The 71,692-nt window shown below is 41.4% G+C and overlaps 2 protein-coding genes across 3 annotated transcripts; both read right to left on the reverse strand.

Moving 5' to 3' along the window:
* Positions 1-492: 492 nt before the first annotated feature.
* LOC141509978 (platelet glycoprotein VI-like) lies at positions 493-8,279 on the reverse strand. Of its 2 annotated transcripts, none has more exons than XM_074219907.1 (6): positions 8,132-8,279; positions 3,728-3,763; positions 3,264-3,539; positions 2,750-3,043; positions 2,256-2,353; positions 493-598 (listed from the first exon to the last, which is right to left on the reverse strand). In XM_074219907.1, the coding sequence occupies exons 1-5, from the start codon at positions 8,163-8,165 to the stop codon at positions 2,271-2,273; spliced, it is 723 nt and encodes a 240-aa protein (XP_074076008.1). In that variant the 5' UTR covers positions 8,166-8,279; the 3' UTR covers positions 493-598; positions 2,256-2,270. The 2 variants fall into 2 exon arrangements, with proteins under 2 accessions (XP_074076008.1, XP_074076009.1); XM_074219908.1 differs by lacking the exon at positions 8,132-8,279 and adding an exon at positions 4,046-5,049.
* An 11,128-nt stretch (positions 8,280-19,407) lies between these two features.
* LOC141509098 (leukocyte immunoglobulin-like receptor subfamily A member 3) lies at positions 19,408-42,928 on the reverse strand. The gene is made up of 11 exons (XM_074218358.1): positions 42,799-42,928; positions 42,463-42,498; positions 42,011-42,295; positions 40,463-40,753; positions 39,988-40,056; positions 38,751-38,948; positions 23,488-23,547; positions 23,199-23,234; positions 22,748-23,032; positions 21,386-21,679; positions 19,408-19,672 (listed from the first exon to the last, which is right to left on the reverse strand). Exons 1-11 carry the CDS (start codon positions 42,845-42,847, stop codon positions 19,491-19,493), a joined length of 1,785 nt encoding a protein of 594 aa, XP_074074459.1. The 5' UTR covers positions 42,848-42,928; the 3' UTR covers positions 19,408-19,490.
* Between the last annotated feature and the right edge of the window lie 28,764 nt (positions 42,929-71,692).

Genomic DNA, 71,692 nt, shown 5'->3' on the forward strand with positions numbered 1-71,692 from the left:
GGATCATGAAGGTCAAAGGCATGCAGAGGGATTGCTTCCATCATTTTTTCTATTTACACAAACAGATACAGAGACAAACACAGAGATATCTCCATAGATGGAGGAAATAATTAAACTTCAGGTTTTTACAAATCCTGAAATCCTTTAATATTCAGGGGGAATATTTTTTTTCATCTTTCATTATTGAGAGATGTTGTCAGTGAGCCTCCCTATTTGGGGTATAGGAAGGGATTGAAATGGAGAGGGTGAGTGTGTGTGTGTGGGGGGGGTCACAACAGTAAGAGTGGGGAAGAGGAGGAGGTCTGGGGGAAAAGTTCCTTATTATCAGCTTGAGCCATGGTTAGGTTGAGAGAAGGCAGGGCCCATTCCTTTGTCTGGAGCTGGGCAGAACTCAAGACTTCACTGAGTCTTTGGGATGCATCCATTCAAGGAACCCCAGCTCTGTCTTCCAATCTGTCAGGGGATGTTGTAGCTCCTTCTCAGGGTCCCCTCTGGCTCTACCAGGCTTCAGCCAGCAGGACCCCCAGGATGATGAGAACCAGCCCGGCCAGGCTGAGGCGGATGAGGTTGCCCACAGTGTAATCCTGGGGTGCAGGATCTGGGAGGGGGAGAGACTGTCACTGGGAGGGGGACAAGACCTCCCTGATCTTAGGCTTCCATCAATGGAGTCCCAGATTCCCCTGCTTCCTCTCCCAGGGTCCTCAGTCCTAGGTCAGGCCATCCATGGCCATGGTCTGGGAAGTTCTGATCACTCCCTGGCTGGGAGACTGGGAATGAGAATGAGGATTGGGGGGACCTGAGAGAGAAGGGTGAGGGAGTGATTGAGGCAGCCCTCCAAGGATCATGCCTTCTGGATCATTCTTCTGGAATGTCTGTCTTTATACACCCAAATAAATCAATGAGGTCTCCTCTGTGGAGGGAGATCAGTAAGAACTGGGGGTGGGGTGCAGGAAAGGTTTCTTTAGGGAGAGTGTCCTAAACCCTACATGGGAGGAATCTTTACATTGTAAGACAAGGAGGTGAGGAGGGAGAGCATGCCAGTCAGGAGCGACAGCCTGGGCAAAGGCCCAGAGGTGGGAAAAGGATTAAAAAGAGCTGGAGAAGTGGTAGGAAATGAGGGAACCCTGACTGGACATGCAGTCCCTGCCTCTCTTCACTCTCTGTTAGAAATCCTCCAGTTATTCATTAATCAGGGTGTTCTCAGATTCAGGTCTTGGAGAGAAGATCTCTGTGGATGAGAAAGGGGCTGGGTGAGGGGAGCCCAGAGAGGCCTGGAAGGTTTAGAGGAAGCCCGGGTATAAGCCCTAGTTCTGCCCAGCCTTGCTGGGTGGGGGATGTTGGGTAAGTCCTTCCCTTCTCTGGGTCTCACTTTTTTATCTTTTACTTTATTTTATTTTTTGGCAAGGCAGTGGGGTTAAGTGATTTGCCCAAGATAACACAGCTAGGCAATTATTAAATGTCTGAGGTCGGATTTGAACTCAAGTACTCCTGGCTCCAGGGCCGATGCTCTATCCACTGTGCCACCCAGCTGCCCACTTTTTTTTTATCTCTTAAATAAGTGCATGTGTTTAGTGACCTCTCCTGGTCCATCCAGTTGTGGGATTTGATACTTCCATTATTCCTGTGACCCTTCTCTTAGGTATTGGGTATTGGGACAGGGGAGAGACATAGGAAAAGAATGGAGGAGCTGGTGTGGGAGAGAGGGGTCCCTGGATCTACTGGTCCCTTGTCCTGGCTGTCCCCAGGACCCTGAGGTCCTCCCTCTGCCTGGGGAATAGGCTGTACTGTATCAGTGGGAGCCAGTGTTGGGGAGAGGAGAGAGTAGAGCAGAGAAGGCCACTGTGGTGCTTCCAGCTTAGAGGACTTGGGGTGGGGGCACCTGAAAGGCCTCTCCCTCATCCCTGGGGATGCCTGGGAAGGAAGAAGCTGAGTTCTCTGACCTCTAGTCTCAGTTATAGCTGTAAGTATGAGGCCTGGGAAGTCATTGGAGCTTCTGGGGAACAAGAGAGAGGGAAAAGGAAAGGGGCTGCCTGCCCAGCTGTGCTCCTCACCTCCCCAGTCTTTTTCCAGACTGGTTGTGTTCTTCCTTCTTTTCCAGGCTGGAGATTCCCCTACCCCTGCCCCTTCCCTCCAGCCCTCCTGATGCCTTCAATTTAAGAAATGGGAAATTGGCCTAGACAGGAGGTGGAGGTGGAGAGTAATAGGAGAGAGAGAGAGAGAGAGAGAGAGAGAGAGAGAGAGAGAGGACCCCTCACCTTGAGGGTCACTGGTTACTCATTGGGTGGGGAGGATGTCAGAGCTTGAGGATCCACAGAACTTTGGGGGAGGGGAGGTTCCTTTGTGGTGCCTGGAACTGGGAGAGGAGAAGAAGGTAGGACTGGGTGGTATTTCCCCTCCCCCCTCCCCTGCTTACACCTTGGGTCTGCTGGACCCTCTCTAACCTTCTTTGGTACCTAGTAGACATTTTGTCTGTATTTGGGACCAGCATCACTGGACCGGCAGCAGATGATGAGAGCATCTAAAGGGCCCAGGGAGGAGAGAATGTCTGCATTCTTTGAGGATAATTCACTGCCCAGATTCCCCATTCACTCCCTCTGAGCCTCTTCTTCCCCACTCCCTTCTAGTCCTCCTGGTCCCTGGAGTCCCCTGGAATAGGACCCTGAGCAGGCATTGTGGTACTCCAGGGCAGTGAGAGACCTTGGGGGATGAGAGGGGTAGGGAGAGATGGGACAGCCTGGGGCTCTCTCACCTGAGACCCTGAGCACCAGGGGATCACTGGAGGCTGACCACTCATGGGGGATGTAACTATGAAAAGAGTAGCATTGGTAAGTTCCTCCATGAGCGGGGGTCGCAGCCAGGATGGAGAAGTTGGCCTGAGATGCCCTTCCATGGGGCTGGGCCACGCTGAAGTTGATTTGTTCTTCATCCTTGTATAGAACAGTCATATTATACTGTTTCTCTGTCTGGCACTGGAGGGTCACGTCCTGTCCTGAGGCCACCTGGGAGCTGGGCAAGGCTAAGAGGGAGGGAGACTTATATCGTCCTGGGGAAGAGGAGAGCCTGGAGTTAGAACAGGGATAGCCTTCCCCCCGCCCCCCTCAGGTTGGAGCTGACAGGAGAACCAAGAAGCAGCTGGTTCATGCTCCTCTCCTGGCTTCAAGGGAGCCTGAGGCTGGCAGGCGTTTGGGGATGCAGGGGCCCAGAGCCAGCCCTGGCTGGGGTCAGAGTCTGAAGCTAGGATAATTGTGGGGATCTCTTCTCACCTGTCACTATCAGCTCCAGGGGCTCACTGACCTCTGACCATAATGTTTGTCTTTGGTAGAGACATCTGTAGTGCCCAGCAGTATTTGCTCTCATGGAAGAGATGAGTAACTGGGCCTCCCTCCCATCTGCAGACTTGTCCATGTTGAGGTGGACTCTTCCCTTCCTCAGAAGGTACAGATTAGCCCCTGGGACCCCTTCACACCAGATTTTCACCTGTTTCCCCTGGGGAATCACCGAGCCTGGCTCAGCCCTGAGGGAGGGTTTAGGCAATGTGCCTGCAAGAGAAGCAGAACCCAAAGGGTTCACCTCACCCCTGATTCTCCAGGACTCACCCTCAGATGCCCTCCAAGAATCCTCCCCCTGGACCCACAGCCCTATCTTCCTTTCCCTCTGGCTGCCCTGGGAACAACAACCAGAGCTGAGCAGGCAGCAGGGACTGGAGGCATTTGGAGAAAGGACTTACCATCTTGTGCCCAGATGCCCCAGCACAGACACAGCCCTGTAGGAGAGGCTCTGGGTTAGACTCACATCCCGTTCCCAGAACTCACATCCCTGTCACCCTGAGGGACAAGGGAATGAGGCCCCAGATCCCCAGACTGGGACTGGATGCAGAGGGGACAGCCAGACACCAGGAGCCCTGGGCCACTGTCCTGCTTGTGTCCCTTCTCATAGTGTCCCCATTTCTTGTTCTGTACAATGGGCAGGAGGGGTCCCTGCAGTGACTTTCAGATTCCTGCTAGCCTTGGTCTCCCTCCTGAAGACCCCTCTTTTTAGGACTTACCAAGGCAGAGTTGGGCAGAGTGTGGGGCCATTGTTCCCTCCAGGGCTGGTGACACTCAGAGAGGACAAATAAACCTCTTAGCAGAGAGTCATCAGCACAGGGTGGGGTCAGGGCTGGTTCTGCTCCAAGTTCCCCAATTCTCTTACCCTACTGAAAAACTGGATTTGGAATATACACTTGGAAGAGAACTGAATCTGGAGAGAAGATTCTAAGGGAAAATGGAAAAGCATAGCCACTAGATTCCAAGGATCTGGAATCTAAGGAGATGGCCTTCAGTTGGGGAATGAATGAAAGAAAGCTCTGTGATTAGGTATGCAAAGGTCATGAAATATTATTGTGCTATAAGGAATGAGATAAGGTCTGATTTCAGAGAAGTGGGTCATCTAAACTGATATGGAGTGAAGCAAGCAGAACCAGCCCAAGAACTTAAGGGCAAAACCATTTGAAATAGCACAGCTCTGAAAGATTTAGAAATTCTTATCAATGTTGTCATTTCAACTATGTGTCACTCAGTTTACTGCCTAAGGTTACTCAATTCCTGGCAGAAGTAACAGGGAAAAATAGTAGAAACATGTATTTTGGGCCACTCACATGTTTTGTTTTTTGTTGCTTTTGCTCATTTATTAAAAAGGTTTTCTTTTTTCCCTATTTCTGTTTTCTTTTTTTAGGTGATGAGAAAGGGCAGGAGTTAGGGATAAAGAAGCTAAAAGAGAGTCATGGTCACCTTTTAAAGAATGCCCAAGAGAGAAGAGAAATAAATTCAGAAGGAAGCACAGATAAATATGACTATTAGAAGGTAAAGTGTGCAAATGAATTATATTATTAAAAAACAAAGAAAAAGAACAAGCTATAAGAATAGAGGCTCATGGTTTCATATAAATTTTTCTTTTATCTATTTAAGTCAATACATATTACGTATGGAGATGCGGATTTTTAAATTTTGGTTTTTAAGTTCTTATTAAAAATATATTCTTAGATGCACATACACATATATGTACACACCCACATCCACACAAACATACATGCTCACACTAAAATTCAGTGAACAACTCTCTTGAGCCAGGAGGAGCAGGCTCTAGTAACAATTTACATTGTAAGTCTAAATCTTTTGTTTTTTGGAATATCGTATTCCAACCTCTCCTTTTCTTCAAACAGGAGCTATAAGATCTTGCAGGATTTCCAGATTTGGGGTTAGAAGATAGTCTGATACACTTATGTGGTAAAGCAGAATAGATGCTGGCATTGGAATGACTTCAATCCCAACCTTACAATGTGTGATCTTGGACAAGAAATTTTTTTCTTCCATCTTTATTTAATTTTTTCTCAGTTACATGGAGAGATAGTTTTCAGCATTCATCCTTTTGCAAGCTTTTGAATTCCATATTTTTCTGCTACCCTCTCTTCCCTCCCCATTCCCCATGTCAGTGAACAATCTGATATTGTATATATGCAATCGAGTTTACCATATATCCATATAAGGCAAATTGTGAAAGAAGAATTAGAATTAAGGAGGAGAAAAAGATCATGAGAGAGAAAGAAACAAAATAAAAGGAATTTTGAAAGAGTAACCATGGTATTTTTTTCTCTGCATTCAACCTCCACTGTTTTTTTCTCTGCATGTGGACAGCATTTTCCCTAACACGCCTCTCAGGTTTGTCCTTGATAACTGAACTGCTAAGAGGAGGTGTGCTGAACAAGAAGTATAGCTTCTCTGGACCTCAGTTTCTTTTTCTGTAAACTAGGGAGATTTGTATAACCAACAAATTATATGTACAAGCAGAAAACAAAGCATTTTAGGGTTTTTAAAAAATATCCTAAGTTTTCTATTGTTAATGGAAATAGGCTTCAGGTTACTCTTTGGGAGGTGGGGGGAACTGAGGAGGCTTTTTTGCAGAAGAGAAGACATTTCCTCTTTTTTTTCCCCTTACAGTCAGAGGAGAGACTGTAACCATCAAATATTTGACCTTGTGAGTCTCATGGGGATACTATCAACATAGTCATAAATGTAATTATCTCTGAGAACATTTTTGAGTTAAAGTTACTATCTCACTTCCAAATTTGTGTTACGTCTCATCAGTTCAGACTTGGGTTAACTTAATTTCAAGGACTACAAATAATTAATGACAAGCCTACAAGTTGTGGTGGGGGACAGGTCCAGTTAAAAAACTTGTTGACCATGGATTAAGGAATCCTGGGACTTCACTCCTTTGGGGGATAACCTAAACTATTTGCAACTTGGAAATCACCCCCCTGGAGGCACCAGTCCCATAGGTCCTAAAATGCTTGTGATCTTCAGATATGTGAAACAAAAATACACAGATTTTGTGGTTAGTGAGTCCAGGGTTTAGGAAGTCAACTTCTTAACCACAGTTATAGGACTTGCAATACTCATTTTCCCCTCAATGAAAGAAGGGAAGGGAGAGGGGGAGACAGACAGAAAGATAGACAGAGACAGAGAGACAGAGAGAAGGGGGAGGGCGAAGGAGGAAGAGAGAGGGAGGGGAGAGAGACATAGACATAGAGGGAGAGGGGGGGGATTAGAAGACAGATATAGTAAGAGACAGAAGGAAGGAGTGAGAAAGTGAGACAGAGAGCCAGGGAGGGGGATCCCTGGGACAAATGGGGAAGGAGAATAAGAGCCCTGGTTGGGATTCCTGGTTCACTCCCATCCTCACCTCCTAATCTTGTTGTACAGAGACCCTGGGAATACACAGAGGAGACACCCCTTCCCTCCCTGTTCTTAGACCTGAGCTGGGAGGGGGGGGGGAGCAGTAGCAGGTCCATCCTCCTTTCCCTCTCCTGACTTTGGGAGAATCAGGGCTAGAAGGGGGAGAAGCCCTACTCTCTCTCTATGGCCTCTATCTGATCTCCTCAGAGCCAACTGGGCCTTCTGCCTCTTCTCTGTTCCTAAGATGGATCTGACTCAGGCCATTGGTGCAGAGACCAAAGCACTGGACCTAGAGTCAAGAAGATCTGAGCTCAATCCAGCCTCAGACACTTCTCAACTCTGTGATCCTGGGCAAGACATTATTTGCCTCAGTTTCCTCATCTGTAAAATGGAGATCATTGTAGAACTGACTTGGCAGATTTGTTCTGAGGATCAAATAAGATAATAATGTAAAGTACTTGGTTTGCAGTAGAACCTATCAAAATGCTGATTCCCTTCCCCTACCTGTAGTCCAGAGGGAGAGCAGAGGCAGAGCTAGAGAACAGGATGAACCGAGAGAGACTGGGGTCAGGCTGGATTGGAGAGGAACTTAGAGCTGCTGGAACCCTGAGCCAGCCCTGCCTGAGCAGTCTGGACCTGGGGAAGGGTCCTCACCTGTCATCACCAGATCCAGGGAGTCACTGAGCTGATGAGTGCTTGTAGAGGCACAAGTAGTTCCCTGCATCATTTGCTATCACAGAAGGGATGGGAAACTCTCCCTCTATTCCTTCTTGGTTTCCCATCATTTATCACTATCCTTTCAGACCCTTGCCCTTTCTCCAGAAGGCATAATTTAGCCTTCCATGACCCCTAACACCTGAAAGTTACATTTCTTCCTTCAGGTACCAAAGGTCATTCTCTGGACTGAGGGAGGGTCTGTCTGGAAGGGAATGAGGACTGTCAGTTTCAGAGGATCCCCCTTCTCTGTGTCCCCCATACTAGGCCCCCTCATTTTAAGCCCTGACAGTCCAGCCCAGATCTCCCCCTTCTTCTCCTGAGGACCATTCTCTGCTCTAGGCAGGGGGGTTATGGTGGTGGTGGTGGGGGAGGATTCACCTGTCTTTGTCCTCATCTTCTAGCCCAGATACAGCCTTGGCAGAGAGGAGCCTGATGACTCCCAGTCTCCCACATCTTTTCCACCCAACACCCCAGAAGAAAGAGACAAAAGTTCCAGAGTCTGGATTTAGGGCTGGTGAAAGAGGCTGGATCCCTCTAAGAGTTTCAGCTTCTCTCCCTCCTTCTCCATCTTGCTGGGTGACCTCAGACTTATCACGCCTTTCTATGGAGGAGAATTTCTTCTTCAACAAAACTGAAATGGGGGCAGGTTGGATTTAGTCTTGTGTAAAGTCCCCTTAAATATGGAACTTCTTAGGACTCACCGAAGCTCAGCAGGACAGAGAAGATGTGGGTCATGGTGGTCCCAGATGCTGGTGAAAGAGAGGCCTGAGGCTGACAATGACAGTCTGAGCACAGGAAGTGACCAGGGCTGGCTCTTCTCGAGTTTGCCTAACAAAGTGAAGGCTCACTTCTCCTTCTCTGTGGCTGTTTCTTCATTGATGGTCCCATGCAATGTATTGGGGGTGGAAAATTTTCTAAGTGCCACAACGATGGAACAAATCTTCCTTTTTTGGTGTCAGACCCCATAACCTGGGAAATGCTTCTTCACAGAAGCCTTTTGTGTCAGCGTCACCCTGCCTCCTCTCTTGGGAAGTACTGATTTTACTGGGGGTCTATGAACATGACCCTGGTCCCTAAATCAGATCCTGTCCCCAGCCCTCTTTTAAACAGAGCTCAGTCCCTAGCCAAGCAGATAGGGTTTCCTATGCTCTGGTAGCCAAGGAGTTAAAGCTGAGAAAGTTTAATAATTTTTCAAACCTTTATTCTTGGTGAAAAAAAGTCTGATTTTCTTTCTATTACAAGGAATGAAATGTTATCTCTCCATTGGTTGATTACAATCTCAGAAAGACAAATGATTAGAAAAGCCAGAAAGCTTGTCCTGTCCTCAAATCTAGGGCAGAGATAATGATGGATCCTCCTTTAGACAAGTTGTCATTGTATAAAAGTGGCCTCCAAGGGGGTTTATTGTCTTTTTTATACTTATTTATATATAAATATCCTGGTCTTCTACTTGGGGTGTTCATCTTGGAGAGAGGGTCTCCATCTATAGATTTTGTGGTAAATCTTAGAGAATAAACTTACCTAATATATATTTTTGTCATTTTATTTGAACTCTAACTTACTAAATTTTCCAGTTTTCTGCTATTATTTGAGGATATAGACAGGAATTTGAAGAGGGACGGGTGCTCCTCCATCCACCACCCATGATGCTTGAGGGACCCTAATCAGATACATTGTTGCCTAAAGAAAATTGTAGCTTTAGAAGGAAGGAAGTCTGTGACTTTTCAAGTCCCTTCTCTGTTCTTGAATTCTTGTTTTGATTTAGGTCAATATGTTCTCTAGGATTTACCAATAGTTTAGTTTCTGGGATCCCCCCTTGGTTTTCTGGCATTGGATAATATGAGACTTTGTTTGGGTGCCCCTTGTTTGTGTGATGGTTATTGTTTTGGAGTTCAGAATCTGGAACCTAATAATGTGAGGTTTTATTTGGGTTAGGGTTTTGAGGTTCTGATTCTTATACCCAATAATGTGAGCTTTTTGGGGGTTCCCCCTTTTGTGTGATAGCTGTTTTGGGAGTTCTGACTCTGGCACCTGATATTGTGAGACGTTGTTCAGGTGTCCTTCCATCTGTGTATGTTTTGTTGTTTTGGGGGGTGCTGCCTCTGGCACCTGATAGTGAAAGACTTTTTTGGGTTCCCCCCAACTCCCCCACTCAGTTTGTCCTTAATAGTACTAGTATTTAGGAGCCTAGCATGGAATTTCTTCTTGCTCCAGCCCCTTCATATAAGACAATGGGTTTGACTCACAGCCTAAGGGAAGGGATACCCCTAGGAAAACTCGCAGGATTCCTGCCCTTGGATAAGTGACATATAGAGAAATTTCCAAATTTTCTTTGCTCTTTTGACGTTCTTTCTAGATTGTTTTGTTTCTCTGTACTTTGATTATGTCATTTGTCCAATCATATTTTCTCTGTCCTGTGAGGAATGTAAGGTATTTGGCTTCCACAGAATGTAAGAGGAGATTGTTAATTTAAATATGTATAAACATTACAGAGACAGGGATCTGCCTGTAGTTGTGTCTATAGGCAACTATGTGAATGTAAAAAGAATTGACACCAACTTGATCAAATCTGAGATTAGATTAGATCTGCTCCTTCTGGTCCCAAATTGACCTGGGGTCCTTGTCTTTTACAAGTGACGTATTACTACATTCTCCCCTTTACTCATTGATATAATGACCAGGGTAGGGAAAACATATTATTAGAGAAAGGTATTGATTAGATTATAACCCCAACCAATGACTGGCATAAAGGGGAGGCACAAACCTTTCAAACTGCCTATAAGACTGGACAATGTCATAATTCACTGTCTTTCTCAGTAGGAAAAAATGGCTTTCCTCTGTAGAAAAGTTTATTAATAAAAGCTACTTTAATTACTCTGGTCTAAGTATTTATAATTACAAGTGATTTATAATGATCTTGATTGACCAATCCCATTCCCCTTTTTTCAAAGTCATCTTTTTTAGTCACCTATGTTATCTACATGGAGTTTTCTTCTAGACGATAGGGAGCAATGCAATTTTTCTTTCAAAATTTGCAATTTAGGTACCCTGTATTATTTTAATCCAGTACTTGCAATTTTGAAGGAGGAAAGCTTGTTTTCTCTATTCTTGTCTGAATTTGAGCATTGCCTCGTGGTCTATTCATTTATATATTTTGCTTTGATCCTGCTGCTGTGCAGCCTGTCTTTAGTTTATATAGTTCCTATTCTGGAGGATGCCCTCCTTCCCCTCCTCTCTATTCTCTCTGTGAATTAAAAAAAAGATAGAGTTATAGTTCTGACTTCTCAAACACAAAGTTTGTTTTAAGAACATAGGTGAAAAATAAAAGAGATTTGGTTTTTGATTGAATATTTTAGAGGTAATTCATGTTAAATTAATGCAAAGTGCACTGCTGAATTGAAAGGTACATTGTAGAAATTTGGAATTTTTGCTGCAAATTATATATTAAACTTCTATCTATTTAAAATATTATACTTTAAATCATGGGAAACATTTTGTTCCTCACTATACAACACAGGATGTAACTTGAAAATGTTATGTTGATATGAAGCTGATCACCTCACACCTATCAGATTGTCTAAGATGACAAAAAGGGAAATGATCAATGTTGGAGAGGTTGTGGGAGGATTGGGACATTAATGCATTACTACTGGAGATGTGAACTGATCCAATCATTCTGGAGAACAATGCCAATTAGCAAATAGTACAGTAGCCCTGTTCCTATTATCTTTAGAGCTAAATTTGGGCTTAAATCAAACTAGGTGGTGAACTACAATTTACAAATTACTTTTTGGCCCTAGGAAGTTGCATTGCTGCTAGTAAGTTCCAAAAAGCCCCTAAAGATTTTTATCTTGAATCTTTTCTCATATTTTAAACTTGAATTGATGCCAGATTTCTAAAGGGAAAAATGATCTTTTGCAGTTTCTCACAGAATTCAAATTACAATAACTTTTTTAAAAAAATGCTCTAGGATGGAGCTAGGCCCTGAAATCTTTAAAATAATGATATTATAAATTAGATAATAATCTGCTACTGACTATTAATTTTAAATTTGTCTTTTAAACAATCAAATCCAAAATACAAACAAAAGGAATAATTCATATTTTAGATCTTTCATTTCATTTAGCCTGGGGCTAGAAATGGACAGTTGCCCTTGGTTATTTTTCAATGTAACATTTTTTTCAATTGATATTTTATTTTATTTTTCCCGTTTACATAATACGAAAACTTTTCTTTTTTTTTTTTTTTTTTTTAGATTTTTGCAAGGCAATGGGGTTAAGTGGCTTGCCCAAGGCCACACAGCTAGGTAATCATTAAGTGTCTGAGGCCAGATTTGAACTCAGGTACTCCTGACTCCAGGGCCGGTGCTTTATCCACTGCACTACCTAGCCACCCCATATGAAAGTTTTTCAACATTCATCCACAAGCATATGCACATTTTAAAATCAGATAATTTTCTTCCACCCTCCCTTCCCACCCCCTCCCCTCAGTGGTGTACAGTCAGATGAACATTGTACATACACATTTGTGGTAACATGTTTACAGACTAGTAATTTTTGATATGAGGAATTAGGATTAAGGGGAAAGAAAGAAAACCAGGAGATAGAAAAGAAATACATAGGAAAAAATTTTTTGTTTTTTTTGAAAGGCAGTGGGGTTAAGTGACTTGCCCAAAGTCACACAGGTAAGTAAGTATTGAGTGTCTAAGGCTGGATTTGAATTCAGGTCCTCCTGACTACAGGGTTGGTGTTCTTTTCACTGTGCCACCTAGTTGCCCCCCATAAGATAAATTTTTAAAAAGTGAATGTAGTGTCATTCAGACTCTGATGGGGTTTTTGGTTTGGTTTTGTTTTTTTTCCTCTGGATGGGGATAGCATCGTCCATAACAGGTCTCCTAGGATTGTCCTAGCTCTCTGAACTGGTGACAGTAGCTGCATCCATCAAGGCTGAACAACTCACAATGCTTTTGTTAATGTGTATAATGTTCTCTTGGTTCTGCTCCCTTTGCTCAGCATCAATTCCTATAATTCTTTCTATGGTTCTCTAGAGTCCAACTAGTCATGGATTCTTACAGAACAACAGGCCTCTATTACATTCCTTATACCACAACTTGTTCAGCCATTCCCCAATTGATTGGCATCCCCTACACTTTCAATTCTTTGCCACTTCAAAAAGAGCTATGTTCATAAGGAAAGTTTGAAGGAATAGCTGTTCAGCAAGTTCTGACATTGGATTTTCCTAAATCATTTTTCCAAAACATGAAATTTGAAATATCTCATTGGACAGATTTAAAGTCTGGCTTAAGGCCTTTGACCATTCACATAATCTACGCTGGAAACTGATATCTTAAATTTAAAAAAAAAAAAGAAAATTTTCAGGGGCGGCTAGGTGGCACAGTGGATAGAGCACCGGCCCTGGAGTCAGGAGTACCTGAGTTCAAATCCGGTCTCAGACACTTAATAATTACCTAGCTGTGTGGCCTTGGGCAAGCCACTTAACCCCATTTGCCTTGCAAAAAAAAAAAACCTAGAAAAAAAAGAAAAGAAAATTTTCCTTCATGGTAAATTTCTGTAATCATGTCAAGTGATCAATATAAAAATAATATTAATTCAGGTTTAAAAGTTTATGCCATTTTTTGATTACTAGTATGCAAATTCTAATAGCCATCAAGTCAAGTCAAGTCAAGTCAAGTGTATAGCCTTGGCATCTGTAGTCAGCTACATATTCCTATGGGAATTGTTTCCTTTAGCTTTTCAGAATGCTAAGGAAACATTTAAGCAAATATGATAAAGATTTTGTTACATAGCTATCATAACTATCTCAAGTATTGTTTGTTTTGCAAATTTAAGAGTTGCACATTTTTCTGCACTCTCCCTTCTTTCCTTCCTCCCCATGGCGGTGAACAGTCTGGTAAAAGTTGTACATTTACATTTGTGTTTAGTTTAGTTATATGTTAGTCAATTTTTGAAAGAAGAATTAGAAGAATTAGAAGAAGAAAAAACCATGAGAAAGGAAGAAAAAACTTAAGAGAAGTTTTTAAAGAACTGAATCTAGAATGCATTCAGATTCCATGGTATTTTTCCTCTGAATGTGGATGGTATTGTTTGTAATAGATCTCTCAGGGTTGGCCTTGATCTCTGAAGTGCTGAGAGAAGCTGCATCCAATGTAGTCGATCAATTTGCAATGTTGCTGCTAATGTGTACTGTATTCCTTTCATTCAGCATCAATTCCTGTAATTCTTTTTCTGTCTTTTTTTTTTGGCAAGGCAATGGGGTCAAGTGACTTTTCCAGGGTCACATAGTTAAGTAAGTATTAAGAATCTGCCATCAAATTTGAACTCAGGTCCTCCTGACTATAGGATCAGTGCTCTATCCACTGGGCTACCTACTTGCTCCCAGTAATTTTTTCCATGCTTCTCTAAAGTCTGACCATTCATGGTTTCTTATAGAAGAATAGTGCTCTATAACATTCATATACCATAACGTGTTTAACCATTCCCCAACTGATGGGTATCCCCTCAATTTCCAATTCTGTGCCTCTACAAAAAGAACTACTATAAACATTTTTGAGACTTTTCTTATTTTTTATAATTTCTTTTGGATTTGGTATTGGTATTGTTAGGTCAAAGGGTATGATCAGTTTTATTGCTCTTCAGGCATAGTTCCAGATTGCTCTCCAAAATGGCTGGATCAGTTTACAACTCCACCAACAATGCATTAATGTCCCAATCCTCCCACAACCTCTCCAACATTGATCATTTTTCTTTTTTTGTCATCTTAGCCAATCTGATAGGTATGAGGTGGTACCTCATAGTTGTTTTACTTTTCATTTCTCTAATCAATAATGATGTGGACCATTTTTTCATATGACTATATATAACTTTGATTTCTTCATCTGAAAACCTTTGACCATTTATCAACTGGGGAATGATTTGAAATCTTATAAATATAAGTTCTTTATGTATTTTAGAAATGAATCCTTTATTGGAAACACTAGCTCTGAAAATTGTTTCCCAGCTTTTTGTTTTCCTTTAATCTTGGCTACATTTATTAGTACAAAATCTTTTTAATTTTAAATAGTCAAAATCATCCATTTTGCAATTTATAATGTGTTCTCTATTTCTTGTTTGGTCATAAATTTCTTCCCTTTCCATATATCTAACAGAGTATTTCTTGTTCTCTAAATTGGTCTGTGATTGCCTATTATATCTAAATCCTGTACTCAATTTGGCTTTATTTTGGTATAGGGTGTGAGATGTGAGTCTCTGTCTAGGTTTTTGCCATTCTATTTTCCAGTTTTCCCAGCATTTTTTTTAAAATCATATAGCAAATTCTTATCTCAGAAGCTAGTATCTTTGGATTTGTTCAAGTTCTGTTTTAAGGAAAAGGAATTTTAATCAACTAAAGTATGTCAGAAGAAGGATGACCAGTAGTCTAGTTAAAAACATTTTTTTTAAAGAGAAATCCATGTTTAGTTAAGGACTTTTTGATTCTTTTTAAACATTGGCAAGGTTAACCCTTTTATTTATAAATCAATTACTAGATACTCACCGTTCTAAAATGATTATCAAATGTATATATTACAAACTCAAATTGATTTGGAATATTTTTAATGAATTTGCTTTTGTAGTAGAATCCTTATTCTTATGGAAGTTATTTTGTTGGTGGAAAAGCATCCTCCAGATGCGACAAATAAATGAATAATGGCAAGTTTAAATTTGGTCTTTAAAACTGATTTGTAAAAAAGTGATTTGGTTGTCAAATTTTCTATTTATAATTAAGTTTTGTGAAAATTGGCAAATCAAATGTAATTTCCATAGTTTAAGAAGTTCTAAATTTTATTTTTTTAAAGAATGGAACAGGGACTGGCTAGGTGACGCAGTGGATAGAGCACCGGCCCTGGAGTCAGGAGTACCTGAGTTCAAATCCAGCCTCAGACACTTAATAATTACATAGCTATGTGACCTTGGGCAAGGCCACTTAACCCCATTGCCTTGCCAAAAAAAAAGCAATTAAAGAATGGAACAATAAGTTTTATAAAATTTGTATTGAGGTATTTCTTTTACCAAAAAGGAAGGTATTTGCAAGTAACCTAACTGTACTTGGAAGAAACTGGTCCACAATTATTCTGGGAACTAAAGAATTATCTCAGATATCTCTGGAAGAAAAGAATTGAATTTTATGATACTATTTACCTTCTCCCTCTTGCACTTTTTATGTGCATGGGCTATTTAATCAAAGGGAACTTCTCCTTTTTGATCTCTGTAATTTGCCCTATAACCCTGTTAGATGCATTATCCATCCTTGTGCCCCTTCATAGATCTTATAGGGACAGATGCCTGTCAATCTCCTTGTAACCCTAGGACTCAGAGATATGCTATTTCTCCCTCAAATTTTCCCCTCATTTTTTTCTACAACTTTCATTAATTGATCTACAGTTGATGTAGTGACATCAACCTTGATCAAAATTGAGGAAATGAGAAAGTTTATTATGATTTGAAATCTGTATACCTGGTAAACACCTGATTTTCTTTCTATTGTGAGGAATGAAATGCTATTTATGTATATGCTAATTACAATCTCAAGAAGACAAATGATTAAAAAGTCAGAAAACTTATCTGGTCCTCATTATACTTTAGTCGGGGAAAGAGATAATTATGGATACTCCTTTAGACAAGAGATAGAGTATGAGAATGTGCAACCTAATAGAATGGCCTCCAAGGGAATCTAAGGTTTTTCTTATCCTTGTGTAGGTATAAATATCCCTATTTCCCTTTGCTCAGGGTGTTCATCTGGTTTTGTGGTAAATAATAGAGAATAAACTTCATGTTTAACATATTTTAAATTATTAAGTTTTACAAAGTCAAAATTTTATCAAGATCTAGAGACTCTAAATCATCAGTTTACTAAAAGAGGACAAGCTCATAATTCAGGCTGACTTTTATACTAGAGTCAGATTATCAGACATGGTAGGGAGTTCTTGGGAGGATTGGAGCTGGAAGCAGCAAACAGCAATGTTTACCTACTACAGAAGTCTTGTGCAACTCATGACCTTCTCATCATGAACACTATCTTCCATTTACTTAAATGCAGCAAAATTCCTGGATGCACTCTCATAGCAAACACTGGCATCTAATAGACTATGTGATTGTAAGGAGAAGACACAGGAAGGATGTCAGCATGACAAAGACAATATGTGGTGCAGACTGCCGGATTGATCACAGACTCATCCCCTCCAAGATAAGTATTCACGTTCAACTGATGAATGCCCCCCCCCCCCAAATGACTCTGAGAATTAATGTCAGGAGATTAGAGTCTCTCTCTTAGTGGGAAGTTTGTTGCTAACTTGGAGGGAAAACTGAACCAACATCCGTGGCAACAGTGGAGCAGAAAAAGAGTGGGCAGCTTTCAGAGATCTGATGTACAGCACTGCATTTGTTCATCTGAATCAGAAGACTTGGAAAAATCAGGATTGGTTTGATGAAAATAATGGGGAAATATAGAACCTACTTAGAGAAAAACAAGAACTCCACAGAGTGTACCAGCAAGATAATTCCTCCATTTCTAAGAGGGCAACATTTAGTTCCATCAAAAGTAAAGTACAAGTGAAGCTTAGAGAAATGCAGGACTCTTGGCTCACTAAGAAGGCAGATGAAATTGAGTTTTATGCAGATAGTAATAATCCAAAGTACTTTTACAATACCCTGAAAACTATTTATGGGCTAAAGACTTATGGTGCATTCCAAATATTCAGTGCTGATGGATCTACAATGATTACCAATAGGGACGGGATCCTAGAGAGATGAACTAAACATTTCCACAGTGCTCTTAACAGACCATCATTAGTCATTGCAGAAGCCATTGACCATTTTCTTCAAGTTGAAGTCAATCAACTGAAGAAGAGGTTTTGAATGCCATTAGGCTCCTTTCAATTGGCAAAGCACCTGGTGCTGATTCTCTTCTAGCTGAGATCTACAAAGTGGGGGGAACAATGCTCATAAAAGCTGACTGAAATTTTCCAGGTTATTTGGCATGAAGAGATTATCCTCCAAGAGTTCAAGGATGCCTTCATCATTCATCTCTATAAAGGTAAAGGGAATAGACTGTCCTGTGACATCACAGGGGTATTTCTCTTTCACTCATTGTTGGTAAGATTCTTGCCAGAGTCCTTCTCAATAGACTACTCCTTCACCTGGAAGATAATCACCTCCTTGAGAACCAGTGTGGCTTCAGAAAAGGTTGAGGAACAGTCAATATGGTGTTTGCTGCTTGAAAATTCCAGGAAAAATATCAGAAACAGAACAGAGGTCTATATACAACATTTGTAGATCTGACCAAGGCTTTTGATACTGTCAGTTGTGAGGAATTTGGGGAAATTATGTCAAAATGTGATTGCCTGGAGAAGTTCATCAGTATTATATGTCAGTTCCCTGGCACCATCCTTGACTGGTTCTGGATAGTGGACAATACTCACTAAAGGAATGAAACAAGGCTCTTTCCTTGCTCTCTGTTTTTTTTTTTAAATTATATTTTCAGCCATTTTATCAAATGTCTTTACTACAGATGAACATGGCATCAAGGTCAGCTACCCTAAGGATGGTAAATTCTTCAACTTGAAAAGGCTACAAGCCAAGACCAAAGTGGAGGGAGTGTTGGTGCAGGCTCTTCTGTTTGCAGATGATTGTGCACTCAATGTGGCCTCTGAAGCTGCGATGTAACGGAGTATGGATCAGTTCTCTGCTGCTTGTGCTCATTTTGGTCTAACAATGAACACCAAGAAAACTCAGGTGCTCCATCAGCCAGCACCATACCATCCATATGTGGAACCATTGATTACAGCAAATGGGGAAATTTTGAGGACTGTGGACATGTTCATTTACCTTAATAGTGTCCCATCGGGGAGGTTCACATTGATAATGAGATTGACACTCACATTGCCAGAGCTAGCTCAGCATCTGGGAGGCTCCAAGAGAAAGTGAGAGAAAGAAGAGGTATTAGACTGACCACCAGACTGAAAGTCTACAGAGCCATTGGGCTGACCTCATTGCTGTTTGACTGTGAAACCTGGACAGTGTACCAGCACCATGTCAGGAAACTGAATTGCTTTCATTTAAATTGTCTTAGGAAGATTCTGAGGATCACCTGACAGGAGAAGATTCCAGACACTGAGGTCCTTTCTTGATCTGAACTGCCTAGCACGCCAACATTACTAGAGTGCAACTACCATGGGCTGGACACGTTGACAGAATGCCAGACGTAAGTTTACCAAAGAAACTATTCTATGGAGAACTCACACAAAGCAATAGCTCACAAGGAGGTCAGAAGCAGTGATCCTGAGAGACCCTGGAGGTCTCATTGAAGAACTTTAGAATTGATTGTACAGCTTGGGAGACCCTGGCACAGGACCGCCCAGCATGGCATGCCCTTATCAGTGAGGGGGCTGCACTCTATGAGGAAGGCAGAATTGAAGCAGCTCAAAGGAAACATGATGTAGGTAAGTTTAGAGTACCCACCCAAGGAGTTGACACAGACTAATTGTGCCTGACCTCTGGTAGAGCATTCTGAGCTTGTATTGGTCTGCTCATACACAGTCAGAAACAATAAAATTAGAGATTCCTTTGAGTTCCAAGATATTTTAATATTCTGGGGGAATAGTTTCCTTTCGTTATTGACAGCCAATATTGTTTTTGGTCATTCCTACATGCAGTTTGAAAAGGGATTAAATTGAACAGGAGAGAATGAGTATGTGCCTGTGTGTGGGGGGTCACAACAGAAGGAATGGGGAAGAAAAGGAGGCCTGGGTGAAAATCTCCCCATTGTCAACTTGGGCCAGGGTTAGTTTGCAGGGAAAGCAGAATTATCCCTCTGTCTGGAATGAACTCAAGTCCTCAATGATGCTTTGGGGTGCGCCCATTCAATGAACCCCAGCTCTGTGTTCCCATCTATCAGAGGATGTTGCAACTCCTTCTCAGGGTACTGTCCGGCTATGCCAGGCTTCAGTCAGCAGGACCCCCAGGATGATGAGAACCAGTCCGGCCAGGTTAAGCCGGATGAGGTTGCTCACAGTGTAATCCTGGGAAACAGGACCTGGGAGGGGGACAAGACCTCTCTGATATCAGGCCCCATCAGTGGAGGCCCAGATTCTTCTGTTCCCCTCTTAGGATTCTCAGCCTCAGTCCTTTCCCTGGCCTGGGCTATGAGGTTCTGGTCATTCCCCGGATGGAAGTCAGAATATGGGAGACCTTGGGAGAGAAGTTTGAGGGAGAGGCTGAGAAGGCTTCCATTCTCCTCCCCCTCAGAGCTTCCTTTCCAGAACCCTGAGTCAGCCCCAGGCTTCCTTCCTGGAACCTTCTCTTTGCCCTCACTTCCTCTTCTCCCCATCATTCTTCATCTCCTGCCATTTTGGCAGCAACTTGGTGGAGTGGAGATCACTGTGTGATCTTGGGCATGTCCCCTCCACTCTCTCTGCCTCAATTTATCCATTTGGTAAATGGGGTTAATAACAGTAGATGCCTCCCAGGGCTGTGATGAGAAGCTAGTGAGATTCTAATTGTAAAGCATTTAAAGACTTTATATTTGCTGGTAACCGTGAATACTGGCATCATATGCATTGATTGGTCACACTGAGGAATAGTCCCTGCCCTCAGGGAGCTCACATTTTAATCGAAGAAGACCTGAGAATGAGCAGGACTGTACAAGGGACTCATAGAGCAGATGGCAGAGGATCTCTGAGGGGAGGTCCTGGGGGGAGAGGGACCAAAACTTCGAAGGGGATCTAGAAATGAAGGAGTGGAGGTCTGCAGACCCTCCCTTTTCTGGGCCTTACTTTTCCATCTCTTAATTGGACTTATGTGCTCAGTGCCAGCTCTTGGCCTGTCCACTTGTGAGACTTGATTCTTGCACGATTCCTGGGACCACTGGCCTAGCTCCTTTCTATTGGGGCAGGGGAAAGACACAGGAAGAAGGGAAGACTTGGGTGGGTGGGAAGGTCCCTCTAGGTCCTCAGGCCCTTTGTCCTGTCTACTCCAGAGCCCTGTAGTTCCTTTTCTGCCTAGAGGCAAGGACCAGGACGGGGGAGGAAATCACTTTCCTCTTAGAGGAACTGAGGTGGGGGCACCTGAGAGGTGTCTCCTCATCATTGGGGAATCCAGGAATAGGAGAAGCAGAGTATCCTCCCTCCTAGACCCAGATCTGGCTTTATGGCTAAGGGATGGGAAGTCATAGGAGTTTCTGGGGAAGGGGAGAGAAAGGAAATGAATGGGGGCTGCCCTGCCCTACTCTGCTCCCCATATCCCCAGGTCTCATCCTGCCCAGCCTTGTCCTCTTTCCTCCCAAGTCTGGAGATTCCCCTGCCCCTGCCCCTGCACCATCCATTCCCTCCAGCCCTCCTCATGCCTTGGTTTGTCCTGAGGAATGGGGGACTCAGTCCAAGTTCAGATAGGAGGTGGAGAGTAACAAGCTAGAGGAGACTCCCACCCTATGCTGAGGGTAACTGGTTACTCACTGGGATTCTCAGGTCTTGGGGGAAGGTGAGGGTCCTTTGAGGTGCCTGGAATAGGACTAGGAGAAGGGTGAGAGCTTGGTAGTATTTACTTTCCCCCCCTTCCCGAGGCTTTACCTTTGCCCTGCTCTGCTCCTCTGGCCTCCCCCTCCCACCTCCTCAATCTCCTTTCCTGGGATCTAGGAGACACATTGTCTGTAGGATCAACACAACTGGACAGGGGGTAGATGGTGAGGACATCTGGAGGGGTCAAGGAGGAGGGTCCTTACTATCTGTACTCTCTGAGCATGATCCACTGCCCAGATTCCCTATCACCTCCTTCTGAACCTCCTCTTCCCCAGCCCTCCTGGACTGGGTCGCCTGGAGCAGGGTCCTGAGCAGGCAATGTGGGGCCCCAGGGCTGGTCAGGAGTTTGGGCAGGGGAGAGGGGTAAGGAGGGTTGGGGCTCTCTTACCTGTGACTGTGAGCACCAGCGGGTCACTGGGGGCTGACCACTCCTGAAGGATGTGACCTCGAAAGGTGTAACATTGGTAAGGCCCTCCACAGTCAGAGGTCACAGCAGAGAGGTGGAAGGTGGCCTGAGACCCCCTTCCATGGGACTGGACCACGGTGAAGTTGATCTGTTTTCCATCCTTGTACAGAACAGACTTGGTAAACCATTCTTCTGACCAACACTGGAAGGTCACATTGCTTCCGGAGGCCACTGTGGAGCTGGGCAAGACTGAGAGGGAGGGGGCATCATAGAGATCTGGGGGAGGAGGAGAGCCTGGAGTTAAGACTGGAACTGCCCCCTCTTTCTTGGTATGGGGGAACATCTGTCTGGAGGCCTAGACACTGCCTGGGGTCAGAGGTTCAGCTCATGTGAATGGATCAGCGGAGAGATGAAGAGAGACAGAGAAGGGGAGACAGAGGGAAGGAGAGAAGGTGGGGAGAGAGAGACAAATGGGGACCATTTTGGGGAAGGGAACCTTGGACTGGGCGACTTCCTCCCTGGCCCTGGGCTGGTAGTCCTAATCCCTGGTGCTTTGTCACAGAATCTTTCTCTTCATGGGGGAGCTCTATACAGCTTTGTTCACTTAGTAGATCCCCAAAGCAGAATCTGCTCTCATTCTGGACCTTGGGGAGTCCTTGGCATGGGGGGGAGGGGGAATAAGTGCCTTGGTTTTGATTCCTGCTTCACTCATCCTCACCTCCTAATCTTGCTGAATACACAGAGGAGACACCTCCTCCCTTCCCTGTGCCTGGACCTGAGCTGAGGGAGGGGACAAAGCAGCAGTAGGTCCACCTTCCCCTCCTCTTGGCTCTGGGAGAGTCAGGATTGAGAGAGGAAGATGTCCCATCCCCCTGTGCCCCCTTCCCAGGGGGCCATCAGTTCTGTCTGGTCTCCTCACACCCCGCTGCTCCTCACACCCAGTCTCCTTCCTCCTCTCTGATTCCAAGATGATTCTGACTGAAGAAGCTGATGGTTTAGAGGCTGGAGTTGGAGTCAGGAAGAGCTGAGTTCACATCCAGCCTCAGACAGTTCTCAACTCTGGATAGGTCACTTCTCCATTTGCCTCAGTTTCCTCAACTGTAAAATGGGATCACAATAGAACCGATCTGGCAGATTTTTTGTAAGCATCAAATGAGGTAAGTGTAAAAGACTTGGCACATAGTAGGAGCAACATAAATGCTGATTCCCTTTCCCCACCCCCAGCCCCAGAGCCAGGGAGAGGAGAGGAAGGGGTTGGGCTGGGGAGGAACTTAGAACTTCTGGGACCCTGAGCCAGCCCTGCCTGGGAGAACCTGGGGCCGGTGGGGGGAAGGAGGTCCTCACGTGTCACCACCAGCTCCAGAGGGTCACTGCGCTCTGACCAGTTGAATGAGTGTTTATAGAGGCAGAAGTAGGTCCCTGTGTCATTCACTGTCACATAATGGATGAGAAACTTCACTTCTTTTCCTGATGTTGTCATATCCTTGATCACTCTCCTTTCAGACCCTTGCTTCTTTTCCAGACGGTACATTTCAGCTCCCCATGACCCCTGGCACCCGAGCATCACACTTCTCCCTAGGGGCACCAAAGGGTCCTTGTCTGCCCAGAGGGAGGGTTTGGGAAGTCTGTCTGGAAGGGAATGAGAGCTGTCAGTTCTAGGGTATTCCCCTTCTCTGTGCCCCCCATCCTGGGGCCCCTCACTTTAATCCTGCCAACCCAGCCCAGCCCTCCCCCCTCCCTCTCCTGGGGACCACTCTATGCTTTGGGCAGGAGGATTGTGATGGGAAGGACTCACCTGCCTGGGTCCTCATCCTCTGATCTAGACACAGTCCTGTCAGAGAGGATCATGATTACTTCCAGCTCCCCACAACCTCCTCAGCCAATAACCCCAGAAGAAAGAGATAGAAGGCTCAGAGTCTGGGTTCTGGAAGCCCTCTCTAAGAGTTCCACCTTTTCGTCCTGCCTCCCCACCTTACTTGGTGACTTCAGACCATTTCCTTCTCTAGAGGAGAGTTCTTTCCTCAATGAAAAAGAGGTAGGTATGGGTTGGCTTGGTCTCATTTCTCCCCTAAAATGGGACTCACCGAGACACAGTAGGACAGAGAGAAGGTGGGTCATAGTGGTCCCAGGTGCTGGTAGGGTAGAGAATCAGGACAATCTGAGGCACAGGAAGTGACCAGAGCCAGCTCTATCTGAGTCTGTCAATCTCTGAGAAGGCTCATTCTTCTTCCTCTCTGTTGTTGTTACTTCATTAATGGTCTTATGCATGTATGTATATGGAGTGGGGTGGGGGTGGAGAGACCTCTAGAGTCAAAAGAATGAAGCAATTCTTGCTTTTCTGATGATAATTCAGAGAAGTCATGTGTCAGCTTCACCACTTACCCCCTTTCCTCAACTTGGCGGTGTTGGTCTCATTGGGGTCCTATTAAGCTGATTATGGTCTCCACACCAGATCCTTTCCTCTATCCACCTCCTACCACTCCAGCCCTGTCCTTTTAACAGGGCTCAGTCCTTGACTAAGCAGAGAGAGGGATCAGACATGGAAGAAGTCAAGGTCATCCACTGCATCCTAGACCATCACTGGTTCTCCTAACTTTTATCTTGCAACTGGACTTTGACTCAGGAAGAGAGACTGAGGCTGAACCCTTGGGCAGCTCTGTTTCACTTAAATCCAATTCAGGCTCAAGCTAGTGATCATTGGTCCTATTTGAAAATGAAGGGAGAGATCTCAGGGGGCGGAGCCAAGATGGTGACAAGAAGGGATCCAGTCTTAGCAGCTCTCTGATAAAATTCATCAGCTAAGGACTCTAACTAAACTTTTGAAAGACAGAACCCACAAAGGGACCCAGTGAGGCAGTTCTCCTACTCAAGGTAACCTGGAAAAGAGCAGAAAGGCTCTGCTCCCCGGGATCTGAGGGGCGGCCCACCAGAGGGGTGGCCCGCCAGAGCCAAAGAACTTCAGCCTCCCGGAGGCAGCCCCAGGGTGCTGAGAGCCCTGGCTCACAGCAGTGGGGGAGTCACCTGAGCTGCACCCCGGGGAGCATTGGACACAAAGTGGGGGAACAGCGGGGACCTCTGCCAGAGCAAGTACCTAGAGCCCAGCCCTCAGGGCACACAGAGAGCAGCTTGGTCTTTCCCCAGCCCTGATCCAGGAAACAGAAGCAGGCAGAGCCAGTAAGCAGGAGCCCCCAGGGCATGAGCCCATTGAGCTGAGGGAGGGGAGTGAAGAGAGACTGCAGAGCTCTGTCCTCTGCCTCTGGAACAGGACTCTGAGGCTCTGACCACATTCAGATCCTGATCGCAGTCTAGGCCCCCCCATAGAACAACAGGGCTCCCCCCCACCTCAGCCCTGTGGCAGAGGGGGGCGCTTATGGTCATTCACAGACCAGGAGGGAGGACAGAGCCTCACACACTGAGACCCTTGTGGGAGTGTCCCAAAAGCCCAGGAAGCACCCCCAAACCAGGCCCAGGCTGGGAAAATGAGCAAAGAAACAAAAGGAAGATTATTGAGAAATATTTTGCAAATGAGCCCAAGAAGGATCAAAATACTCAGTCTGAAGATGAGGAAGAACAAGCTCCTGCATCTAAAGACTCCAAGAAAAACAGAAATTGGGCTCAGGCTATGACAGAGCTCAAAAAAGACTTTGAAAATAAAATGAGGGAGTTGGAAGAAAGGAGAGAGATGCAGGAAAAACATGAAAATGAAGTCAGCAGCTTAGTCAAGGAAATCCAAAAAAAAATGCTGAAGAAAATAGCATGCTAAAAACCAGCTTAGGTCAAATGGATAAAACAGTTCAAAAAGTTATTGAGGAGAAGAATGCTTTAAAAAGCAAAATTGGCCAGATGGAAAAAGAGATAAGAAAACTCTGAGGAGAACAAATCCTTCAGACAAAGAATAGAATTCAGGGAGATTGATGAATTTACCAGAAATCAGGAATCAATACTTCAAAACCAAAAAAATGAAAAATTAGAAGAAAATGTGAAATATCTCATTGAAAAAAACAACTGATATGGAAAACAGACTTAGGAAAGATAATTTAAAAATTATTGGGATACCTGAAAGTCATGACCAGGAAAAGAGCCTTGACATCATTTTCAAAGAATTACTACAGGAAAATTGCCCTGATATTCTAGAAGCAGAAGGCAAAATAGAAATGGAGAGAATCCACTGATCCCCCTGAGAAAGAGATCCCAAAAAACCAACCCCTAGGAATATTATAGCCAAGTTCCAGAACTCCCAAGTCAAAGAGAAAATATTACAAGCAGCCAGAAGGACAACAGTTCAAATATCGTGGAGCTGCAGTCAGGATCACACAGGACTTAGCAGCAGCTACATTGGAGGCTCGGAGGGCTTGCAATACAATATACCGGAAGGCAAAAGAACTTAGAATGCAGCCAAGAATGAACTACCCAGCAAGGTTGAATGTCCTCTTCCAGGGAAAAAGATGGACTTTCAATGAACCAGGGGAATTTCAAAGGTTCCTTTTGGAATGGCCAGAGCTGAACAGAAGGTTTGATCTTCAGATACAGGACTCAGGTGAAGCATGGAGATTGGAGGAGAGGGGGGAAATATGAGGGACTTAATGAGGATGAACTGCATGTATTCCTGCATAGAAAAATGACACTGATAATACTCATATGAACCTTCTCAGTTAATAGAGCAGGTAGAGAGAGCTTTTATAGTTGAAGCACAGGAGAAAGCTGAATTCGAAGATAAAATATGGTGTAAAAATGGAGTCAATAGAAAAAAAGGGAAATGGAATGGGAGAAAGAAAAAGGAGAGGGGGAATAGTGCAAGATATTTCACATAAGATTTTTTTTATTACAATGATCTATTGCAATGATATGGAAGTGGGGAGGCAAGGGGGAATGAGGTAACCTTTGCTCCCATCAGAGATGGCTAGGAGAGGAAACAGCAAATATACTCAATGGGGTATAGACATCTGGAGTAAGAAGGAGGGGGGAGCAGGGGGAAGGGGTGGGGATGTGAATAAAGGAGGAAAGGATGGACCATGGGGGGAGAGTGGCCAGATATAACACATTTTCTTTCTTACTTCTTGCAAGGGGCTGGGATTGGAAGGCTTGCCCAGGACCACAGGGCCAGGTGGATTCTGGGCCTAAGGGGTGGTATGGGGGCTCAGGGCTTCTTGGCCCCAGGACCAGGGATCTGTCTGCTGTGCCACTCAGTGACCCTACAGCAGAGTCAGAGTGAAAGGAGAGAGAAAATAGAATACATGGTAGTGGAGAAATAAGAAAGGTGGAAGTTGCGATCAGCAATGGCAACGGTGGAAAAATATGGAAATAACTTTTGTGATGGACTTATCATAAAGAAAGAGATCCACCCATGACAGAGTTGTTGGTGTTGGAACAAAGACTCAAACACATTTTTTGCTATTATTATTTGGGGGGGTGGTGCAGGACAAGTGGGGCTGGGTGGCCTGCCTGGGGCTACATAGCGGGGTGATCTTTGGGTGTCTGGGGCCAGATTTGGACCCAGGGGCTCCTGGCTCAAGGGCCAATGCTCTGTCTGCCACCCAGCCACCCCTACTATTATTACTATTTTATTTTATTTTGGGTCTTTTTTTTTCTTTCTTTTTTTTGGTTTTTGCAGGGCAGTGGGGATTGGGTGGCTTGCCTGTCACATGGCTGGGTGATTGTTGAGTTTACAAGGCTAGATATGGACTCGGGTGCTCGTGGCTCCAGGGCTGGTGCTTCGTCCATTGTGCCACCTGGCCATACCTACAATTATTACTATTATTTTTTTTTATTTTAATTTTTTTCTCTCCCCTTTACTTTTTTCGCCCAAGCAAGTCTATCTATATTCATGGGGGAGGAGGGGTATTTTGTTTACTTGTAAACAAGAATATTTTATTAATGTATAAAAACATTTGTACAAAATGAGAATAAAAAAATAAATTAAAAGAGAAAAAAAAGAAAGAAAATGAAGGATCAGCAACTACTTCTCTAATACTATTGTTCATGAGCCCCCAATTAGTGTGTTCCTACAGTGTCATTCAGCTAGTTGCTGTCCCTCCAATATTAACTGTAAAATTAAAGACTGATTTCATTTTTATTTTGAAGACTTAGTACACACTCTCTTTACCATTGTAACTTCATTATTTACTAATATTCCAGAGAAATTAAAGTTCAAGGTTTTCATTTGTAATTGCCTCCACATTTTATTTAGGCAACCCCATGCCATTTGAGTCTATTTTATGAATTGTATCTTTACTTTGGGCAGCTAGATGGTGCAGTAACAGGTCTGGAATCAGAAAACTCATTTTTGTGAGTTCATATCCAGCCTCAAACACTTACTAGTTGTGATGAGGTCAGTGGATTTCAGAGAAGCAGTTTGTCCCCTGACAAGGACTAAGTAAATCCCTGTTCCTAAGTTCAAGACAATATTGCTATTATTGTGCCCATAATACATATCATTTTGCATCAGTTCATGCAAGTCCTTCCAGTTTTTCCCAAAAGCATACTGCTCATCATTTCTTATAGCAGAATAATATTTCATTATGATCACATACCACAAATGTTCAGTCATTCTTCAATTGTTGGGCATTCCCTCAATTTCCAATTTTTGACCTCCAAAATAGGGCTGCTTATAAATAGTTCTGCATATATAGGTCCTTTTCAATTTAAATTTTTTTTCACAGTTACTATTGCTAACTGTATTTTCCTCCAACTTATTCTCCCATTTATTCTATTCTCTTTCTCCTTTTACCCTATCCCTCCTCAAACAATTTCTCTTCTGATTACATTCTTCCCCTACCTCCCTTCCCTTTCATCATACACTGCACCCCCTTCTCTTATTCACTTTTCCTCCTACTTTCTTGTAAGATACAATCAATTATGATGAGAATAACATTCACTCACTCTTCCCTCACCTCTCTTCTTTTCTCCTCCACTGTAAAAGGTTTTGCTTGCCTTTTTTCATGTGAGAAAATTATCCCATATTGCCTCTTCTTTCCTTTTCTCCCTTTACATTCCTTTCTCACACTTAAAATTTAAATTTTTTAGATATCATCCCTTCATATTCAACTCACATGTGCCCTCTGTCTATAAAAATGTCTTCTAACTGCCCTGATAATGAAATCTTCCCTTGTAGGAATGTAAACTGTCTAACCTTATTAATTTCCTTGTGATTTTTCTTTCCTGTTTACCTTTCTATGCTTCTCTTGGTTCTTCTATTTAAAAGCCAAATTTTCTGTTCAGTTGTATTCTTTTCATTAAGAATGTTTGAAACAAAACCATTGTAACCAAGATCAAAAGAAATGTAGTAGATTGGGAAATAATTTTTACTACTAATATTTCTGACAAAGGACTTATTTCTAAAACATACAGAGAACTGAGTCAAATTTATAAAAAAACAAGCCATTCACCAATTGGCAAATGGTCAAAGGATATGTAAAGGCAATTTACAGATGAGGAAATCAAAGCTATCTACAATCATATGAAAAATTGTTCTAAATCATTGCTGATTAGAGAAATGCAAATTAAAGTGTCTCTGAGCTATCATCTCACACCTATCAGATTGGTCAATATGACCAGAAAGGACAGTGTTCAAAGTTGGAAGGGATGTGGGAAATCTGGAACACCAATCCATTGTTGGTGGAGCTGTGAACTCATCCAGTCTTTCTGGAGAGCAATCTGGAATTATGCCCAAAGGGCAATAAAAATGTGCATACTCTTTGATACAGCAATACCTTTACTAGGTATATACCCTGAAGAGATCATGAAAATGGGTAAAAACATCACTTGTACAAAATATTCATAGCAGCCCTGTTTGTGGTGGCAAAGAATTGGAAATTGAGTGAATGTCCATCAATTGGGGAATGGCTTAGCAAAGTGTGGTATATGTATGTCATAGAACACTATTGTTCTCTTAGAAACCAGGAGGGATAGAATTCAGAGAAGCCTGGAAAGACTGGCATGAACTGATGTTGAGCAAATTGAGCAGAATCAGAAGAACATTGTACACCCTAACAACAACATAGGGATGATGATCAACCTTAATGGATTTGCTCAGTCCATCAGTGCAATAACAAGGGACAGATTTAGAGAAATTGTGATGGAGAATACAACCTGTATCCAGAGAAAGAACTGTGGGGTTTAAACAAAGACCAAAGTCTATTACCTTCAATTTTTTAGAAGTGCCTTATGTGTACCATAATTTTTCTATCTCTAGTATTTTATTTTCTCTTCAAGAATAGGAGTTTTCTCTCAACACATTCAATTTTGATCAATGCATAGCATGGAAACAATGTAAAGATTATCAGACTGCCTTCTGTGGGGAGATAGGATGAGGGAAGGGAGGGAGGGTGGGGGAAAATTGTAAAATTCAAAACCTTACAAAAAATGATAGGTAGAAACTACTATTATATATAACTGGAAAACTAATAAGATATTTTTTAAAAGAGAATGTTTGAATATCTTCTATTTCATTGAATATTCATTTCTTTTTGTCCTGAAGGATTATGTTCAGTTTTCCTGGGCAGATGATTCTTGGTTGTAATCTTACCTCCTTTGACCTTTGGAATATTGTATTCCAAGCCTTCTGATGCTTTAATATAGAATTGAGTAAATCTTGTGGCTCCCTGATACATGAATTGTTTCTTTCTGGCTGCTTGCAATATTTTCTCCTTTACCTGAGAGCTATGAAATCTGATTATAATATGACCAGAAATTTTCATTTTGGGATCTCTTTCAGGAGGTGTAGAGTGAATTCTTTCATTTCAATTTTGACCTCTGGTTCTAGACAATCAGGGCAGTTTTCTTTGTAACTTCTTGAAAGATGATGTCTAGGCAATAATTTTAAAATTGGTTCTTCTGGGTCTATTTTCCAGGCAATTGTTTTTCCAGTGAAATATTTGACATTGTCTTCTACTTTTTTTCATTCTTTTGGTTTTGTTTTTATTGTTTCTTGATGTCTCACAAACTTATTAACTTCCATTTGCTCAGTTCTTATTTTGAAGGAATCACTTTCTTAAAAGCTTTTGAACTTTCCTTTTCATTCGGGCAGTTATACTTTATAAGGAGTTTTTCTTTTTTGAGTGAATTTTTGTGCCTCTTTCTCCATTTGGCCAATTCTACCTTTTATGGCATACTTCTTATTGGTTTTTTGTACTTCATTTACCATTTGATCTAGTTTGTTCTCTTAAGTTGCTATTTTCTTCAATTTTTTTTGTGTCTCCTTTAGAGGACTATAAAGTTGAATTGCCACACTTTCATGTTCCTTTCTATTTTTTCCTCCATTTTTCTTACTTTATTTTTAAAAAGGATTTTAAGCTCTTTTAGAGCCTGAGACCAATTGGTACTTTTCTTGAAGGTTTTGGATGTAGGAGCTTTGACCTTATTATCTTCTTTTGAGTATGCGGTTGGTTCTTCTTTGTCATCATAAGAACTTTCTCGAGTTAGAATTTTCTTCTGTTTGTGTTTGCTCATTTTCTTAATCTGTTACTTGACTTTTTACTCTGTGAAAATAGAACTCTGCTTCCAGAGTGGAGGGAGCACTCTTCCAAGTTTCAAAGGTTTTGTGCAGTTGTTTTCAGAGATATTTCTGGGAACCTGCAAGTTTTTAATTCTTCCAGGGTGGTATGATCTAAGGAGAGTTGGGTTTACTAACTCTTCTGGTCTACGCTTTGGTCTTTTCTCCCCTAGAAATGTGAGGAGGAAGTCCCTGCTCCCCTTCAGCTGTAAGCTTTGTTGTGCTAATGCTCCTCCTCAACCTTTAAAGGAACAAGGGCAATGCTTCCTTTTAAATGTCCTATTGAACAGGGAAATGCTTTGATGAAACGTGACTGGCTCAGTCTTGCCACCTGGTGGTCTTTTTCAAGACCAGGTACTCTGTAAGAATTGGGGCAGAATTCATTTGAATATAGAGAGAAGGTCTTGGGAGTCTAGTGGTGTTCTTGCAGTTGTTTCAGAAATAAGGGGCTACTTTCCCCCCTTTTCTCCTGTCTAAGTTCTCTCCACTGCTTCTCTTCAGACTCACACTGAGAAGGTGATGTCCCCAGGAGACAACTATCCCATCAGGATTTTTGAAGGGAGAAGACTATCCTATGCATTGGCAGAGAATCTTTGACATGTTTCTCCACTGGGGTTCATTGCATTCCCTGGGACAGAGGGTTGCATTGGATGAAAATGGAATGATTCTTTTTGGAAGGGATGGTGGGGGCAATTATTTGTGTATTTCCCCTTTATCAGTCACACTGTTTTCTGTAAAATATTCTACTGAATGTTTCAAAATTAATATCTATTGATTTACTGCACAGCTAATTAAGTATGGAGTTTAGTATATATAATCCAGATATTAACCATTTTTCAATTCCTGGTTTATTTATTTTATCATTTAAAAAAAAAAAGAACAACAATGTCCTAAACTGAAATCTGAAGGGGAAGTCAGAATTTATATCATACCTACTATATGGGAAGCACTGCACTATTTGCTTTTTACAAATATTGTTTCATCTGATTTTCAAAACAAACCAGGGGGTTGGTGCTATTATCTATCAACAAGCATTTATTAAACTCCTACTGTGTGCCAAACTCTGTTATGCAATGGGAATAAAAAGGAGACAAAATTCAATTCTTGCCCTCAGGGAGCTTACAATCTAATAAAGGAAAAAAAATTGCAAATATAATTATACAAATACTACCACTAAAAGAGTAATAGGAAGTATTCAAAAAAGGGAGGCACTAGAAGTGTTGGAAGATGCGATTTTAGTTGGGACTTAAAGAAAACCAGGGAAATGTAGGTAGAGATGAAGAAAGAGAGTATCTGCTGTTTGGAAGGCAACTCTGTATCCAAGGAGCCAGTTCTAGTATGAGAAGCTTAGATTAGGGACACAATTACACATTTATCTAATGGGTGGGGTTGATTTCATCACCCAAACTCAGTTGATGTCATAAAAAAATAATCCCAGATAAAGGAATATTAATTTTTTGACACCTTAATTTTATTTTTTATTTTTCATATAAACACCAAAAAAGCCTGGAACACAGAAGATGCTTCATAATGATTTGTGCCCTCCTTCCCCTCCCCTCCCCTCCTCTCATTTCTTTTCTCTTCTCTTTTCCTAGTTTCCTTGGCTTCCTGCAAATCCAGGAGCCTCTTAGTTGTGGTCTTTTTTGATTTGTTATTCCTAAAGGTTGTGGCTATGGTTCTACAGTCCTGGGAAGAGCATCACAGGAGTAGAGAAAGTGGGAGCTGGACTTCAATTTGGGGTTTCTTTTATGAAAAAAGAAAGAGGAAATCCAGAGAAGGTAAAAAAGCCTTGGACAAGACCAAACAGTCAAGAAAATAGCAGAACCAGGTGAAAGCCTGCTCCTTAGTCTCCACTTCCAGGAATTCCTGCAGTGCCTTAAAAAATCTCAGAGGATGAAGAGATATGGAGAGAGCTCTGTGACACACTTGATAAGTGTGCCTTTCTTCCCTCTTTTTTGAGAATGTAGCCCTTTTATTACATTTAGGTAAATAGAAGACAGTGTTTGTGATGAGGTCATGAAATGTACAAGTCTTCAGTAGCATGTGGATATTACTGTTGCTGTTTCCCATTCCATTCCTCCCAAGGACTCCTTGCCATTTCTGGTAATCTGAGCCTATTCTAGCATTAAAGACAAACAGAATTATGAACTTATCCTCTTTTGGTACATTGATGATAAGGGTCTCCAGGTCTTCATAAAATTATGCTTTAACTTCAATGTTCATCATAATGGGAGCATAGGCACTGATGATGGTGGTATGCTGTTTTCCTGGAAGTTGCAATCTCATTGTCATGAGCCTGTCATTCACTCCTTTTGGTAGGCATTCAAAATGTTGACGAGATTAGCTTTGATTGCCAAACCAACCCCAGTTTCACTACTCCAGAAACACATGTATCCAGCTCCGATCTCAGTAATCTGGCCTTCATTTGCCAGCCTTGTTTCATGCAGGGCTGCCTTCTGGATATGATACCTATTGAGTTCTTTTGCAACAAGAACTGTTCATCTTTCTGGTCTGTTGGATCTTGTGTGCGCACATTTCATGCACTGATGGTTAGTGGAATCTTCTTTGAAGAAGTTTTTGTAAAATTTTTTTGTGTCTTGACCACACTGTAGGATTCCAGCTTGCCACAGTAATCAGGCCAGGGTTGGGTAAGCAGACAATTTTTAGGGCACCTTTTCTAGCCCCGTCCTCTCCTCAGGAGGTGAGCAGTGTGATCCTTAAAAAGCAAGTCACCCAGGGTGCTGCCGAATCCCACTGCTGCTTTCAGTGGGGAAATGATCTTATGACCTAGGCTGCCTGTGTGCAGGATTGTGACTATAGCTCCCAGGCTATCTGCACCTGCTGCTTCCTCACTTGCCTGTTGCCACAGGATTTTGAGGAATGGTAAAGTAGGGGTGATATTGTTTGATCCATGTGTAGATTAGATTTAAGTGAAGTAGAGTTGCATGAAGTCACCTGCCTCGCTCTCTTCCAAAGTCATCATGATGCAGCATAGCAAGACAGTGAAGACAACTGGTGATGACTCTAGATGCAGTGGATGACCTTGGCATCTTTGCTGTCTTTCCAAGCTCTAAGTACTCCACTGTACCTGCTTCAGCCAGCTTCATGGTAATTGAAATGAAGTGTTCTTATCTGCCCATTCCACCAGTGGAAGACTTCACATGCTTGGGGTAGACACCCCTCACTACTCACCAGTGAGTCTGAGTTGAGTTACCCTCAACCTGGTTTACCCACCTACGAAAACAATTTATCAGGGTGTGGCCGCTATGTATGCTACAGCTTCTTGGAATCACAGGAGAGAGTTGGGTGGCTCAGGTGAACATCAAAGATAGAAAGCAGCCCTGAAAAGGACTCATCAGCCCTCATATCAAAGGCACTATTCTTCCTGGGCATGTAGCTTGCATTCTCTGAGGATGATCCATTCCTCAGACTCTTCACTTCTTCACTCTCTGAGCCTCCTTTCCTCTAACTGTACTAGCCCCTGGGATCCCCAGCGGCAGGACCCTGAGCAGATTGTGTGGTGCCCCAGGGCTAGTGAGGGAGCTTAGGGGTTGGGAGGAATGCAGAGAACTGGGTGACCCTGAGCATCCGGAGGTTACTGGGTGCTGATCACTCCTGGGGCGATGTGACTTGAAAGATGCAGCATAGGTAAGTTTCTTCATGGGTAGCAGTCACAATAGGGATGTGGAAGGTGACTGAGACCTCTTTCAATGGGACTGGACCATGCTTTGGTAGATCTCTTCCCCCTTCTTGTACAGGGCAGATCTGTCATCCCACAGCTCTGACTGATACCAGAAGGGTCACATCCTATCCTGAGACCACCTCAGAGCTGGGCAAGGCTGAATAGGAGGGGCAGACATAGAGACCTGAGGTAGGAGGAGAGCTTGGAGTTGGGGGGAGGTGGTAGTCTTCCCCCTTTCCGGATGTGGGGGCAGATCTGGTGGTGGGAGGACTGGCTTGGACCTGCCTGGATCCTTGCCTGAGGTTGGAGGTTCAGTTCATCTTCAGAGAAAGAGAAATATCACAAGTTTGGGGGGAGAGGAAGGACCATGGACTGCTCTGTAGGAAAAAGAAACATCTGCTAGGGAGTAGGGAGGAGGGAGAGATAGAGATGAGGAGACTGAGAGGGAAGTGGGGGAGAGCAAAAGGGAAGAGAAAGGCACAAATAGAAGCCAGTACAGGGAGGGAGGCAGGGACAGGGAAGCTTCCTCCCTGGTCCTAGGTTGGGATCCCCAATCCCTGGTCCTTTGTCACGGAGTCTCTCTCCACAGGGGTGGGGGCACATTAAGTCCCATGAATACAGTTGTGTCCAGTTATGGTTCCCCAAAACATAGCCTGCTCTTATCCTGGACCATGGTGGGGAGGGGTCCATGACACAGCGTTGGGGGGGGGGGGGGAGAAGGAGAATAAGAGCCTTGGTTGTGATTTCTGGTTCATTTCCATCCTCACTTCCTAATCTTGCTGTACAGAGACCCTGGGATACAAAGGGAAGACACCCCCTCCCCTGCCTGTGCCTAAGACTAAGTTGGGGGAGGGGACAGAGCAGCAGGCCCACCTTCTTCTTCTTCTGGCTTTGGAAAGACCAGGTCTGGGAGGGGAGATGCCCCACCCTGTCTGTGCCCCCTCCACCAGTTCTCTCTGGTCTCCTCAGACCCAGCTGAGCCTCCTGCCTCCTTTCTGGCCCCAAGATAACTGAGGCAGCTGGTGGTGCAGAGACCAGAGTCCTGGCCTGATGCCAGGAAGACCTGAGTTCAAATCCAACCTCAGACACCTCTCAGCTCTGTGATTCTGGGCAAGTCACGTCTAAAAATGGAGATCACGATAGATCTGACCTAATAGATTTATTGTAAAGATCAAATAAGTGAAAAGTGTTTGGTAAATAGTAGGTGCTACAAAAATGCTGATTTCCCATTCCCCACTTCCAGTCCCAGAGGGAGAGCAGAGGCAGAGCCAGGGAGAGGGCAGGAAGGGCAGAGCCAGAGGGCGATTGGGGCCAGGCTGGGCTGGGGAGGAACTTAGAGCTGTTGGGACCCTGAACCAGCCCTGCCTGGGAGGTTGGGAGGTTACCAGCTGTAAGGTCACTGCACTCTGAATCAGACAGATGAGTGTCTGTAGAGGCAGGTAGGTCCCTGTGTCATTTACTGTCCCGGATGGATTGTGAAACTTGCCCTCTGTCATCTTTATCCTTCTCAACTCTTTCTTTTCCTCTAGTCATTATTCTTCAAGCCTCCCCCCCATGACCCCCAGTACCTGAAGGACATATTTCTCCCCAGGGGCACAAAGGGGCCTTTCTCTGTTCTGAGGGAGGGTCTGGGGAGTCTGTCCAGATGGGAATGAAAGCTGCCAGTTCCAAGGGATTCCCCTTCTCTTTGCCCCTCATTCTTGGTCCTGTTCATTTAAACTCTGTCTCTACAATCCAGACCTTCCCCACCCCTCCTAGGGGCAGTTATCTGCTCTGGACAGGGGGATCATAGGGAGAAGGACTCACCTGCCTGGCTTCTCATCCTCTGATTCAGACACAGCTCTGCCAGAGAGGACCCTGATTACTCCCAGCTCCTCATATTACCCCCACCCAACACCCCCATAAGAAGGACACAGAGGGACCACTGTCTGGGCTTAGGGTGAGTATGAGTGAAAGGGACCAGAAGACCCCTCTAAGACTTCCAGCTTCTTTCCCCATTTCTTCCTTTCTTGCTGAGTGACCTCAGACTGGGGGCTCATTTCTGGGCCAAAGGTATTTCTCTGTAAACTGGGCATGTATCTGATATCCATGGTATGTAATGTCCTTTTGAGTTTGGGGGTTTCCCTCCCCAGGACTTGAGGCTCAGCAGGGCAGAGAGGATGGGGGTCATGATGGTTCGTGTGGACAGTGGGAGGGTAGACCAATGGCTGATGAGGTAGACAGTCTGAGGCTGAGGATGTGACCAGGGCCTGCTGGACTCTGAGCCTCCCAAGTCCTGTCTCACTGAGGAGGCTTTCCAGCTACTATGCTCACTGTGGCTCCCTCTTGATTGTCCCATGGAAGAGGTGGTTTGGGTCACTTGGTCAGTTAGGGTCACTTTGGGTCAATCAGGGAGGAGGGTAAGAGTGGAAATGCAAAACCATCATGACTGCAAATTTCACTCCTCCAGGATTTTGCCTGAGATCCCCAGATAAGGCTAAGCCTTCTCTGAGCTCCCCAGCTAGGCACAATGGACAGTGGTTGGGCTCAGGGAAATAAGAGCGAGCATTTCTAAGGTGCTTTAAAGTTTGCCAAGGTTGTTATGAAGAGGATCTCCTTGCAACCTCGCTACATTGCTGAGAAACGCAGACGCTACAAATATTCTTGTTAAGAGCTCCTTTTAGGCCCAGATGAAGTTTACACATGGACTTCATAACTGCCTATACCTGGATGAAATCATATCCTTGACCTTTTGTTCTTCCAAATAACTTTTGCTATTATTTTTCCTTGCTCGGTAACATAATGTTTTGGTAATTTATTTGGGATGTCGTTGAATATGGAGATAATTTTAGTGAAATTATCATTTTTATTGTACTGGCCCTGCCTATCCATGAATAATTAATATTTCTCCATTTGCTTAATGATATTATTTGTGTGCAAAGGTTCTTTTTTTTATGGTTTTGTTCATGTAGTTGTTGGGTTTGTTTTGACAGGTGGCCTCCAGATATTTTATATTCTCTGGAGTGGGGAGTCCAACCTTTTAACTTTTCTGTACTGCAACAAAATCTTGTCAGACCTATATACAGAACTGAATATTTCATTTGTGACTACAATGTAATCCATATTACCAATGAATATAAAAATAAAATGGAATAATGTACTAAAGTAGAATAACATGGAATGAAGTATAATAATAAAAATACTGAGCATAATAATAAAACATTTACTTTTTAAGCTAAAAATAAGACCTTGCCTTTTTTGGTTGTTTTTGGAAGGCAATGGGGTTAAGTGACTTGCCAAAGGTCACACAGCTAGGTAATAATCTGAGGCAGGGTCTGAACTCAGGTTCTCCTGACTCCAGGGCTGGTGCTCTATCCACTTCACCACCTCGCTGCCCCCGAACCTGCCATTTTTTAATGTGAATATTGAGCCTGCATTTTTGATACCAGTGAATCTAAATCTGATTTGATAGAGGTTGTATTGATGTGAAGAATATTTCCAAGACACTCATCTGAAAGTTTTGTTCTATTTCAGCTTTTTGTATGCTTCAATGAAAAATCTCTGACAGTTTGAGCCATGTTAGTTAAGGGTTAAGTTGGTCTTTGATGGTGCAATGTTGGCCTACAGCTCACCTAGTCCTTCATTTTCCAGTTACTCAGTGTGGGTGTCATGAATGAGCTGCCCAAGGGCCCCCAGGTTGGATACAACCCCTAAAGTCTGGTGTAGGCTATGGGTGGGATATTGAAACTATGATGGCCAAAGCCATGCAGAAGGAGGTCCAGGTGGCTTGCTCCTGTCATCTTTTCTATTTACAGACATTCATACAAACACACACACACACACACACACACACACACACTCACTCACATACATACAAATATACATTAATGTCTGCTGATGGAAGAGAAAATAAAACTACAGGTTTCTATGAGTCCTGAAGTACTTTAATATTCTGAGGAAACACTTTTTCCTCTTTCATTATTGGGAGATGTTATCAGTGATCTTCCCTGGGAGTGTGGGAAGGGATTGGAGTGGAGAGGAGAATATGAGTGTGTGTGAGAGGGTCACAGCAGTAGCAATGGGGAAAAGAGAGTGGCCTGGGGGAAAGGCTGGTCATTATCAATTTGGGCCAGGGTGAGGTTCCAGGAAAGACAGGGCCATCTCTCTGTTTGGAGCTGGGCAGAACTCAAAGCTTCACTGAGTCTTTGGGATGCACACAGTCAAATTAATCCCAGTCCTGTGTTCCCCTCTGTCAGGGGATGCTGCAGCTCCTTCTTGGGTTCCCCTCTGGCTATACCAGGCTTCAGCCAACAGGACCCCCAGAATGATGAGTACCAGCCCGGCCAGGCTGAGGCAGATGAGGTTGCCCACAGTGTAATCTTGGGGAGCAGGATCTGAGAGGGAAGAAGACTGTCACTGGGAGGGGGACAAGACCTCCCTAATCTCAGGCTCCCATCAATGGAAGCCTCTAGTCCTCCTCCCAGGCTCCTCAAGTCCCAGTGCAGTCCAGCCTCTGTCCCTGGGTTGGGAGATTCTGGTTACTCCCTGGTTTGAGCCCTGGGAGCCTGGGGAGAGATGCCCGAGGGAAGGACTGAGGCAGCCTCCTCCATCCTCCTGCCCCCATTGCTTCCTCTCCAGGGCCCAGTCTCAGGCTCCTTTCCTGGGACCTTCACTCTGCTCTCTTTTCTTCTCCTCCCCTTCATTCTTTATCTCCAGTAATTTTGGCCCCGGAGTCCAGAGAGACTTGGAGACCTGGGGGCTGTTGGGTAAGTTCCTCCCTTCTCTGAGCCTCAGTTTTCCTTCTTTTAAATGGGTGCATTTGCTCAGATCTTGGTGATTTGGTGATTCTGTGATTTCTGTGAGTCCTATCTTAGCTCCTGTCTGAGCCACTGGGGGCATGGGAGGGAAACTGAGAGAAGAAGGGAGGAGTTGGGGTGGGAGGGACCTCAGGTTCTGAGGTTCCTTCTGGGCCTTAATGACAGGGCTCTGGGGCTCTTCTGCATCAGTGGGAGGCAGTATTGGCCAGAGGAGGGTTGAGAGGGGAGGTGGTAAATCTGTGGCTTCCAGCTTAGAGGAATTGGAATGAGGACATCTCTACCCCCAGCACTGGGGAAGCCTGGGATGGCTGTATGGGTGAGGGGTAAGAGGCCATGGGGGTTTCTGGGGAAGGGGAGAGAAAGGAGGGGGATGGAGGTTGCCCTGTCCTTCTCTGCTCCCCACCTCCCCAGCCCCTTTCCTGGCCAGCCTTGTTCTGCTTTCCTCCCTAAGCTGAAGCTCCCCTGCTTCTGCCTCTTCCCTCATACCCTCTTCATGTCTTGGTTTGTTCTGAGAAATAGGAGACTCAGTCCAGGCTTCAACAGGAGGTGGAGAGCAATAGGGGAGAGAGAGAGAGACCCCCCCCCTTCCCCATGCTGAGGGTCACTGGTTACTCACTGGGTGGGGAAGCTGTCAGATTTGGGGGATCCCCAGGACTTTGGATGAGGTGAGGCGCCTTTGCGGTGTCTGGAAGGGCGAAGGAATGGTTGACCTTTAAACGTCCCCTCCCTTCCCCACACTCAGCTATGCCTCAGCCTTGCTCTGTTTCTCTTGGTTCTCTCTCTGATCTCCTCAACCCCCTTTCCAGGATCTATTATGTCATATGCATATTGCCTGTTTGTGGGAATCAACATAACCCAAAAGGAAGCAGATGGTGTGAGAGTCTAGAGGGGCCAGGGAGGAGAGGCCTCACTGTCTTATTCTCTGAGGATGCCCCACTGCCCGGACTCCCCGGCCCCTCCCTCTGAGCCTCCTCTTCCCCAGCCCTCCTGACCCCTGGGGTCCTCTGGGGCAGGGCCCTGAGCAGGCAGTCTGGTGCCAAAAGACAGTGGGGGAGTTTAGGAGGGTGAGGGGAGGTCTGGGGCTCCCTCACCTGTGACCTTGAGCATCAGCGGGTTACTGGGCGATGACCACTGAGTAGGGAGGCGACTGTGAAACATGTAGCATTGATAAGTCCCTTCGAGATCTCTTACAACCGGGTTGAAGAAATTGGCCTGAGACCCCTTTGCATGGTGCTGGACCTTGGTGGAGGTGATCTGTTTTTCACCCTTGTACAGGACAGAGCTGTCATGCCACAGCTGTGACTGGCACTGGAGGATCACATTGTGTCCTGAGGCCTCCTGGGAGCTGAGCAAGACTGCGAGGGTGGGGGGCTTATAGATACCTGGTTGGGGAGGAGAGCCGAGATTGAGGGCTGTAACTCCCATCTTTCAGAAGACTAGGGCAGATCAGACCAGTGGGGGGGGGGAGAGGCCTAGGGCCTTTCCTGAGGTTTGAGGTTCAACTCATCTCCAGAAAAATAGAAATTTCAGTTTATTTTTTACCAGGACAGCTCTGAGGGGAAAATGGAAAGTGAGTGACAGAGATAGAGAGATAGAGAGATAAAGAGATAGAGAGATAGAGATAGAGATAGAGAGAGAGAGACAGAAACAGACAGAGAGAGACAGAGAGAGAGAGAGGAAGAGGAGGAGGAGGAGGAAGAGAGGAAGAGGAAGAAGAAGAAGGAGGAGGAGGAGGAGGAGGAGGAGGAGAGGATGACAAGTGGGGGCCTATAAAAGGAAGGAAGGCAGCTTCCTCCCAGTACTGAACTACTGCCCCAATCCCTGGTCCTTTGTTACAGAATCTCTCCCCATGGGGGAGGGGCACATTGAAGCTTTGTCCAGTTTATCTGTTCCCCAAAGCAGAGCCTGCTCTCATCCTGGACCCTGGGGCACAAATGAGGAAGGAGAGTGAGTTGTGATTCCTGATTCACTCCCATCCTCACCTCCTAATCTTGCTGTACAGAGACCCTGGAAATACACAGAGGAGACACCCCCTCCCCTCCCTGTGCCTAGACTTGAACTTGGGGAGGGGACAGAGCAGTAGCAGAGTCATCCGCCTCTTCCTCTCCTGCCTCTGGGAGGGTTGGGACCCTCCCACCCTTCCTATGCCCCCTCCCCAGTAAGCCTCCAGCTCCATCTGGTCTCCTCAGACCCAGCTGAGCCTCCAGCCTCCTCTCTGTTCTCAAGATGGGATCTGATTGAGGCAGCTAGTGATCACAGTCCTGGGCCTGGAGTCAGGAAGACCTGAGTTCAAATCCACCCTTGGACACTTTTCAGCTCTGTGATGCTGGACAACTCACTCCTTCTGTTTGCCTCTATTTCCTCAAGGGGAAAACAGGACTTCTAATAGAACTTATCTGACAGATTTGTTGTGAGGGTCAACTAAGTGTAAAGGGCTTGGTATAGAGCAGTATATTGCATAAATGCTAATTCCCTTCCCCCACATCCAGCCTCAGAGGGCGAGCAGAGGCAGAGCCAGGGGAAAGGACAGGAAGGGAAGAGCCAGAAAGAGAGACGAGGACCAAGCTGGGGAGGAGTTTAGAGTTGCCGGGACCTTGAACCAGCCCTGCCTGGGGAGCCTGGGGGTGGGGAGCTCTCACCTGTCACCACGAACTTCAAGGGGGCACTGGGCCATGAGCAGCCAGCTGGAAGCTTGTAGACACAATAATAGGTTCCTGCATCTTCTGCTTTTACTGACGGAATGTAAATTTCTCCCTCTCTTGCTGATGAGGTCACATTCTTTATTGTCATCCTTCTAGACTTTTGATCTTTCATCAGATAGTACTCACTAGCCTCCCACGACCCCTGGCACCTGAAGGTCACACTTCCCTCTCTGGGCACCAAAGAGCCATTCTCAATCCTGAGGGAGGGACCAAAGAGTCTGTCTGGAAGGAAATGAGAGCTGTTAGTGCCAGGGGATCCTCCTTCTGTGTCCCTCCTGCATCCTGGGTCCCCTCACATTAACCCCCCCACAGTTCAGTCAGTACTTCCCTCCCCCTTCCTGGGGGCAGCTCTCTGCTCAGAGCAGGGGCAGTTTGGGTTTTGAACTCACCTTCCGGTGGCATCCTCCTCTGGTCCAGACACAGACCTGGCAGAGAGGACCCTGATTATCCCCAGCTTCCCGCATTCTCCTCACCTAACACCCCCAGAAGAAGGAGACAGAGACCCCAGAGTCTGGGTTTAGGACAGAGTGAGTGAAAGAGATTGGACACCAGCAAACTCCTCTAAGAGTTACAGCTTCTCTCTTCTCCCTCCCCACCTTGCTGGGCAACCTCAGATTAGGTCTTCTCTGGGCCCAAGTTATTCCTCTGTAGAACTGGGTGTGTATCTGGTGTCAATGGTAGTTAAAACCCTTTGAGTTTTGGAGTCCCCCATTCCCAGGACTCACTGAGGCTTAGCAGGGCAGAGAAGATGAGGGTCACGATGGTCCCTGCCATTAGTGGGAGGGCAGACTAATGACTGATCAGGCAGACTGTCTGAGGCTGAGGATGCGACCAGAGTCTGCTGGGCTCTGAGTCTCTCGGGGTCTACTCTCACTGAGGAGGCTTTCCAGCTACTTGCTCATTGTGGCTTCCTGTTGATTGCCCCATGGAGAGGGTGGTGTGGGTGTCTTGGGTCTAGAATCAGGAGTGAGCATCAAAGAGGATGGCCGGATCACAACTGGTAAATTGCCTTTTGGTGGCAAATCTCACCCTCCTTTCCAGGATCTTGCCTAGAGAGATCCCCAGATAAGGCTCAGCCTTCCCTGACTTCCTCCAGTTATACACAATGGACAGTGATTGGTCTTAGAGAAATAAGAGCGAGCATTTCCACGGTGCTTTCAGATTTACTAAGGTTTAGTTACAAATAGAATCTCAATGTAACATCAATACAATGCTGAGGGAACCAGGTGTGTTAAAACCCCCATTTTCCAGATTTGGAAAATGAGGAGAGTCCCTTACCTGTTTGAGGTAGGATTTGAATTCAGGTCTTCTTGATTCCAGGCTCAGCAACATTTAGTTATTCCAAAATGAACTGATAAAAGGGAATTAGGAGGGGTTCTGGGGAGATAGAACAGGGCCAGGACAAAGTTCTGTAGAGCTGGGGAGAGTTTCACAAATTCTATGATGAAATTTAATTGAGGATTTTTTGGGTTTTTTTTTGATTTTTTAGCTTTTTTCAGTTGCATGTCCAGTTCCTTGATCTGTTCTTCCATTTCTTGGTGAAAGCGTTTCAAGAGATAACATAAGAATTTCTTTAAACTGCATCCTAGACATTTGGAACATCATCTCCTAAGTTTGGTAGTTTTGTAGTTTTGGGCCCCAATCTAAGGATCCCAGCATGGCTTATATTTCCTCCTTCCCTTCCTTTTCTCCCTTGTCCTCTACCTTTCCCCTTCCCTCTTTCATTCTCTTCCTCCTAAAATTACTACTGGTTTTTAATTCTCTCCCTCCCTCTGCCTCCTTCCCCCCCCCCTTTTCTCACACATTTTGAGGATATCTGGAGCCTTCCTTCTCTGGTCATTAGATTCCCCATAGGCTGTTCCTTCTCTGCCTCCCTCTTTCTCTCCCCACTTCCCTATCTATGTCTCCCTCTACCTCCATCCCTCTCTTCCCCTCTTTCTGGGACTTTTCTTTTCCCTTTATTTTTTCCTTCCTTTGTCTAATTCCATCTCTCTCCATTCATCCATCTTCTCATTTCCTTCTCATGTCTTGAAAAATTTGGGGAACTTCTCTTTTCTGCCATTAGCTTGTCTTTCTTCCCTCCCACTCATTTGCTTTCTTCTTCCCTCTCTTCCCCTGCCTCTTTCCACATATTTTTCTTTTCCTCTTTCTCTTTCCTTTCCTACCCCTCTCCCTTTTTATTCCTTTTGGTTTTCTTTCTATCTGTTAAGATCCTCCAGGACTTCTTGCTCAGGTGGCTGCTAAGCAGAGGCAGACCACTTAGTTCCCATGATTCTCTTCTAGAAAAATCTCTGAAATTCTCACCATGGTAAAGAATGCTCAAGAAATACAAGGGTAGGGGGCAGCTAGATGGTGCAGTGAATAAAGCACTGGCCCTGGAATCAGGAGGACTGAGTTCAAATTTCACTTCAGACATTTAATAATTGCCTAGCTGTGTGACTTTGGACAAGTCACTTAACCCCATTGCCTTGCAAAAAGTCAATAAAAATAAATTTTAAAAAAGAAATACAAGGGCAGGGGCAGTTAGGTGGTGCAGAGTGGATGGAGCACTGGCCCTTAAGTCAGGAAGACCTGAGTTCAAATCCAGCTTCAGATACTTAATAATTGCTTGGCTCTGTGACCCTGGGCAAGTCATTTAATCCCATTGCCTTGCAAAAAACAAAAAAGAAGGAAAAAAGAAGAAAAGAAATACAAAGAAAGTGACTTCTTTCATTCCAGAACTGCACCAGAAGGCATACATCAACTCATCAGTCACAGAAAAGGGGACCAGGAATTCAGGGACCAGTAATGGGCTTGGCAACAAGCCTAGTGTCCCATTGTGACCTGCAGGGCTCTGGAATTGGAGGTGGCAAGAATGGAGGGATCATCATTCTTTCCAGAGAGCCTTAAGGATGTTCGGAAGCCAATAGGGCAGGATCTTTGACAGACTCATGAAACGATAGCGTCATGAACAGGGCTATAGTGTTTAGATCAGAGATGTAGGGGCTCCTGGGTCTCTTGTATATTCTCTGGAGACCCCTCTGTCCTGAAGAGCCAGATCTCTCAGACTATCTAGGCTATTCACTCCTTTTAAGATCACAGTAAGGAGTAGAGATTAGCCACAGCAGATGTGAGTATTTGTGAATGAAAATCAGAGAGATGAGTAAGTTAAGGAAGCTAAGTAATATAAAAAAATTAATGTATAGCTAGACTATACCAAAAGATGGAGACACCATGCATATGCAGATATATATGTATCCAAATGTATCTAACTATATTTATATCATCTTGAGGGGGTAAAGGAATTTTTACAAGGACTTCATGAGTACTCATACCTAGAAGAAATGAAATGAGCATAAAAAAATGAAATGAAGTCACTGGAATGAAAACTGGAAGAGAGTAAATATCTAAGGAGACAAAGTGATGCTCTTCAACTCATTAACACACTGAAAATTAGCATGGACCAACAAATTAATGTGACTGCCAGAAAGATTTAAACAAGTAACACCAACCAAAACATAATGAAAATATTGTGGGAAGAAAGGGTTTTCCCAAGACCCAAGCAACTTCTACACTAAAAAAAAAAATAAGGATTGGAACATTAAATTTCAAAGAGCAAAGAACTTGGACTGTGTTCAAGAATGACTTGTCGAATAAAATGAGGCATAATCCTGAATGGGGGGGAAAAAGGAAAATGTGATGCACTGAAAGACTTTCAAATATTTTTTAACAAAAAGACCAGAATTCAATGGAAAATTCAATATAAAAGGTCCAGAAGAAATATAAGGAAATAGCATAGGAATAAATAAAGCTTTTGGTGAAATGATAAGCAGTATCTTTTTAAAATACCATCAATAAGGAAATGCCATCAAAAAGATCAAGGGTGAAACAAAAATTCCCATTAATTTGTACTATTAATTTTAGCTTTAGCAATAAGGGGAAGAAAAAGAAATGAAAAGAATTGGAATAGGCAATGAGGAAACAAAATGATCTATTTGCAGATAATATAATGATGTAGAGAATTACCAAAAAATACTACTTGAAATAATTAACAACTTTGGTAAAGTTTCAGGATATAAATCATCAACAATTTTTTATACTACCAATAAATCCCAATAGCAAAATATAGAGAAATTCTATTTAAAATAACTGTAGACAATATGAAGTCTACCTGCCAAGACAAATCCAGGAACTATATGAACACAATTATAAAACGCTTTCCATGTAAATAAAATCAGATCTAAGTAGTGGATAAACATGATTTGTTTATGGAGTGACCAATCTAATATAATAAAATGTCTATTTCTACCTAAATTAATTTACTTATTCATTGGCATACCAATCAAACTACCAAAAATATTTTATAGAGCTAGAAAAAATAATAATAATAAAATTCATCTGGAAGAACCAAAGATCAAGATTATCAAGGGAATTAATAAAGAAATGCAAAGAGGGGCAGCAAGGTGGCACAGTGGATAGATCACTGGTCCTGGAGTCAGGAGTACCTAAGTTCAAATCTGGCCTCAGACACTTAATAATTGCCTAGCTGTGTGACCTTGGGACAATTCACTTAACCCTATTGCCTTAAATAAATAAAAAAAAATTTAAAAAAAAAATGCAAAGACAGATGGCTCAGAAGTACCAGATTTAAAATTACATTACAAATCAGTTATCATCAAAATTATTTGGTACTGGCTAAGAAATAGAGTGGTGGATCACTGGGAATAAGTTAGGTAGTAGATGACTGGAGTATCTACTGTTTGGTAAACCCCAAACTCCAACTGCTGGGTTAAGAACTCACTATTTGACAGAGACTACTTGGAAACCTAGAAAAGAGAATGGCAGAAACTAGATATAGACCCACATATCACTCCATTTACCAAAAGGAGTACACGATTTAAACATAAAGGGTGATAACCATAAACAAATCAGGAGAGTAAGGAATAGTTAACCTGTCAGATTTATAGAGAAAGGAAGAATTTATGACCAAGCAAGATATAGAGAACATTACAAAATCCAAAATGAATACTTTGGATCATATTAAACTGAAAACCATTTGTGCAAATAAATCAAATGCTGCCTAGATTGGAAGGGAAGCAGAATGTTGAGAAACAATTTTTTAAAGCAAGTATCTCTGAGAACTTGGTCAACTTCATGAAAACACAAGCCATGCTACAATTGATAAATAGTGAAAGGATACAAAGAGGTATTTTTCAGATGAAGAATTTAAAGTTATTTTTAGTTGTATGAAAAAGTGTTCTAAACCACTATTGATTAGATAAGTGCAAATTAAAACAAGTTTGAAGCACTACCTGACACCTATCAGATTGGCTAATATGATAGAGAAGGAAAATGATAAATATTAAATAAGATGCATTGTTGGTAGGGATATAAACTGATCCAACCATTCTGGAGAGCAAATTGGAACTATAGCCAAAGGCCAATCAGACTCTACATACCTTTTGCATCAGGAATCTGTGTCCCAAAGAGATCAACAAAAAAGGAAAAGGATCTATCTAGACAAAAAATATATATTTATAGGAGTTCTTTTTGTGATGGCAAAGAATTGGAAATTGAGGGGATGATCATCAATTGGGGAAATGGATGAATAAGTTATTGCTGTGTGATGATCAGTTATGATAGACTTAATTCTTTTCAGAAATCAAATGATTGGGGTGGCTAGGTGGCACAGTGGATAGAGCACTGACCCTGGAGTCAGGAGGACCTGAGTTCAAATCTGACCTCAGAATTTAATAATTACTTAGCTGTGTGGCCTTGGGCAAATCACTTAATCCCATTTGCCTTGCAAAAAAACTTAAAAAAAAAGAAATCAAAAGATCCAAGATAATCCCTAAAGACTTTTAAAGGAAAATGGAATCCGCATCCAGAGAAAGAACTAATGTAGTCTGAATGCATTTCAAAGCATTCATGTTCTTTTCACTTTTCTTGTTTTTTTTCCTTTTGTTATTTTTTTCTTTCACAATAAGACTAATGTAGATATGTCTTTTACATTATTGCACATCTTGTGGAGGGGGAGGATAATGAGAGTGAGAGAAAAATTTAGAATTCAAAATCTTTCAAAAAGTGAATGTTGAAAATTGTCTTTATATGTTTATGTAAAAATAGAATAATATGAAAAAGAATTGTAAGGAATATGTTAAAGAGTAATTGTGAGGCACTCATTTAGTTCCACCTACTTATTATATATCTGAAAATGTTACTAGTATTCTTAAAACTCTCATCACAGCTAAAATAATGCGAAAAGTTGGGGCTGAGTTATGTATAATGGGGTGAGTAAAACAATTGGGAAGGAAAATGCAAAACGGACAACTATCTCCTAAAAATGGAGCATGAAAGGAAGAAATAACACAGAACAAGCAGGTGGTGGTGGTGGAGAGTTGATAATGTTGGAATCTTATTTTCATCTGTATTAAAGAAGAAAGAATATACAAATCTGGAAGGGTGTCAACGTCTTCTGAACTTGGAGAAAGACAAGAAAATGGGGGGGAAGGGAGGAGTCAGTGTGCAGGACAGATTTTTAGAAGGTTGTATAGATAAAATTAGGAGGATGGGGTGAGAAGATAAAAAAGGGACTTTTGTAAGAGTGTGTAGATTAGGAGGGTGGGACAAGAAGATAAAATAACAAAGATTGAGTAAAAAGAGATTGAGAAAGAAAATACTGAGTGAAAATAAGATGGCAGGAAATTCACAAAGAGTATTTATAACTTTGAATATGAATGGGATGAAGTTGTATTTGACAAATTTAAGACTTGAAATTTTGAGATAAAAGTTAATCCCTCCATTTTTTTCTTTCATACATGCACACCACACACACACACACACACACACACACACGCACACACACACACATGACCCCTGAAGGAGGAAATAATAAAACCTACAGGTTTCTATGAGGCCTGAGATGCTTTAATATTCTGGGGAAATAGTCTTCCTCTTTCTTTATTAAGACAGATGTTGTCAATGGTCATCCCTGCTGGAAATGTGGAAAGGGATTGAAGTGAAGAAGAGAGTATGAATGTGTCACAGTAATAGCAGTGGAAGAGGGAGTGGCCTGGGGGAAAGGTTGGTCATTATCACTTTGGGCCAGGTTAAGTTGCCCATTCCTCTGTCCAGATCTGGGCAATTGTCATTGCTTCAATTGGCATTTTGGATCCATACAATCATGAACCACAGCTCTGTCTTCCCATCTGTCAAGGGATGCTGTAATTCCTTCTTTAGGGTCTCCTCCAACTGTGCTAGGCTTCAGTCAGCAGGATCCCCTGATGAGAAACAGCCTGGCCAGGCTAAGACAGATAAGATTACCTAAGGTGTACTCCTGGGGAGCAGGATCTGGGAAGGGGAAAGACTGTCACTAGATGGGGAACAAGACCTCCTTAATATCAGACCTCCATCAATGGAGGCCCAAATTCCTCTACTTCCCCTCCCTGGTTCCCCAGCCCTAGTCCAGTCCTGGCCCTGGGTGGATAGGTTCTGGTCACTCCCTGGCTGGGAACCTGTGTATGGGGTGAGGATTGGCTTGGGGAGGGGTTGAGGCAACCTTCCCCATCCTCCTTCCTTCAGTGCTTCCTCTCCAGGACCTTGAGTCAGCCCCAGGCCCCTTTCCTGAAATCTTCACATAGCCCTCACTTCCACTTCTTCTCCTCCTGCTTCATCTCCTGCCATCCTGACAACCACTTGGCAGAGTGGATAGATTGTGAAGCTTGTAGTAAGGAAGAGCTGAGTTCAGCCCTCACCTCAAATATTTGCTTTCTGTGTGACCCTGGGTATAACCCCTCCATTCTTTCAGCCTTGGTTTCCTCTTCTGGAAAACGTAACTAATTACAGCAACTGGCTCCCAAGGTTGTTGTGAGGATCTAGTGAGATTCTAATTGTAATGCATTTAATATTCTGGGGAAACATGAAAGGAAGAAATAACACAGAACAAGCAGGTGGTGGTGGAGAGTTGATAATGCTGGAACCTAATTCTCATCTGTATTAAAGAAGAAAGAATACACAAATCTGGAAGGGTGTCAATGTCTTCTGAACTTGGAGAGAGACAAGAAAATGGGGGGAAGGGAGGAGTCAGGGTGCAGGATGGATTTTTAATGCATTTAAGGACTTTATATCTGCTGGTTGCTGTTAAAATTGGCATATTATCAATGGCTCATAAACACTTAGTTCACAGTGATTAAAATGGCTTTTATTAAGACATCTTAACAAAAGGACAACCTCTCTCTCAGGGAAAGAAAGGCACCAAATCATGGCAAAGTTGGGTCTTATATGGAGTTTGGAGGTCTTGTTCCTCCCTCTTTATGCCAATCATTGGCCAGGGTAGCAATCTAAGTGATACATTCACTTCCATACATTTTCCCCTCCCTGCTCATTATACTCAAAATGAGCATAGAGGTGTGAACAGCATCTTCCTTGGGCGGGTGCAAAGAACAATAACCCAAACCCTCATTCAACCTCTGTCTAGATGCAAAGTTATTTCTTTAATCACCTTTCCTTTTATCTAACTCTCCCCTTCCTGTAAACATCTTTTGGTTTCTACAAAGACCAGACATGCTGGCTTTTGTAATGAATGATCCTCACAGACATCTATGAGATTCTGGCAATACCTCCTCTCATTCTTGGGGAAACAAAACACTTGATTCTTTCCAATGACACCTGCTGGTTTCTTTGAATATTGACCCCTTCCTTCAGGGTGCTCACATTCTAATTGAAGAAGACCTGGTAATTAACAGGGATGTTCGATATACTCACAGAACAGATGGCAGGGAATCTCTGAGGGCAGGTCCTTGGAGGAGGGGAAGGAGTGGACCAGGGAAAGGACAATCTCTTCCCAGAAGGGGAGACTGATCAGACCTTTGAAGGGGACCAAGATATTAAGGACTGGAGGATTGTAGGCAGGGGGAACAGCTGGGACAAAAGTCTGGATATGGTAGATAGAAGGAGTATGTAAGGGACTAGGAATAAGGTGCCCCCATTGTGAGGGGAGGTGGTGCAGCCTTTCCTTCAGGGACAAACCCTACCATAGATTTTTTTTTAGGTTTTTGCAAGGCAAATGGGGTTAAGTGGCTTGCCCAAGGCCACACGGCTAGGTAATTATTAAGTGTCTGAGACCGGATTTGAACCCAGGTACTCCTGACTCCAAGGCCGGTGCTTTATCCACTACGCCACCTAGCTGCCCCACCTACTACAGATTTTTGAAAGAAGGAGACAGAGCCCTGTTTCACGGATGTAAGGATCCTTTGAGATTCCTGGAGCAGGAAGAGGAGAAATGTGATGGGCTGGGTGGTATTTACCCTTCCTCCTTACTCTCTCCCTCTCCTCGGTTATACTTTAGGACTTCTCTGCATTCCTCAATGCCCTTTTATGGGGGCCTTATTTCTTGTGTGTGGGACCAAAATAACTGGACAGATAGGAGATGGTGGAGGAATCTGTAGGGATTTAGGAGGAGAGGCCTCACTGTCTGCATTTTCTGAGGATGACCCACTGCCCAGACTCCCCATTCCCTCCTTCTAAAGCTTCTCTTCCCCCAGTACTCCCGGCCTCTGGGGTCTCCTGGGTCAGAGTACTGAAAAGGCAGTGTAACCCAGGGACAGTGAGGGAACTTAGGAGGGATGGGAGGGTTGGGGTGGGCTGAAGTTCTCTCACCTGAGACCCTGAACACTTAACGGGGTCCCTGGAGGTTGATTACTGTTGGAGGAGTGACTCTGAAAGCTGAAGCATCAGTAAGTCCATCTATGGGGAGAGGGTTCATCAGGGATATGGAAACTGGCTTGAGATCCCTTTATATGAGGCAGGGTCATGCCTTGCTTGATCATAGCTCCATCTTTTAAAAAGCAGACCTGGCAAACCATTCCTCTGACTAACACTGGAGGGTCACATTGTGTCCTGAAGTCTCCAGGGAGTGTTCAAAACTGAGAGGGAGGCTGGGTCATGTAGGCGCAGGAGAAGAGGAGAATTAGGATGTAAACACCTCCTTTCAAGACATGGGGACAGATTTGCCTATTGCAAGGACTGGCCTGGTCTGCCTTAGATTCCTGCCTGGGAGGTTTAGCTCATCTCTGGGAGAAAGGAAATATCACAGTATTTGGGGGAGGAAGGACCTTGGACCACTTTTAGGGAAAAATGGACAGTGGGTAAGGGGGTGGGAAGAAGAGAGAAAAAAATGAACAAGAGGGAGAAGAGAGTAGAAGACTGGGAGGGAGTAAGAAAAACAGAGACAATGGAAGGCAAAACTATGAAATAGTAAGAAAGAAGTGATAAACAAATGGGATTAGTTGGGGGGATTGGCAAAGCCAGGGTGACTTCCTCCTTGGTAAGGGGCTGGGAGTCCCAACCCCCTGGTCCTTTGTCACAGGCATCTCTCTTCATGGAGATTGGGGGGAGGAATACACTTAAGACTCACCTATGCAGTTTTGTTCAGTTGTCAATTCTCCAAAGCAGAGTCTGCTCTCATTCTGGACCCTGATGAGGGTCCCCACTGTGCTAGGGAATGAGAGTAAGAGTTTTTGTACCTGAACATAGGTAGACACATACTTTTTCTTTCTTTCTTTTCTTGAGGGCTTATTTTTTGGCCTATATTTTCTTTCACAAAATGACTATTATAGAAAACTAAGTATTGAATTGTTTGTCTTCTCAATATAGTAGGTGAATAGGGCAGAAGGGAGAGAATTTGAAACTCTAAGTTTTAAAAATGAATATTAAATTTTCTTTCACAAGTAACTGGGGGAAAATAAAATACTAAATACAATTCAAAAAAAGAAAAAACAAGTTGCTAAAATTAAATGAAAAAAATAAAAAAGAGTAAGTGAATAAAAAACCCTACCATAGATTTTTGTTATTATTTTAAGATCTGAATTCATATTCAGAGGAAGAGAGTGAGACAAAAAAAGACACTCTTAGCCCAAAGAGTAATTTCAAATGGTCATAAGCATGAAAAGCTTTCTTGGAAGAACTTAAAGAGAGATTAAAAATCAAATGAAAGATTGAACAACAATTAGAAAGCAAAATCACACCAGAAAATAATGAAAAGAACACTAACCAATTGGAAAAAGAGAATCAAAATCTTAAGAAAGAAAATAACTTCTTTAAAACCAGAATTTGCAAAGTTACAGTAGACAACATAAAATACTTGGGAATTTACCTACCAAGGCAGACTCAGAAACTATATTCAGATAACTATAAAACACTATTCTCACAAATGAAATCAGGTCTAAATGACTGGGCAAATATCAATTGCTCATGGGTAGGTTGAGCTAATATCATAAAAATGACAATTCTACCTAAATTAAATAACTTATTCAGTGCCATTCCAATAAAACTTCCAAAAAATACTTTAATGAGCTAGAAAAAGTAGTAACTAAATTCATATGGAGAAAAAAGGTCAAGAATACCAAAGGAATTAATGAAAAAAATGCAAAGGAAGGAGGTCTAGCCATACCAGATGTTAAATTAGTTAAATTGATGCATAAGTCATCAAAACTGTTTGATACCGATTAAAAGAATAAGAGTGGTGGATCAATGGATTGCATTAGGTGCAAAAGAAACAGTAGTTAAATGACTTTAGTAATATACTGTTTGAGAAACCCAAAGATTCCAGTTTCTGGTATAAGAACTCACTCTTTGAAAAAAAGACTGCTGGGAAAACTGGAAGATTGTGTGGCAGACCAATGTTTCATATGCTTGATCAAGATAAAGTCAAAATGGGTACAAGATATAGACATAAAGGGTATAAAAGGTATAAAAGATAAGCCAATCAAGTGATCAAGAAATGTCAGTCAGAACTATTGAAAAGGGAGTTTATGATCAAAGAAGAAATAGAGACTATTACTGAAGACAAAATGAATAATTTTTTATTACATTAAATTGAAAAGATTTTTGCACAAACAAAACCAATGCAACCAAGATGAAAAGAAATGCATTAAATTGGGGAACAATTTTTACAACTAGTGTTTCTGGCAAAGGATTCATTTTTAAAATATAGAGAGAACTGAGTCAAATTCACAAGAAAACAACTCAGTCCCCAGTTGATAAATGATTAAAGAATATGGACAGGCAATTCTCAGATGAAAAAAATTAAAGCTATCTATAGTCACATGAAAAGTGGCTCTAAATCATTATTTATTAGGAAAATACAAATTGAAACAACTCTGAAGTACCACCTCACACCTATCAGATTGACCAATATGATTAAAAAGGAAAATGATCAATGTTGGAAGGAATGTGGGAAAAATAGGACACTAATGCATTTTTGATGGAGTTGTAAACTGATTCAACGTTTCTGGGGAGTAATTTGAAATTATGCTCAAAGAGTGAAAAAACTGTGCATAACCTTTGATCCAGTAATACCACTACTAGGTCTGTATCCCAAAGAGATCATGAAAAAAGGTAAAAAATGATGTGTACAAAAATAGTGATAGCAGTTCTTTTTGTGGTGGCAAAGAATTGAAAATTGAGGGAATGACCTTCAATTGGGGAATGGTTGGACAAATTGTGATATATGTATGTGATGCAATACTATTGGTCTATTAGAAATAATGAAGGACAGAACTTCCAAAAAGTCTGAAGTCATTAGTTCATGTAATGCACTAATGCTGAATGAAATAAGCAGAACCAGAAGAACATTATACACACTAGCAACATCATTGAATGATAATCAACTATGATGGACTTGTTCATTTATGTAGATCAATAATCAAAGACAATTCTGAAAGATGTGTGATGGGAAATACCTTCTATATCCAGAAAGGGAACTGTGGAGTTTAAATGCAAACCAAAGCCTACTATTTTCAATTTTTAAAAGTTGTCTTATGTTATTATTTTCTCTCTCTAATGTTTTTTTTCTTCTGGTTGGATTTGATTCTTATTTTGAAACATGATTAATATGGATCTATGTTTAACACCAGAGGGAGGGGGAAAAGAAGGGAGGGAGGGAGGGAGGGAGAAAAATGTAAAACTCAAAAGTAAAAGAAAAATGATTGATGAAAACCACTGTTGCATATTGTTGAAAAAACAAATTGAAAGAAAAAAAAGATTTGGGCAAGAGGAATCAAATGATGTTATGACACCAAAAAGTAATAAACGTAGAAAAACTAGAGAAACATCTCATTAGAAAAATAACTGATTTTGAAAACAGATTGAGGAGAAGCAATATAAGAATTAACAGACTCTTTGAAAGTAATGATCAAAATCCAATCTACATACAATATTACCAGGAATTATTAAGGAAAATTGCTCTGAGAATAAAGCAGTAGAAATAGAAAAATCTCTGAAAGTGATCCCAAGAAGAAAACTTATGGGAATGTTATAGTCATGTTTCAAAACTCTAAGGTTAAGGAGAAAATATTACAAGCAATTAAATAATAATGTAAATATTGTGGAAACACAGTTAGGATTTCACAGGACCTAGTTGTTTCTACTCTAAAATACTCTAGGTCTTAGAAACTTCTATTTCATAAAGCATAGGGTCTTGGGTTGTGTTCAAGAAAACTTACTCAGAAAAGATGTAAAATTTTGAATGAAAAAAAATAAACATTTTGATAACTTGCAATAAAAAGACCAGAAGGGGTGGCTAGGTGGCGTAGTGGATAAAGCACCAGCCTTGGAGTCAGGAGTACCTGGGTTCAAATCTGGTCTCAGACACTTAATAATTACCTAGCTGTGTGGCCTTGGGCAAGCCACTTAACCCCATTTGCCTTGCAAAATCCTAAAAACAAACAAACAAACAAATAAATAAATAAATAGATAGATAGATAGATAAATAAATAAATAAAAATAAAAAGACCAGAAATCAATGGAAAATTTGATTTAAAAAAAGTTCCAGAAGAAATATCAGGAAAACATTAAAGACTAAATATAAGACACTCATTAAGGCCAAACTGTTTACTTCTGTTCCATATGAAAATATTATCATTACTAAATTAGCTTGAAAGAAAGTTTGGGGTTGAGTTATGTATGATTAGGTTATTCTAAAAAACAAAGTTGGGTAGAAAGAGGTAAACAGAAACAATTATATTGTAATAAAGGAATGTGAAAGGAAGAACTAATTCAGACCAAGCAGGTAGGAGTGGAGGAATGGTAATATTAGAACCTTACTTTTATCTGGATTAAAGAGGAAAAAATCTAGCAGGTTGTAGAAATTTCTGAATATGTAGAGAAATAATAAAACTGGGGGTCAGCATTGGAGAGGGACTTTTAGAGGGGTGTGATTGGAAGAGTGAAAGAAAAAAGGTGCAGGGGACTCTTGGAGGGGTAAATAAGATGAAGAATGGGTGAGGAGATAAGATGATGATGATAATGTTTGTCCTTCATTCTTAAAGAAGAACATGATATCAGGGAGGTGATACCATAACAAGTATGTGAACTGGATTTGAGTGAGGGGGTACTATGCTAAGTCAACAACCTCACTTTTTCCTTAAGAGGTATATATGAATCAGGATGACTGAAGATGACCTTGGATATGAAGTAATAAGGATTAAGTGACTTACCTAAGGTCACACAGCTAGTAAGTGTGAAGTGTCTGAGGTTGGGTTAGAACTCCCATCCTCCTGACTCCAAGGCATTGGCTCTATCCACTGTGCCACCTAACTGCCCAGGGGAGATAAGATAAGGCAACAGGGATGGGCTAAAAAGAGAGTCTGAAAAAGATAATAGTGAATAAAGATAGGAGGGAGGAATTATAACTTTGAATGTGAACAGAATGTTTACAGTAGCTATCTTTGTGGTGTCAAAGATATGGAAATTGAGAGATGCGCATCAATTGAGGATTGGCTGAACAAGTTATGGTATATGATCATGATGGAGCACTACTGTATCATAAGAAATGATCAGTCCAATGATCTTAAAAAGATATGGAAAGACTTTCAAGAAATAATGAAGGGGTGGCTAGGTGGCGCAGTGGATAAAGCATTGGCCCTGGAGTCAGGAGTCTCAAGTCCATTCCTTCTTGGGACACCCAAGTAAAGGAATAGAATTGCTAACTGATTTCTAGTGAGGGGGATGATGGTTACTGAGGAGGGAACTCAGGAGGACTGACTCAGTCTCAAACACTTAATAATGACCTAGCTGTGTGGCCTTGGGCAAGGCACTTAACCCCATTTGCCTTGCAAAAACCTAAAAAAAAGAAAAAGAAATAATGAAGAGGGAAATGTACAGAAACAAAGAAATAATATATACAGTAACAGCAATATTGTTTTAAGAAAGACTTTTAGTGACTGTCATTTTGACCATTATAATTACACAAATTAAAAATAAAGGATACAAAAAGAAAGATGTTATAAGCCTCCAGAGAAAGAACTGATAAATATAAGTACATATAGAACAATTTTACACTTATATAATGTGAATGTGTGTTGTTTGTATAGATGTCTAATAGTATCCATCTCTAGGGTGAGATGAGTTAGGGAGATAAGAAAAAAAGAAAAACAGAAATTTACATGATAACTTCATTATATATTTTGAAAGAAAAGCAATTTGCCAATAGTAGATTTGCAGTTTCATCTACAATGCAAATGCTTGTTTTATTCCATAAATTAAAAATAAAGTAAAATTTAAACAAAGAGAATATCATTTGACTTAACCCTGATATTAAGAATATATTGCAAACAATGCAGGGAAATGTGAACTATCTGGAAAGAAAAATAAAAGTTTATTTGTTTTCTACCAATAAATTATGAATGTAGAACAATGATGAATTTCTAGTTGCATAAATGCCTAGAGTCAAAATGCCAAATATTTCAACAGAGGAATCAATTAGGAATAGAGGGATAAGTTCCTGAAATTAGCTAGGAAGAAAAGGTCATTTCCATAATTAAATGGTCTTTCCTATTTTCTTCAAGTCCCAGCTCAAACCCACCTTTTACAGGCAGCCTTTCCCAATTTCAGCTAGGTCCCATGGGTGCAGTCAACTACAGGCAAGGACATGCCACTCCCAGGCACATCCTGCTCTCAAGGTCACCATGGACAGCTCCTGAGAGGTGTTTATGACTCAAAGGTACAGGTTTCCTTCTCCTTTCCTATTCAAACCAATTCCCCAAGAGAAAAGTTCCACTCTGCTCATTGCTGTTCTACTTTCTCAGAAAGGTGAGGTGAGATGCTCAGGTGACTGAGACTAGGAGATTGTCCTCATACAGGTGTCACAAAGCTGGCTCCACTGACAGGAGTCAGTCCTCCTGAGTTCCCTCCTCAGTAACCATCATCCCCCTCACTAGAAATCAGTTAGCAATTCTATTCCTTTACTTGGGTGTCCCAAGAAGGAATGGACTTTTCCCTTTCCAAGGTCAACCTCCTACATGAAACTTAATACACATCCCCTTCCATCTTCTCTGAACCATTCTCCCTTAGTTATTCCCTCCCTCCTTCATTCAATCAAGCCCTCCATATCTCCTGTTGCTCACAACCATCATTCATTTCCCAATCCTAAAAACAAATCTAAATCTCCCTTGACTCTATTATCCCCTCCAGTTCTTTTCAAGGCAAACTTGTGAAAAAGGTCATTTGAGGCTTTCCCCTCATTTCATTCATTTTCCACCTCTTTTCTCTCTTTTTTCTGACAGCATCACTCCATTGAAATTGTTCGCTCCAAAAGTGTCAGTTATTGCTTATCTACTCAATGCAATCTCCTTTCCTTGATCCTTAGCCTTCTTGCGTTTTCTCTCTTAGATAGCTCTGGCCAACCTCTTCTTCCAGATGGTCTTTCCTCTCTGGGTTTCTCTGATACTGTTGTCTCTTGGTTTTCCTCCCACCTACTTCTCCAATCCTCAGTCCATTTTGCAGGCTCCTCACCCATATCATGCTCTTGAACTGTGGTGGCTGTGTGACTGTCCTTGTAATATTTTTTCTTCATTTTTAAAGAAGACCATGACAAGCACATGAATTGGATTTGAGTGAGGGAGATGCTGTGCTAAATCACCAGCCTCAGTTTCTCCTCTGGAACTATCTGGGTCCAGTGGGCAAAAAATTAATCAGGATGAGTGGAAATGACTCTAGATGCAGGACAATCAGGGTTAAGTGACTTGCCCAAGGTCACAAAGCTAATAAAAGTCAAGTGTCTGAGGCTGGATTCAAACTCCCATCTTCCTGAATCCAAGGCCAGCGGCCTTGGCTCCTTCTCTTCTCTCTCTAAACTCTTAGTGATCTCATCAACTCAATGTATTCAATTAGCTTCTCCATGCACAGGATTTTTAAGTCTACATAACTAGCTTCAATCTCTTTCCTAAGCCTCAGAGCCCCATCACCAACTGCGGATTGAACATTTCCATCCCCATGTCTGTGGACATCTCCAATTCAATCTGGACAAAATAGAACTCATTGTCTCAACTCCAGATAAATTACCTTATTTCTGTGAGGAACACCTCCATGTTCTCACTTATCCAGTTTCACTAATTTAGGAGTTCTTTCTCCACTTCTCACTCATCTCCTGTCTCCTGGTCCCTCCATGTCTAGTCATTCACCAGTTTTCATTTGATTACATTTCCCTCATCCATCCCTATTTTTCCCATTCACCCAAAAGTTTCCTAACTGGTCTCTCTGCCTCGTGTGCATCCCCTCTTCAAATTATTTTCTATACAGCGCCTAAATTGGCATTTCTATAATCCAGCTAAGGTATTTTTTTTTGTTTTTTTATTTTTCTGGCTTAAAATTTTAGTTTCTTTTCAAATTTAATTTAATTATATTTCTAGTTTCAAATCCTCTTCCTACCTACTCTTCTTTCCTTACCCAGTAAGAAAGCAAAAACCAAACTCCATTCCACATATGTATAGTCATGTGAAGCAAGTTCCCATATTCGTCATGTTCAAAAAAAAGGCAAGGAAAGAAAATGCCATTAGATATGTTTCCTGAGTCCATCAGCTCTCTCTGGAAGGGGATAGCATGCTGTCTTAGAAATCCTTTGGATCTGTGGTTGGACTCTGTGAGTTGATATAAGTTCCTGTTTTTCTCCTAGCTTTCTTCATTAGTTCCTGCTGCTCTAGAATCCAATCCAAATGCCTTTGTTTGGCATTTAGAGTTCTCCATGATGAGCCTGGGGGTGGGGGTGGGAGGGCTGTTACTGTGTTTGATTTTGGAAGAGGACTCCGCTGAAAGTATGGAGCCCATGACCCTGACCCTCCAGACCAGCTGAGCCGAGCTGAGCAGACTGATGTCCAGCCACACTCTACAACTCTCTCTGCTACAACTCCCCCTCCAGTCCCTCTGAGGCTCCCCTGTCTTCAGCTCACAAAGCCAAAGTCTCCGTGGATGTTCTTAGGTTAGTTCTAGTGCTTCAGCCTACCACCCCTGGGCTGGCTCTCTGCTCTCTCTTTTTCTGGGTTTAGTCCATTGAATTTCTGTTAAGAGGTTTGATTCATATTAGGTCTGAGGAAAAGCCAGGAGACCTTAGCACAGTACCTAGCTTCTCTCTACCATCTTACCTCTAGAAATTTTTGTTGCAGCTCTTTGATTGTGAGTAGTCTCTGAGTTGTTTCCAGTTAAATGGCTCAGATCACTAGCAGAGATTCTTCCCTCTTGTTAACAGATCACCTTCACAATTGTTCTTAATACAATTTTAATTTTACTTTGCCAATAACCAGGGCAAAAATTGAAAGCAGGATCAAACATTATGTTTCTAGTTTTAAAAATATTTACAATTTTAGTTTAGCCATTTGTCATGCTGATAATGTCCAAAAACTCAAATACACACTGAAAATTAGAATCCAATTTTTATACTTGGTAGAGGATAAACTTTCACTAAGAAATTAATAACAAAATGTTTTTTATTAGAAGTATTATAAAACAAAAATGAACTCATTTCAAAGATGCCAGATTAACAACTGTAACAAAAGGTTCCAAGATGGTATACAAACATACATAATACATGCATGCATGCATGCTATATACACACATGGAGTATTCAATTTCAAAATAGTGCATATCAAACAAGTCATTTATAATCAAACATCTTCAATAACTAGTCATGTTCAAATGAATGATCTCTAATAAAAGTGAACATCTCTTTAAGACAGTTATAAGAGGGGCAGCTAGGTGGCGTAGTAGATAAAACACTGGCCTTGGAGTCAGGAGTACTTGGGTTCAAATCCGGTCTCAGACACTTAATAATTACCTAGCTGTGTGGCCTTGGGCAAGCCACTTAACCCTGTTTGCCTTGCAAAAACCTAAAAAAAAAAAAAAGATAGTTATAAGATAGAAGTTTTGGGAAGGGGGAATGGATAGGCAGAGTCTGGCAAAGCACAGGAATTGGGTAGGAGGCAGAATGCTTGTGGGTACCCCCATTAGCACCTTGGGTACCATCCTGTGTGTCTTTTCCTTCAAGGTGGAGGATTCTAGCACAGATTGCTCTTGGCAAAATACAAGGGGAAGGACATGCAACAGAATGTCAATGCTATACCATTCAGTCCTTCTGTCCTTACTTCCAGTGAGAGAGCAGTGAGAAGACGCACACAACAGTGTAGATCTGCAGAAAGAAAAAGAAAGAGGGAAAAGAACAAAAAAAAAGGAAAAGGAAAATGTTCTCACACGAGAACATTTGCATTTTGTGGAGGTGCCATCCTACCGAGAAAGAGATTTTGGAAGTCAGGCTTTTAAAAATCGATTGTTAAAAGTTATTTTTGCATCAAGGGGGAGGGGGGAGGGGGAAAGGAGAGATTAAAAAAAAAAGACTATGATAACCACCACCACCACCATGCCCCTCACCCCCCCTAAACACACACACACACACACACACACACACACACACACACACACACACAGAACCACCAACACCAGTAGAAAAACAGATATGGTGGGCGCCCCATGTGCCCAGGCCCAAATAGCTAGCAAACAGCTCCAGGAGACAGCTCCTGGAGAATTTATTTAAAAAACAAAACAAAACACCACGAAATATAAAAGTAAAGGGGGTACATTTAAAAAAAAATAGTGGTCACAGTGAAAGGGATTAGTTTGATTAATAAAAAGAAATAAAGAGAGGGAAAAAAGATAGCTATAAGAAGATAGATCACAAGTCATTCTTCTCATGAGAAAACTAATTGTGCTGATATTTTTTAACACAGAATTAAGACAATTATGATATTAACCAGTATTGTATCCGGATTTTACAAGTCTTTGCATCATTTTCCTAATTATCTGCTTATCATTGTTATACAGTAAAAGACCTTAATTTACAGAGGAATATATAAGTCATAACAGATAGATAGCAAGGCTACATACCTATGTACTTAGTTAATGAGCATAAAGAAAGGACTAAAATTTTATACCAAATAACTCAAAACTTATATCTGCATCTCAATATAGCAACTTAGTTGTATTTCAGTATCAACCTAAATAAGAATTTAATATTGTTTGCAGTCTGATCACATGATATGATTATAGAAATCTGTCATAAAAAAGGATAATTAGGGATTATATCAATAATAATTCCCTAACTTCATGTTATGGCAAAACTTATTTAAATAACATTGAATCAGGAGTCAGACAGTTGAGATATTTTCAAGAAGAAATGTCATGCCAGAGAAATTGAGCCAGGGAAAGCCTACCTCAGCCCGTACAAGAGTCATTTTTCCAACTTTTCTCACAAGAAGTCTGCCTGCAGTTCATGGATAATTATTCCATAGTAAAGGTATCACGAATGAGTGACATAACAGTATCCCTTGATGATCATACCCAATGACACTGACTCAGAACTATATTATTTACAATCCCATAAGGTCTCAAATAGCAGGTACCATCATAGCTATGGGTAGGTTCAGTTTTCAAGTATACATTTATTAAATAAGAAATATTGACAATGAAGTACAATATCAACGTTTGTGAAATTCACGTATAGAAAGGGGTCCCTGACATCCTTCTGGGCCCTGAGAAACTCCTTAGAAATATAAATTTGGATAGGCACCTTTGGGTCTGAAAATAACTGGACAGGACCCAAATGCTAGGGGTCACAGATATTCCATAAATTTGGCTAAGATTTACAAAGCACCCTTGTTAGCCTAATTATCTTGCTGTATCTGTTAAATTCCAGGACTGCCTCCCCTTTCTCAGATGCAGCTAGAACCATAAGATAGTAAATTTCACTCCCTCAAACTTGTGGGAAGCCCGTGAATATGTGACTCCCTCTGTCTCAGGAAATATGTTCAGACATAACACAAAGACCTTGACCCTTTTCCTACTCTGTCTAGCCCCTATCTATACTGAGCCATATGTTTACATATGTTTGTATTAGTATGACAAGACAACATATCTAACTGCTGTCTTTGCTTCTGTATCCTGCTTGCTCTCAGTACCCACCCCCAAAACACTATAAAAACCTTAACCCCTGAACACTCAGGTGCTGTCTGATTTGGGTACTCCATCCCCAGGTAGTTCTAAGGAATAAAGATCTCCAAACTTATCAAATTCTGGTCTCTGTCTCGCTCTATGGGTTCAGCAACTATAATCTCACAATGATAACAGTAAGAGATTCATCATGAAAAAAATCACAACTTATTTTGATAGAACTAGTCCTCATGGTAAGTAGATGTTTTTTCATCCATAGGTTGAACATTGCACAAATGATTTTGCTGTAATATACTTAATAGCAAACAACAGGGTGGCTAGGTGGCATAGTGGATAAAGCACCGGCCCTGGAATCAGGAGTACCTGGGTTCAAATCCGGTCTCAGACACTTGATAATTACCTAGCTGTGTGGCCCTGGGCAAGCCACTTAACCCTGTCTGCCTTGCAAAAAGCGTAAAAAAAAAAATAGCAAACAACAAAAGAGTCGGGATGGAATGTGTAAGTATAATAATGCCAAATTGTGTACAGAGAGCAGTTTATCTGAAACATTGTTGATAGTGAAACACATTCTGTTATTAACTATGCTTAAATATATATATATATATATATATATATATATATATATATATATATATATACATATATATACATACATAGTCACTGTTTTTAGAATTCCTTTGGAAATGGCAGCATCTTTATGATGAATCTTAACTAATGAATTTCAGGGCATGCTCCAAACACAGGTTCTAATCTCAGATTAAATACAAAATTAAGAAAAATCAGTATTCCCATTAAGATAACACAAGGTAGCTCATAAGTTATTATTCTTCACTGAGACTGTAGTGAAATAATTTTCCTTAAAATATAAACAGAAGTGGTTCCTGACTTTAAACTCAGAATTTATTAAATGGTTCTACAAACTTTTCTACCTTTGTCTAATTATACTCATACCATCCTGAAAGAATGAGATGCCCACAACTGAATCTTATATAACAAGTTCAAGCATTAATTTAACTCTTGCCTAGGTCATGGAATGACTACAATTTCAGATCAAAATAGCAAAATCATTTACACTTTCAGCTTATTGCAGTAATGCAGATGTCTTAGTATTAGTCTTATAACCAAAAAATTCGGTATTGCAATGACAAACTTACACTTTTTGTCTACTTTGATAATAGACATTTGCTATGAGAGATATAAGCAGAGGCATGGTTAAAGTAGCATCAAAACAAGTCCTCAGGGCCTACACCACACCACATAAATAGCCTAGTTTATGGAAACAGGTGGACGGATTTCTTGTATGAGAAAATCAATTAAGGAAAATTCAACCTTAGCTGTCCCAAGATAACTTCCCTATCTTATTTCCATAGACAGTTATTCCTCTGATCTCAAATGTCACTTCCATTGAGCTTTTGACTCCTAACATTTTTTTAAAGCACTCATTTAATCTTAGTCCAAGAAGATTACAAAAGGAAGATGGTAAAAAAAAAAACTTTCTCCCCTAACACTACAGTCACACTAATCAGAGTAGGACTGGACACAGTTGTTATTTATCATTAAATTATTGCAAAAAATTGACTCCCAAAGAAAATTTATCAAGCCTTGTAAAAATCACATAATAGTTTTTTGCTTAAACATGTACCCAAAAGAAATTTTTTTTTTAGGTTTTTTTGCAAGGCAGACGGGGTTAAGTGGCTTGCCCAAGGCCACACAGCTAGGTAATTATCAAGTGTCTGAGACCAGATTTGAACCCAGGTCCTCCTGACTCCAGGGCCGGTGCTCTATCCACTGCGCCACCTAGTTGCCCCTCCAAAAGATATTTTTTACATAAACATTAGTTTCTGTAATTATTACTCTTTCTTAAAAATAACTTAAAATTTATCTTGATGTTTAAAAGATAACCACTGGGGCAGCTAGGTGGTGCAGTGGATAGAGCACCGACCCTGGAGTCAGGAGTACCTGAGTTCAAATCCGGCCTCAGACACATAATAATTACCTGTGTGGCCTTGGGCAAGCCACTTAACCCCATTGCCTTGTAAAAATAAAAAAACTAACTAGATAACCACTAAACTTTCATGAAGAAAAATTAATGGGAAACCTCTAAATTGAAAGATTACTCTCTTTTATTCAACCTTAAAGCAAAATAATAAATCTTTAAAATTGGAATTTAACAAAACTAAACTGGTATAAATTCTCTTTAAGTATCATTAATGTCTCCAAAGTTCATAAAAACAAAATAAATTACCAATCATCACAATTTCCTAAGAATCCCCACCTTCTAGTCAAAAAATGTTTGCAATGGGGAGAGGATTCAGTTTTTCAAAGCAAAAAAAATCCCTTATCAAATTAAATTAGCCTTCTCACAATAACAAAATTTACCAGATCCTTTAAAATTGACTCAATATCATTTTCTTTTTCCCTAGAGCATAAACTCATTCGGATATATCATTAGAAATCAAGAAAATAATTACATTCTGGAATTCCACATAGTGAATATGTGGTAATTCACTTAAATCCCTAGGAAAAACATCATTTGCCAATTGCTATAAAAAACAAACATATTATATGCATACATATACATAATACATACATGCATGCATACATACATACATATATCCTTGGATGAAACTGACTCTCCATAAATAGGTTTGAAAATTATACCTCCATTTTCTATAAGGGTTATTTGTATTCCATTTACTCAATAGGAATTCCACAACACAGGAAATTCTTGAATAGGACTGATAAGAATTTATGACTAGATGATTCTAAGAATCCTCATAAGATTACAAAGAATATTTTATGAGGCCTTTTCCCATACATGAATCAATACTAATTTTTCTTTTAAAATAACTATGTAAATACTTGAGAGGTTATTAACATTAAGACAATAACTTCAAATAATTTAGTTAACAATCTTATAGTTTTCATAACTGATGGTTAAATAATTTTAGGTGAAAACTCACTTTTAAATATAGTAAAAATGTAAGTCCAAGTTCTTATTTACAACATATGGTCAGCGGGGTTGATAAAATAAACTACTAGTTTTTTATGTCACTTTAAAAAACCTTCTTTGAACTGAACATTCTTAATCTAACATCCAGATTACAAGAGAAGTTAATTTTCTAAAGACATAGCTGATACAATCATTTAGCACATTTCACAATATGAGGAAATTTGGAAACAAAATGATATCATAAAAATATCATGTTTTTAAAATTTGAAACAAAACCCAACACCAACCAACTGGTCTCCATTTGGGTAATTGCATTCTGATACTACCTTACACAAAGAAGTATTCGTCTCCTCACCATTGGCATTGTATACTGATCACATTTACAAATTCATATAAAGTTATCAAGTATGAAGCAATTACATTTAATTAAAGAAAGAATAAAACAGCATTAATACGGTATTTGTTCTAACTGTGCTAATCTTTACGATCTTGTGATTTTCCCCACAACAACTTTGGGGGATGGCTCTATTATTGTCCTCTTAGAAAATAAAGAAGTAAATTAGACAGATATAAAGTAACTTGCTTGGGGTCATACAAGTAATAAATTTCATAATGTCAGTTAGCAAATGTCTTTATGTATATATATTTTGAAGAAAGATTTTATTTGAGTTTTACAAATTTTCCCCCATTCTTGCTTCCCTCCCCTCACCCCCCACAGAAGGAATTCTGTTAGTCTTTGCATTGGTTCCATGTTATACATTGATCTCAATTGAATTTGATGACAGAGAAATCATATCCTCAAGGAAGGGAAAAAAGTATGAGATAGTAAAATTACATAATAATGTAACTGCCCCCCCAATTTGATGGTAATAATCTTTGGTCTTTGTGCAAAGTCCATAATTATTTCTCTGGATACAGATGGTATTCTCCATTGCAGATAGCCCAAAATTGTCCCTGGTTGTTGCATTGAAGGGATGAGCAAGTCCATTGAGGTTGATCATTACCCCCATGTTGCTGTTAGGGTGTACAAAATGTGTTTTTGGTTCTGCTCATCTCGCTCAGCATCAGTTTATGCAAATCCTTCCAGGTTTCCCTGAATTCCCATCCCTCCTGGTTTCTAATAGAACAGTAGTGTTCCCTGACATACGCATACCACAGTTTATTAAGCTATTTCTCAATTGAAGGACATTCACTCAATTTCTAATTTTTTGCCACCACAAACAGGGCTGCTATAAATATTTTTGTACAAGTGATGTTTTTACCCTTTTTCATCATCTCTTCAGGGTATGGACCAAGTAGTCGTATTACTGGATCAAAGGGTATACACATTTTTGTTGCCCTTTGATCATATTCCCAAATTGCTCTCCAGAAAGGTTGGATGAGTTCACAGCTCTACCAACAATATATTAGTGTCCCAGATTTCCCACATCCCTTCCAACATTGATCATTGTCCTTTCTGGTCATATTGGCCAGTCTGAGAGGTGTGTGGTGGTATCTCAGAGATGTTTTAATTTGCATTTCTCTATTAAGTAATGATTTAGAGCAATTTTTCATATGACTATGGATTGCTTTGATTTCCTCAGCTGAAAATTGCCTTTGCATATCCTTTGACCAGCAAATGTCTTTTATATTAAATTATGATTTACTGTAATTATCTTGATAGAATAAGACATTTATCACATTCTGATTTCCTTCAGGAGAGGTTTTAGAACAAGTCAAATCAAATCAAATCCAGATTTACAATCATCAATGGTAAAACATCCAAGGCTCAGTACTCTTAGCATTTCAAGAGAAAAAAAAATTATTATCCATAAATTCATTTGTTTATTTCTTTTCTAAGAGACAGACAATTTCCAATTCTATTTGACCTCTTCTCCTCCATCCTTCAAAGTTGGATTAATTCTCAATCCCTTGCCTTCTTTGCTTATCTTTGAGAGTTTTCAGTTAAGGACCTGGCCTAAAAATTCACCTTCATTTCTCCATATAAACACATACTTAGGAATGCATATAAAGTTTTACAAACAGTTTGAATTCACATTTGTTTTCATTAGCTTAACTTAAAATGTGTGCTGGACTAAAATATTATAAGATTCTTGTTGGTTTTGCCCCAAGCAGATCACTCTAAGGAATTTGTTGAATAGATGTGATCAGTTTTTCCAGGCAGAAGGAAGTTATTTAAATAATTGTCAGTTTGAACAATACAAAGACATATCCAAGACCCTACATAATAAACACAGATGACAATAACCATTTTTTAACATGTATAATATTTTTTAGTGTTAGATTTAACATGGACTTTCTACAGATTATCCTGAAACGTAAGTGGACATGATTAACCAGATGTTTATTTGACCTTACTCTTAGACAAAAGTTGGTAAAGGACTGATCTCTAAAAATTTTTTCCTTTGTGATTTCTGTTTCTTAACTAAAACCAAACTATTGCACTTTATCCTAAATATGGAACTAGTTCCTGAAATCTTAACACATTTACACTCTTGGTTAGCAATCTGCCACAAAAGCAAAAACTCAATTTTTGATTTTTTGACTTTGAATAACATTTATTCCAGTCTTGTGTTGATTTTTAATAACTTTACTCCAGTCATAACAATTAAATCCACAATCTAAAGAAATTTTAAAAAGAATGCTTTTCTAATAGAATTTCTAAAACAACAAATTATCAAATTAATGTTAGACACTTTTCTTTAATACATTATAGATCACATAATTGGGGTAAATAAATTTCCCTTCAGATGAGGTCAAAATAAGTTCTATCTCAACTGAATCAATTTTCCAGATTTATAATTTCAATTAATATATGATTTACAATGAATATTTTTCCAAGCATTTCATTTCATATTATGTAATTTACTATTTCCAATTTTTAAATTGCCAATAATTTTAAAAATTGACAGCATATATACAGATAGATATAGATATAGATATATAGATATATATATATGGATATATCAAGCTTAGGAACACATTGCTCACCAAATTTCTCCTAACTCACATAACCATCTGTATTGACTTTCAAATCAAGTTACTAATTTTTTTTTTTTACTCAATTCATTTACTAATACAAAAATCAAGCCTGTTTAGCAGGATGAAACAGCCATGGAATGAGATGGGCTTAGATTATCTGGCCCACTATTAATTGTACTCTCCATATTTATTCCCTAGTCTGTTAAGCAAGTTACAAAAGGCTTGCCTGCTGTCAAAGTATAAAATTCTCAAAACTATAATCCTGGTAAAAAGATTGATTTCTTGAGAGAGCATTCAACCTTCCTATCAGTCACCTAGTCAAACAAAGTAAGAAATTAATACTCCTGGGAAACTCAGAAGAACAATAATCAGGATTCTGGGAGGCTAGTCCTGCCAGGAAAAGATCACAAGAGATCAGATAGTGTTGTACAAGGATGATTGTGATTATGTAACTTTCATGGTTATGCCACAAAGGAGGTTAAAGATTTTCTCTGTTCTCTGTTTTTGCTTAAAAGTTTAATTCTTTCCCAGTTCAAATGAGGTCATTTTCATAATGACCTCCACCTAAATATGGTAATCCCAGAGAATAAAACTTCATGTCAAATCTATAATTTTTGTCAATTTTGTTTTAACTCTATAGTTTGAAGGTTTTTAAATTGCTTTAGGATTTACAGTGTTCTATGTGGATAAATGGGAATTTTGAGAAAGGACAGATCTTCAATCTGTACCCAGATATACTCCTTGGAAGGAAGGAGGACTGTAACTTTTCAAATTCTGGTTCTATTCTGAAACAGTGCTTTAGTTGACAGATGTGAGTTTAGACCTTTTTGATTTGGAATTGTCCATGTTAAATCTACCTTTTAGCAATGCTGGGATCCCTAAAAAAAAGCTAGGACAGATTTTGAGCCTAATCAAAACTGGCCTTGAAATAAGGTGAGGCTACCACTTTTTCAATTCAATTGCTTTATTTTAAAATTAAATATTCTCTGAATTTTACCTTTGGTTTTAGGGATCATCACCTTTTGTTTATAATTGCCTGTTTTTTCAGCTGGATGTGTACTGAAGACTGCTCCCTAGACCTAAGTGTGGCACTATTAATTTGGAAAGTGATCCAGTATATCATAAGGTCTGTTTCTAGCACCTCATAGAGTGTCTGATAATAAAGGATCTTGTCTGGTATCTGTCTGTCTTTATCTGTGTTGTGTTTTGGGGACCCTCTAGTGTGAGTGCAAAGTGGGAGTTTCTGGTGCCTCTCTGGTATGAGAATTGGTTTTGAGGTACTCTGACTTGGTTCATATGTTTTGCAGGTATTTGTTTGAATTGAGTGTTCTTTGTGGTTCAGGGATTCAAACTCTCAGCTTTCTCTGCCTGGTCTGTTTGTTGTCATGACTTTTGTGTCTTGATTGAGCAGTCTCTGCTCCCTCTTCTCACTCCCTTCCCCTGCTGAGCCAGCATCTCACTTCCTTCCTCTTCCCTTCTCTCTGTTTCACAGCAAGGAAATAGGGAATTTTTTTTTCTTTTTCCAAAAACTTGTGGTTTGGCAGATTTTTTCCCCCCTGAAAATCATGTTGTTTTTGAAGGAGAAAAAGGTTCTGTTTTTCCTCTTCCTAATTTTTTAAAGTTCTATTCTGACACTCCTGTGATCAACACTGAGAAAATTTCATCCCTTCCTTTTTTCTTATTCTCTGTGTCTTGATTGTCTATTTCCAGCTGTGTTTTATTTCTGTAGTTGTGTAGTTCTGACTGACTGGCAGGGGTCTCTTTCCCTCTCTCCCTTTCTCTTTCTCTCCCCTTTTCTCATTCTCCCCTTACCCCTTTTCCAGTCACTGTAAGCAGTGAGTGAAAGGCAATTAGAATTGACCAGTTTTAGTCTTTCTACACCTGTATCTGAAGATCCCTTCCCTCTCTAACCAGAAGTGAGTCTTCCAAATGTATGGTGCTGGCAAAGTGAGTTTCCCAGGTGAGGGATTACTATTGTCTCTGTTGTTTGGATTGACTGGTTATGGCTTCCTGTCTCTCTCTGAAATGACAGTGGTATTTCCTCTACTTGTTCTCTTTTCTTCTATGATTTTTTTACAGCTATAAAATGGGGGAAAAATTAAAATTCTCTTTTAGAATAAGAACTTCTTAAACTTTGCTCTGATAACCTGGCTGTGCAACTTCCTCTCATATCTCTATCTGTCTCTGTGTTTCTCTTTCCCTGTTTCTCTGTCTCTCTTGTCTCTGTCTCTGTCTCTGTTTCATTTGCATTGGAGGCTTTTCTCCTGGATTGCTCATCTCTGTCACTCTGCTAATCTAAAAACTATATAGCACATACCAAGTGCTATTTTTAACTCAAAGGGTATTTTAAGAAATAAATAGAGAGATATTTAGGTTTAATTGGGTATTTTAAGGTTTACAAATTAAGGATTATTTTATGTAAAATGTTTTATTGA

Source organism: Macrotis lagotis, chromosome 1 (genome assembly GCF_037893015.1).
Source record: "Macrotis lagotis isolate mMagLag1 chromosome 1, bilby.v1.9.chrom.fasta, whole genome shotgun sequence".
NCBI lineage: Eukaryota > Metazoa > Chordata > Mammalia > Peramelemorphia > Peramelidae > Macrotis > Macrotis lagotis.

Excerpts from the sequence above, each read along its gene's own strand:
- LOC141509978 (XM_074219907.1), bottom strand. The coding sequence starts at position 8,165 with ATGACCCACATCTTCTCTGTCCTGCTGAGCTTCG. Across the intron at positions 3,540-3,727 it reads GGGCATCTGGGCACAAGATG|GCACATTGCCTAAACCCTCC; the intron begins GTAAGTCCTTTC and ends CTTCTCTTGCAG. Across the intron at positions 3,044-3,263 it reads CCTGGAGCTGATAGTGACAG|GACGATATAAGTCTCCCTCC; the intron begins GTGAGAAGAGAT and ends CCTCTTCCCCAG.
- LOC141509098 (XM_074218358.1), bottom strand. The coding sequence starts at position 42,847 with ATGGCAGGGACCATCGTGACCCTCATCTTCTCTGCCCTGCTAAGCCTC. Across the intron at positions 42,296-42,462 it reads GAGGAGGATGCCACCGGAAG|ACAGACTCTTTGGTCCCTCC; the intron begins GTGAGTTCAAAA and ends ATTTCCTTCCAG. Across the intron at positions 21,680-22,747 it reads TCTGGAGCTGGTGGTGACAC|ATCTCTATGATGCCCCCTCC; the intron begins GTGAGGACCTCC and ends CTCCTCCCCCAG.